Genomic DNA, 68,243 nt, shown 5'->3' with positions numbered 1-68,243 from the left:
GCATTCCCTGAATAAACACTGGCATCGTAAGGCTGTACACCATCCACTAAACGCCAAAAAAACGAGCCTAAAATTCAGCCAGTCGTACCGCATGTAAAAATGGATCGTGGTGGCGGGGATCTGTCCGGGAGGAGGCTGCCGGCGAGATCAATGCATCTACAGCTACAAACCGGGACCGTGCGGATCAGCGAGAGTCAGTGGAGGGCAGAGCGCAATTACGTTCTGAGCCGAGGCGGGAGCGCGCGGAGGCGTCGTTGAGGAGGGCGAGGCCGACGCGGAGGACGTGGGCGGGGCGGGGCGCGCGGAGGCGGCGGGCGAGGCAGAGATACTCCCAGACGCCACCGCCGCCGTGCTCCGCCTGCTCCTCCAGGCGCAGCAGCCGCGCCTCCTCCTCCGCCGCCATCGCAGCCGCCATGGGGATTGACTCGACCGGGGAGCTGCAGGCGACGTGGAGGAGCACCCGGGTCGGGCGGCGGCGACTGGAGCGGGATGCCGGGAGGCGGAGGGTGGAGCGCGGTCGCCGGGATCCGGTGCCGGAGAGAGAGGTTTTGCTGGGGAGGTGGGGATGAGAGGAGGAAAGGCAGTCGTCGGTTCTGACCGGCGGACCCGCGTGGAGGTGAAAGGGACAGGAACACACATTCTAACAAGTAAAAAATGCTTCATAGGAGACGCGTTTCATTCAAACCGCGTCTCTTATGGCTAGCAAATTATCACAGACCTATTTGGTTCATTCGCGTCTCTGTTGTTTTCATATCTATAGTCATTTGTGACGAACACATCTGAGACTGTCCAATCAACACACGTCTCTAATATGATGTTTAAGATGCATTTTAATTCCGAGTCTTTGATGAAAGTGTTTTTTATACTTTTCATACATAGTGGCCGTTACTAAATTCTCAATCTTATTAGCTGTACGATGACACTCCCCACTAAAACTAGCCTAAAGCAATTGAGCTAGTGTGGACCATTCCACTAGCCAGTTTTGTGGTTAACCATTTTTTGACTAAACGATTAGTTTGACGTTTGAACTTCGGACAATAGACTATTGTAATATTGTTATGTGTGAATGTTTTAAAAAAATAAATAAAATAAAATATGAAATACAAGCTCTTGAGAAATATAGTGTTGCCACTAGTTCATCCTTTCATACGAGCAACGAGAATTAAATAGTACCGTAAAATACACCAGCGGTCTCTAAACTTGTTTTGATCTGTTGTCTTGGTCCTTAAACTTGTTATGGTGTATCATATTGGTCCCTAAACTCTTAAAATACATTTTTAGATCCCTGAACTTATTTCAAGGTATCATATAGGTTTCTAATCTCTCAAAATGCATTTTTAGGTACATAAACTTATCTCGCGGTGTCATGCAGATCCCCAAACTCTCAAAATGCTATATTTTTAATTTAATATAAATATTGTTTTGCTACTTTAGTGGATGAAAAATTCTTTTGCTACTTTAGATTTAATAAAATTGCTATTTTATTTTTAATTGAGAATGGGAACAAATTATTATAATAAATTTATACAAAACGTATGCAAAATATGAATAGTTAGTAAGAAATATTCAGAATTAGTATTGATATCTTTATGTTAAATAAGAAAGCTATAATATCCACATTTGATATCAAATGATCTAGATTAACTCATGATATAGATTAATAAGCAGCTAATTCAGAATTAAAATGGTGTTAGATAAGATTGAATCGGCTAAAAATAGTTTAATAGACAGTCCATTTTGATACAACTAATTAATGGCAATTTTCAGGGATATGAAAATTCACCTTGAGAATTTAGGACCGAATTGACATATTGTGACGAGTTTAGGGACCTAAAGATGTATCTTGACAGTTTCGAGACGCGAATGACACCTCTGGACAAGTTTAGTGATCTAAAAATATATTTTGAAAATTTAGGGATTGATGACACCTTAAAATAAGTTCGAGGACCGTCCATATATTTGACTTTATATATTGATAAATAGAAAACAACGGGTTCGAGTAGTAAACCACTAATGGATAGGGATGGCAACGGGTACGTACCCGACGGGTAGTGGCCACCCATACCCGTACTCGTCAGGACTAAATTTTATCCGTCGGGTTACCCGTACCCGCACACGGATAGGAAAATGGTTCCATACCCGCACCCGCGCGGGTAATTTGTAGCCGACGGGTAACCTACCCGAAAGCATACCCGAGAATTACATATAAATATCATACATTCACTTAAAAAATAAATCATTCCAAGCTTTATTGCAACAAGCTAATAGAAATATGGCAGATTCAAATATATACTAGGAGAGTTTAATTGGATTTGAGCCAAATTCGTGGGCCATATGGGCTAAAATGAGCTAGGCACTTAGGCTAGATTGTTTTTTTGCGGGGTTTTTTACCCGCGGGTAGGTGGGTATGGATAGTATACATGCACACCCGTACCCGCTGTACCCGATGGTACAGGATTTTGCCCAATAACGTACCTACGAATAGAAAACTCATTCCATACCCGCTTTCTTATCGGGTAAAACCCATCGAGTATTTGGGTTTTGGGTACCAATTGACATCCCTATTGTGGACCAGTAAATGAGCAGCACAGTTTGATCTCTGATCCTTTTTCTTTTCCAATACTAATAGAGATGTATGTACCACAGGCACGTATTTAATTTTCCTTCCATCAAGCACGATGTTATTTATTTTCCTTCCAAAAATAATACATGTTTTTCTTTTTCTTCCATAAACAATGATGTCAATTATTATCCTTTCAAAATAAATAATGATGCGAATTATAGGCGAATGCATGTGCAAAAGGAAAGTAAAGTGTGTGCCAAAGAAAAGTAATACGCGGGTACAAGAAGGTATAGGAAATTGCTAGTGTAAAAAGTATTAGAATTTTGGTGGAAAGCATTGATGGAACCAATCTCCCCCTCCCTTTAGTCAAACCTTTTAGTCTAATAAGTACGACCTCTGTGAGGAGTAAAGTGGGCCTAATCTTGATCAGAAAAGGGTTCAGTTATTTCAACATATTTTTAAATCCCACATTTAGCCGAGATATTCTCATATGTTTTACAGAAAATTCCGATTTTTTGTTGAGGCTAGAGCGACCCCAGCTTTTGTTTTTCTCGGATGCACCCCCTTAGTATTATATAGAGCACCTCACACATTCATCTTTTTTATCTAGACTAGTGGAGATGTACGTACCACATGTGTTGATATTTTTGCCACCAACCTACCAAGGGATATCCTAAGATAGAAGATTGTTTGGGGACAGATCGCCAAGATCTGAAACTTGAAGGTAAACGTGAGGATATAAGACACAAATTTAGACAGGTTCAGGCCGCCGGAATAGCGTAATACCCTACGTCATGTGTGGTGGTGTAACGACCCGGCCCGGGAGAACGGCTAAGATCTACTCTGCACGTTGAGTAAAACACGCCTGCTAAATAACCCTCTTGTGCTTTTGTTCTCGCTTCGCGCAAAAAGTTCGAACCGGAGTTATTTAACCTCCCTAGGCCTGGTTTTTAAGTTGGGCTGGATTCACTTCTATTCTCAGTATGAGACTAAAGGAATATTGTGCCGCCGTGCTATAGTAGCGTGTCGCTACATTAACCTGGCCCATCTGGCATCTGGCCCATGGGCCCATTCTGTTACAATCATCCCCCCTTAAGACTCGACGTCCCCGTCGAGTACCAGACCAACCTAAATACTAGGATCTCCTCTCTTGGCCACGTCCCATACGTCTAGTGCTAACGGTCCCATGTGCCACATCCGTGCGTCCAGTGCCAACGATCCCTGTGCGACGTTCGTGCCTCGCACGCGCCCGTCCACATGCCTTGGCATCTGCGCCCCCACGCGCCCGTGCTCATGCCCGCGCACTTCTGCCCGTATGTGGCTGAAACCGCGAGAATCGGCTCTGATACCACTGTAACAACCCGACCCGGGCAAACGGCTAAGATCTACTCTGCATGTTGAGTAAAACACACCTACTAAATAACTCTCTTGCACTTTCGTCCTCGCTTCGCGCAAAAAGTTCGAACCGGAGTTATTTAACCTCCCTAGGCCTGGTATTTAAGTTGGGCTGGATTCTACTCTTGGGACTAAAGGAACACTGTGCCGCCACGCTACAGTAGCATGTCGCTACAGTAACCCGGCCCATCTGTCATCTGGCCCGTGGGCCCGTTCTGTTACAGGTGGTTTGGTATATTGTGCCCTGCGCTGGATGTTGTGCTCAAGCTTATGCCGATGTAGGTACCTCGCTGTGACACCCCAGGTATTTAAAATGCTAAGTAAGAAAAATTAAACTTGACATCATGCATAAAATCTAAGAATTATTAAAAATAATTATATTGTATGTATGTAGGTGTGCATATGTATGTGTGTATATATACATGTATGTATATAAAATTTTCCCTAAATAAGATGGTAAATTTTTATTCATGCTCAACTTATCATGAATAATGTAGCATAAAAACACACTTATATTTTTGTGATGTACAGGTTTATTTAAAAGACCATTTTTCAAATTTGAAATTTAAACAAATTAAATAATTATTAGGAGTTCAAATCCTAGTGATAAGAAATTTAAATTATTTTTTCTAAACCGTTACTCAAACAAAAATTTGTCCAACATGAAATTGGTAGACTTTTAAATTTCCTACAACTTTAGTATTCAAAATGTTTCGAGTTTCAATAAAAAATTTTGAGAAAATTTTGTTTTACTATCAGACCCTAGACTTCTTTCAATTCTCGCTTAAAGACCCTCACCCTCACCTCTCTCACCCCTGCTCCTCTGTTCCCTTGCTCCCGACCACGGCATAGGCTGCCGGCCACCTGGTCGCGCCCCGACCAACCCCGCCCTGCGCCCCTGGTTTTCCTGACCAGGGCAGCCGCCGCCACCACTCGGCCAGCCGTGTGGCCAGCGCCCAGCCCATCCTCCCCTTGCTGCGCGCCTAAAAAGGCCGCCCCGTCTCCCTGCTCACACACCCAAGCCCCCCTCGTCACCATTGCCACCGCCTCCCAGACCTCCACGCCGAGCTCCCCCTTTGAGCCAAGTCTGGCCCCATCAACCCCTGGAACGGATTCTCCTCGGGCCCTTGAAGCTCCCAAACCCGCAGCCCCTTCACACCCCTCGCCAGAGTTCCTGCTATCGCGGCGCCGCCTTCTCCATCAACCCCAGCCCCAACCGAAACCAGCAGGAGGTGCGTCTCGACCTCCTCTACCTCTTCCCCCACCTTTCCCTCACCGCCGGCAAGCCCCCTCACTGGAATTTAGCCGGTCATCCTCTATTCCCTCCCCAATTTCTGCCCAGGGACCCAATTGCAAGGATTGAACTTTTTCTAAGGTTCCTGATGCAAGAAACCAAGGACTGATTCAACCAGTGAAATTGTAAAATGGATAGCAATTTGTAGAAAAATAGGAAAAATGCAAACTAAAATATTTTGGAATCCTTGAAATAAGATCTACAACTTTTCATACATGCACATACTCAGATTATGCTTACATTTTGATCTAGATTAAAGATTAGTAAAAATAGCACTTAATTAGATCTCATGTTCTAGGCAATGTATGTTAGTAATTTTTGGAACATAGGTTCATCTTGACATGGGGAACTTTGTGTAAAAATTTCAGGACCATATCACTTGCCTAGACTAAGATTTTTTATGGAACTTGTTCTAGGCTAGGTATAAATAGTTCATTTTGTTCTTGATGTAGCACTATAGATCTAAGGATGAAATTTTCTCAGTTGATTCTAGTCAGTAAAAGAATATTAGTGTAAAATTGTGGAACACCCTACCACTGTATAGCACATGCTTTGATTTTAGTCATGGATAGTGATACTAAATCAACATAAATACCTATTGTCCTTGGAAAAATGTGAAAATTTTTACAAATGCTAGTCTTGAGTAGTTGAGCATGCTAGACAAATTCAAGGTTCAGATTCCTTGGAAAACAGAAGTTATATACAGATTCTTGCTATGCTAGATCTATAATTTTTATTTTGTTCCTAATGTTTTACTATACTTCTTACAATGAATCTTGTACAGAACCATGATACAATTGTATAGAGGCTACATAAAAAGTTTGGAACTTGTTACTAAACTAGAACTTGCTAGATTAATTTTTTCCATGTGTAACAAACTTAAATCAAAACAAATATTTTCCGCAATAGATAAATATTATTATTTTTAAATTTGCATAATTTTGTGTATATGATATTACAAAAAAAGTTTGGGAGTCATAACTTTAACGGAACTCTATGTAGAAATAAATCTTAGTAATAGTAGAGTTAATTTGAAGAATTTATTGTCTTTGGAAATTGCATAGGAAAAATACGTAAAATCTGCAGTATGCTAGTTATGAGATTATAAACACTCAGTAAAATTTTGAGGTCCAGTACTTGCCTACTTTGTTTTGTAAAAATGAACCTTGATTCTAGCAGTAGTTGTTTAATATATTTTTCATGATTAATCTGAAAATTAAAAAGAGTTGAAATTTTGACAGCAAGTTTACCACTATATTATGAACAATGCATAAAAATTTCAATACCATAAACTATGTCTAGCTCCAGCTATAAGTGTCACATTGTTATTTTAGTGTTAGTTAAGAAAAATCCAATTTCTGCATAATGATAGAATGGAAAAACAGCAAAACCCTTACTTTGTGAACTGAGTAAAATAATTACTACTCTATAAATTATTTCCTAAGAAAATGTAATTAAAATGTTTCATGACAAAACTTATGTTTTGTTAGGTTACAACTTTACAGTGAAAGGTTTAAATTAAATAGACCCTCAACACAATTCATGTATACACATCTCATGCGGACACTATGACTCTCGTAGACGGAACGAACAAGTTGGTGCCGGAGTCCGGAAACGAACTACGTGAAGCTCAAGCTAATCTAACTGAAGTCGCCGAAAACCCGAACCAAAGTTCGGAAGAGTCCAAGGCTAACTTTTCTTAGGAAGGCAAATCCCGGTGCATCAATCCCACTATTTTAAATTCTATGCAAATTATGTTTCTATATATGTATGCATTTAAATTTACAGGAGTTAAATACTAGTTGTTAAGTTCGTTAGAGTGCCGGTAAAAGTCGAGTGATTTTCTATCACTCGCGAGATTATAGAAGTTGAATGTTCACTACATACTGCAACTATAAGATCGACGAGCGGGGCCATGGTACAATATAGATGTCCCGTATGTTTAGTGAAAAATGCTAAGTCCACAGTGTGTGGTAGTGGTAGTTAAGCGTTTGAACGTACTAGTCACATGTCGAGAATATGGTAATCGGTAAGCTCGGTACCTGATTGGACCGGCAAGTGGACTTCTCCCACCCTCTTAACTTTGGTCCTATCTAATGGTGAGTGCAAGAGCAGAAATGACCTGGCTTCGTCTGTGGTTCGTGGACTTCTTGTACTCTAGGGGGTGGCCCTGATCCACAACCCAGGAAGAAAGGGGGAAAGTTACTTGGGGTGACTCCTCGGTGCTCCAGGTGTGTGTTAGGTTTACCTTGCAAGGTTAAGAAATTCGATTCGAATCGTCCGTTTCTCGCGGCCATTGAGACTGCTTAATACTTCTGCCACACAGAGTAAGAAGTGGAACATTGATGATGGATTAATATTGTTGGATGCTCAAAACTAATTCTTCCACCATGTGTGATATTGGATAGTTGCTCACATAGAATGGTTAATTGGACTAGAACTTGATGCTAAAACTTGAAAGTAAGGATTCATTCTTAGTTACTTTTCGGCAAAACATACCCCTCAAGCCAAAATCCTTGCATGTCTAGATATTGGCTAAGTATACCAATAATCGGGTAAGCCTTGCTGAGTATTAGTATACTCAGTCTTGCTTGTGGCTTTATTTTTAGGTGATACTATTGAGGATATGGTTGATGTCATGTACAGGCTTCATCATGACATCTTGCATCGTCGCTGGACTATCGTTTATTTTCCGTTGCAATAAAGAACTCTAATGAACTTTCTTCTCAATGAACTTCAAAAGTATTGTGTTAAGCTTGAAACTCGGTTTGTAATAATAAAGTCATGCGGATCTCTGTGATGTAAATGATGAATTGTTATAATCTTTGGACTTGGCTTCGTACGGATTTTATGTAAGCTTTGGGTTCGATCGAAACTCAGGTGGTTTTATCGGGATGTTAGATTACTCCATTTGAAGTGCGGGTTGGACCAGATTGTTCTTGTAGCAAGGGTCATCGCACTTGAGCCGGATTAATTTAGGCGGTTCTGCCACACTCGCCCTTCTTTATATACTCCAGAAGGTGGGATACTAGTCAATTTACAAGGTAGAAGTCCTAATAGGATTAGGAAATAGAGTTCTAGTAGGATTAAAAAAAATCCTAGTAGGAGTTTGATATCTTCCTTCCTCACGGATATCCGGAGATTTATCTCACATGATACACAATCCCGTGGACTTGAGTCTGACAACATGCACATATTTAATTTTTCTTTCAGAAAATAATGCACGTCTTTCTTTTCCTTCCATAAATACTAATATCAATTATTATCTTTCCAAAATAAATAATGACGTAAATTATATGTGAATCAATGTTTAAAATTGCGGGCTATAGAATTTAGCGGGAGGCTCACCAAAATGCTATAGGCACTATAACGGACGCTATAGCGCCGCTATAGCGGCAGCCTTATGCAGTAGTGCCAGCTGCTTTGGCTGCAATAGGGTCACTATTTCAGCGTTATAGCGCGCTATTTTTTTTACATAATTAAGAATTAAGAAAACATCCGGATAAGATGACATAGTTCATACTTTATAATGATATATCCCATAAGTTTCATAATGTCATACACTCATACTCAATTACTACAGTCAAATAACCAAAAACTCATAAGTCCTGATAAACAGATAAACTAATAAAGTAATAAGAAAGATTAAAACTCTAAAGTTTAAAGACTTCAGTACGCACCAGGTAATAGCGCCGCTATATGCAGGGGCGGAGCTAGGAATTTGTTTTTTTCATTATTAGGGGGGCCAACCATATTAATTTATATAAAAATTTAATCAAATTTCATATTTATAATGCAAAATTGGGAACCATACTATAGCTGCGATAGCACCCATAGCGCAAAAATATGCAATATCGTTACGGCAGTTGCTTTTGGATGCTATAGCGGTGCTATTTCGGCGCTATAGCGCGCTATTTTTTACATTGATGTGAATGCATGTGCAAACAAAAGTAAAGTGTGTACCAAAAAAAAGTGATACGCGGGTACAAGAGGTCAGTATATGAAATTGCTGGTATAAAAGTGTTAGAATTTTGGTGGAAAATATTGACGAAATTAATTTCCTCCTCCTTTTCGTCAAACCTTTTAGCCTGACAAGTGGGACCTGCTGAGGGATAAGGTGGACCTAATTTTGATGAGAAAGGGTTTCAATTATTTTACCTTTTTTATTGATAGATAGATAGAATAGACAAGGTTGTATAAAACTTGTGCCGTAAGCATTGAGCAACCAGCAATGAAGCATGGAGCTGCTGCCAGCATTTTGGTGGGCCGCTATGGATAAAAACGGGACGGGAAAATCCCGTCCCCACCGGCACTGTATCCCGTATAAAACAGCCGTATACCATTTTGGCTGGAAAAAACAGGAATGGAAAAAAAAAGAAAAAATGGCGGTTACGGGAACGGAAACTGGAGAGGCATTCTCACGACCGTTTCATGGTTACCGTATTTTATACGGGAATTCCCATCGGTTTTTTCCCGTTTTCAGGCCTAGTCCAGAGTCGCCCTCCGTCTCTCTCCCTGCCCCTCGCGCTCCCTCTCGGCCCAAGCCCATTCGACTCAAAACTCACCACTCTCCACTCCGGTGTCTAAACCCTAGCTCCGTAGCTCCCAGACCCCAGCCGTCGCGGGCCTCGCGGCGCCGCCCAGGCAAGCTCTCTCCCACGCGCGGACGCGCCCCCGACCTGGCGACCTGCGAGTCCGCTGTCGCCATCGCCTCCAGGACTCCGCCGCCCCCACCAGGCTCCCACGCGCGGACGCGCCCCCGACCTGGCGACCCGCGAGTCCGCCGTTGCCGCCGCCTCCAGGACTCCACCGCCCCCTCCAGGACTCCGCCACCCCCACCAGGCCACCACTCCGCCGGTCGTCGGTCCTTGGATGCATGGGAGCTGTGCCTGTCAATTCGCTTCCGTGCCTGTGTTGCCATGTTGGTGTTGGGTAGTAGGCCTGGGCATTTTTTCACCGAAAAAACCGAACCGAACCGACCCGAACTGAACCGAATTATCGGTTTTTCGGTTTTTTCGGTTCGGCTTCGGTTTGGATTTTTAGAAAGTTCGGTCATCGGGTTCGGTTTTTAGCTTGCACCAAACCAAACAACCGAAATTATCAATTCCAGAGCGCCCAAAATCAGCCAGTGCAGCCCACCTCGGCCCATGGCCCATGAACCATGCGCAATATATACCTGCCTCCCAACCCTAAACCTTATTCTTTCCCTCCTCCCCGCCCCACGCACTGACCAGCCGGACCAGCCGGCGGCGGGCGGCCGCAGTGCCCCAATGCCCGCATCTGCATCTCGTGGAGCAGGGCTGTACCGGTAAATTCGAGGGCCCTGTGCGAAACAATGGATTGGGCCCTAGTGGCCTAGTGCAGGATCGCGAATACCAAGTGATAGCAGCCGGCAAGCGCGATAAGCGCGATGTGCTGTGTGAAAGCACAAATATTAGAAGTCACACGTGTGACTGACAGTTAAATCATCACAAAAGGTCTAATAACTATTTTTTGTTCCGGAATAATTTCTTTTATTGCTGGAACAATTGTTATTGTTTGAGCAACAAAAATTTTTTCCAAAAAAAGTTTGTTTTAGCAACAAAGCATTGAGGGGCCTGGTTTATTAGGCCGATTTTAGGTTCAAAATATGGAATCCTGGAGAAGTTGTGGTGCTGTGATAGGTCCACTCGAGATCACACACCTGACCCCAAGTAGCACCCATATAAAAGGAAGTGATAAGTGATACGCCTACAATGATTTATCTTTTAGGAGCAATTTAAGCCATATTTTGCTACAAATTGGATCAATAATTAACTAAATTAAAGTATTTACATGACTATATCTAATGTATATCTAATATTTTGAGGGCCCTTCAAATTCGGGGACCCTGTGCGGTCGCGCGGCCCGCACGTGCTTAGATACGGGCCTGTCGTGGAGCCCTCAACCCTCAGGCACTCCGCACTCCACCCGAGCACAAAGCGGGCGGCGCGAGGCAGTGCGGCGCGGGTGCGCGGGGCCGGGCAGCGCGTGCGCACGGGGCCGTCGCCGACCGACGCCGGCAGCGCTGGCGTGCGGGAGCGAGGCAGCGAGCGGCTGCGCGCAGCGGCCATCGGGTGCAGGCGTCGGGCCGGGCGAGCAGCAGGAGCCAGTCAAGCGGCGGCACACAGCAGAAGCAGCGGAAGACGGCGTGTGCGTGCTACTTGCTTGTTGCTACGGCTGCAGGACTGCTTGCATCCCTATCTTGCGCTACTTGCTTGTTGTACGTGTGCCTGCTACATGCAGTTTGCATCTATTGCTTCGTGCTTTCGTGCTGCTGTTTGCTTGATCGTTGCCGACTTCTTAGCTGAGCAGATCTGCACTGGTTGCTGAAAGTTCGGTGAACTTCGGTAAAAACCGAACGCCGAACCGAAAAACCGATGACAGAACACGTCGGTTTTTGATTTTGTATAGCACCGATCGGTTCCCATTTCTGGTACACCGAAGTTTTTTTTACAGCCGAACAACCGAACCGAACGTACCCGAAAAACCGAATGCCCAGCCCTATTGGGTAGTGCTGCTGCCTGTGCCTGTGTTGGGCGGTGCTGTAGCCTGCACTGCTGCTTGCGAAGTGTAAGGGGTGTTTAGTTGGTGAAAATTTTTGGTCCAAGTGTCACGTCAATAGTTTGACTAGATGTCGGGAGGGTTTTTCGGACACTAATTAAAAAATTAATTTCAGAACTCACTTGGAAACCGCGAGACGAATCTTTTGAGGCCTTTGACCGCATCATTAGCAAATATGGGGTTACTATATCACTTATGGTTAATCATGCACTAATTAGGCTTAAAAGATTCGTCTCGTCGTGTACATCCAAACTGTGTAATTAGTTTTGTTATTTAGTTACATCTAGTACTTCATATATGTGCTTAAAGGGGAGGTGAAAATTTTTGGGAACTAAACGGCCCCTAATTCTGTTGCTGTGTGCCGGACTGGCTGTCAGCCTGTGCATTGCTTGAATGCGTGGTTAATGGTTGTCTCTTGTTTGAATGTAACTTAGGCATAGCTATAATTATTTTCTCGAGCTTAATTTTTGAAGTGGTTATATGTATTTTCCCGAGTTTCCGATTCCCGATTATAATCGGCATATTCCCGATCGAACTATTCCATTTCCGATATTCGGGAATACCGATTTCGTTTTCCCGTCCGGCATTCCCATTCCCAATCCCATCCCATTCCCGGTGTAAAAATATGGTTGCAGGAATAGTGTAGAGATTTTTTCGACTGTTTCTGACTGTTTTCATCCCTATGGGCCGCAATGGGCCTTCACCAGGTGAACTGGCGGCTAGTTTGTTTTTTGGTTTGTGACAGGCTAACAAACGAGAGAGGGATGTTATTTATTTTTCTTCCAAAAATAATACATATCTTTTTTTTCTTCCACAAACAATGATGTCAATTATTATCCTTCCAAAATAAATAATGCTGCGAACTATAGGTGAATGTATGTGCAAAGAAAAGTAAAATGTGTGCCAAAGAAAACTAATATGCGGGTACAAGAGATGAGTATAAGAAATTGCTGGTGTAAAAAGTATTATGATTTTGGTAGAAATATTTTTCTTCTATGAAAAAATGGGTCACCACCTCTTTTCGTCAAACATTTTGGCCTGACAAGTGTGACCTCGGTGAGGCGTAAGGTGGGTGTAATCTTGGTAAGAATGGGTTTCAATTATTTTAATTTTTATAGATATACTAGTAGAGATGTACTTGCCACAAATATTTATTAATTTTGCATCCACTAAACAATGATGTCATTTATACTAGTGGAGATGTACTAGTAGAAAATATTGACGAAACCAATATCTTCCTCTCTTTCGTCAAAATTTTTGACCTAACAAGTGGAGCCTCTTTAAAGAATAAGGTAAATCTAATTTTAGTGAGAAAGGATTTCGATTATTTTAACTTTTATAGATAAGATAACAAGATAGATTTATTTTTTTTTTTTTGCGAAAAGATAACAAGATAGATGCCTGGACGAGGCAACGGGATACGAAGAAAATGGCCCCATCCGGCCCAATTTAGTGGGAAAAGGACATAAAAGGGCAGGCCGCCCCGCCCTATTCGGCCCATTTAGCACTCCGGCTTTCTTCGCATCTCTTCGCCGCTGGCCAAACAATATCCGCCGCCGCCCCCAGTGCTTCTTCCCCTCCCCAGCTCCCCCTTGGCCATTGCTAGGGATTCGAAGGGAAGATGGCCTCTTAATTGTTTGGGGAATCGATGAGATTTGAGATCTGGAGGGAGTCTGTTTCTTCACCGTGCCGTATGCTCCCGGTACTCTTCCTTCTCCACATGCTTATTTTTATGCTATCTGGACTCTGAATCTGAAGTCTACATGAACAGGAGGTCATGATTCATGAAGATATAGCTTTCTTTTTTGTAGAAAAAAAATCAGGGCGGGCATTGGGGAGGACATTCGACCAATCAGTTGTAACGGAGAAGAATAAGGGAGATCTCAGAATAAGGGGAGCCGTGGTTAATAATTCGATGGCAGTGATGAGTTTCCGGCGGTTGGTGCATCTGGTGGTGGACGACGTGGGCCTCCGCCGCACCTACAGCCTGCGCAGCATCGACATGTCCCGCCTTTTCCGCCGTCCCCCACGAGAGTCCACCGGTGGCTGCGGCCGTCCAGACCAGCCACCGCCGACGGAGGAGGATCATGAGATGAAGCCGTGCCCCCTCCCCGCCCCAACCATGACCTTCTACCCGCCCCGATGCTGGCACCACGACGGCCAGATGGCGTTCATGCTCCTCGGCGGCAGGCACAACAAGGTGGTCGCCGCCGACCAGACTGGCCGCGCCGTCCTCTACGACCCCGACCAGCACGCCGTCCGCACCTTGTGCGGCTTCGGTGCGTTCAAGTCCATGCCGGCCTCCCTCACCGTCGGCGAGGACCACCTCTACGTGCTCGGCACGGTCCCGTGCGAGGATGGCCGGTACTTCGAGTGCCTAGAGCTTGACAGCGACGGTCTCGTCGAGGACTGGCACCCCCGCGTTCTCCCGCCGCCGCCTTACATATACGACGAGCCCGGCATCGACTCGTACACAGCGGTCGAGGGTGGTGGTCCCACCCACATCTTGGTGTCCAAGGCGCGCATCGGCACCTACTCGTTCGACACAGCAGCGGAGGCGTGGAGCAAGGCTGGCGACTGGACGCTGCCGTTCAGCGGCCGCGCGGAGTATGTTCCCGAGCACGACCTCTGGTTCGGCCTCAGAGACAACAGCCCCTGCGAGTTCTGCGCCGTGGACCTCGCCGCCACCACGGCATGGAGGCCCCCGGCAGTGCGCAACCTTTGGAAGGACTTCACCCCGCCGGCGGAGTGGACAGTCTTTTCTCCAGTATCGTGCCTTGTGCACCTAGGATCCGCTCGGTTCTGCATCGCTAGGTTCTTCACCGCCGACCCGCTTGGCCCCTACCCAGTCGGCCACGCAGTGTTCACCGCCGTTGAGGTGGAGCGCTGTGCCGCCACTGACGGAGGGCTTCGAATGGTGAAGCACGGATCGCTGTACATGCTCCTCCATGAGATGCAGATGATCCCTTGGGTGCTTTGATTAGCTTCTATTAGTACCTAGTAGCGACAGCACAAGATCTCATATGAAATCCTCTTGAGGCCCCAGTAGATCTTTAGTAGTAGGAGTAGCAATCAACCTCACTTGGCACATGATGATTTTTTATCAGGATTGTCGATGTTTGTGTCATGCATGGTAGTGTTTAGGGAGGCCTCTGTAATAAAATTGGTGTGATCATTTAGAAGCTGTTGAGTAACTTGTTATTCATGTTATGTGTGCCTATATAATATCATAAATAAATGTGTTTCCCATCTAGTTGAGTTGTTGAGTTACTCTCTCTATTGTGTTGCAAGCAGTTGCCAAGTTTGATGCAGATTTCAAGTCAAGTACTATTTGAATCAGAGTGGTGACTGAATGACTAGTTGTGTTTGGTTTCATACTTTCATCAATAAAAAAGGAGCCATGCGACTTGCAACTTAGGTACTCTGATACTTAACAATTTATATGATTTTGTGTGGAATATTTTTTCCCACAATTTTTCTCCTTATTAGGCAAGATGCTGGATTAGAAAATCGAAGCTTTGTTCCAATTTCGTAATGATAGTAAGGTAGTGGTCAGCCATTATCTAGGAAATTTTATCTCTAAAAAAGGAGAATTTAGGTGACTTATTTGAGGACTGCCAGGAGAAGCTTGCCCTTGTGTTATTTTGAACTAACCTATTCTTCTTCATACATCCTGCAGCGCTACATCCAGGAGTTAGCAGTCTCAAAAGCATTTCCAAGCATCAACAGTTGTGTTCTTCAGTGTTTGTGAGAATGTTCTGTGGTGTTTCTTCCAAAAAAAGAACTTCGCTACAGGGGGAGAGATCCAGGGGGAAGAAAAGAATCCACATCCACTAGCTAGATATGTACATCCACCACTTGTAAAGCCCTAAAGCCTATATTGTTGTCAGCATGGCCATTCTGAGAGGGTAGGGCTTGAATATGCAGGAGGTAAGAAACGAAGGTTAGTATTTGGTTGACTGGAAAATAATATTGATCCCAAGACTAGAAGTTGTTTCAGTTTCACGCATACTAAATGTATATAGTAACACGGAACAAGTGAGCATGCAGGGAACAGGCAAGGTGAAGAAAATCAATCAACAGTAAACAGCCACACGTCCACTCTAGAAGCCACCCATTTATTAGAGGCCATTGTCTGATCACACTTGTTGAATGAACCGCAGGTATGCTTTGGTCCACTTGTCTTAACCTGAATCAAGATATGTATGAGAACAAGTCATAAAAAAATGTGCACTTACAACTAGATGATCCAAATAGTCGACATTTACCTTGCAACCAGCGTATTTCTTGCTTGTAGATGCAAAAAAAAGTCCACTTGCATCCTTGTTCAGCTCTCTTACACTTGGCTCTAAATCTGGCCGTGTCTTTTTTCGCAATATCGAAAGCATGATCATGCAAGAGAGCATGATGTGTGACTTTTGCACTGATCCGTATCTGGGAAGACCACATTCACATCAATACATGGATCGTACTCATCTTCCTCATCAACTATTTCAGCATTAGGATTAAACTCAGTGTTAGAGTTGCTATCATCCCTAGAGTCAGATGATGCAGCCAAATCTGTGTCATAGCTGCTATCACTTTGTACCTCTTCACCTCCCTCATTTGTGGCTGTTTCATTTGTGCCTCTCTCATTTGTGGCTGTTTTGTTTGTGGCTCTCTCATTTGTGGCTGTTTTGTTTGTGGCTCTCTCATTTGTGGCTCTCTCACTAGAAAAAACTCGGCCGGGTGGGGAAAGACCGCCCCACCGGTATTGACTTTCTAGAAGAAGCCTCGGCTTCCCCGACCGAGAAAATCCCCGAACCCTGGCCCCGCCCTGACACTGGGGGCCGTAGCCCATGGGAACCCTGCCTGGGCCACGTAAGGGTCCTCAGGCCGACCTGGTGGGCCGTCCACACCAGTGCATTGGCACCGGGGCCAGCGAGGGGATTTTTTTAACCTCAGCCTGAAATTCGCTCCCACGGGGAGTCGAACCCAGGACCTGAGGAGTGCCGCTGGGTTCCTCTAACCAACTCAGCTAGAGGCCCTTTGGCTGGCTCTCTCACTAGTGCCTTCCTTAGTCAGGAGCACATTAGATCTCACGTGAAACCTTCGCTTTGTTGGTGAAAACTGTAGTGGCCCATGAAAATCAACTACCTGAGCATTGATACATACTAATCCCTTCTCTACATTCAATAGAAACCACTCTAACAATTTTTCATCAGATTTTATCTCCATAGAGTAATTCTCCAAATCACGCCACAAAGTCATGTATTGTTTAGAACCCCACAAGCAGTGCTAAGCAATGAAATCAACTAGCTGCATCAGCCCAAAGCTAGTTATGTCAACAATCTTGGTCGGCAAGTTCTACCTTGCCACCATGATTTTGGACCACTGTCAGGCAAACTGAAAAAAGAGCGCACTCTAACGACAAGTTTCAATTCTCTGTGATTTACCCTACAAATCACAGGAGGGAGTAAAGAAGTTAGGGGGATGTTAACACATGTACTAATCGTTGGCCGGTTCTTCCATCTCATAAACACACATCTCAGAAATTGATGAAACTATACCTCTGTTCTTCCATGGTGATTCTCCAGAGCTGGTTTGTTGGAGGCAGAGGATGTTGTGGAGGGGGGCGAGCAAGGTGCTGCGGCACTTGTTTGAGGCGCCTCGGGAGGGGCGCGACGGTGCCGCGGGGTGAGCGCGCCGGCGCCTGGGCGGCCACCACACGAGACGGGCGCGATAGCCTCTTGACGGCGGCTGCGAGAGAGGGGCGCGCCAATGTGGAGGGAGGGGCGCCAGCGCGGGAGGGGCGCGATGGCTGCGCGCGGGGTGGCGCCGCCGCCAGCTCTCCAAACCCTAACTCCGGATGGTGACGGGTCTGGTTTCTTCCAACCAGGTGAAAGAAGATAAGGTGAGGGGTAGTACTGTCTTTTCCCATATGTGTTTTTCCTTTTCCATTTTTTCCTCTCATTTAATCTTTGCAAACCTAACGATGTTACAAACTAGGGATAAATGGCTTGTTCGTTTCAAAGTTACAGGGGTAAAATCACAAAGTTTAAAAAGAAGAGGTAAAATCACCATTGATGTTTGAACTAGGGGCAAGAATGCTTTTTTCCTTTAAGAAAAACATGCTGTACAGATGTAACTGGTGAGTTGGTGAATATCCCTGTCAGAAAATGAAGTTCTGGGGGGCAGCCTTTTCCAGTTTCCGGTCCCTTTACAGTCATATAAAATCTGTGGAAATAACTGTAAAGTGTACGTGTTATTGCCAATCCTGGACAATATTTTGGTGTTGGACTTCCATCAAGAGATTTCTATAGGAGATTTGTTCTTGCACTTAGAGATAAGATTATTAGTTTACAACAAGAGCAGTAAGCAGGCCATAGTAGAATGCACAAAGGATGAAAGGAGGAAAACAGTATGGGCATAGCTGATCCGTCTTTTACACACTGGGGTTCGGAAATTGCGCCAACCCTCTTCTCTCTACATTGGGTTTTACGATTACTGATCCCAAGACGAAATGAAGGTCTTCTATTGCAAGATTTCTATTCCAAGGAGATGTATAACCTTTCCCTCCAGTTTATTACTGAGTTTTACACCTTCCATGATCAGAAACTGAGCTCTGTTCGACTGTTCTATGTGGGTATTTGCAGCATTTGTATGAGCATTTGATTGCCAACATCAGCTACAGACTTTGTCTCCCATACACCTGAGTGCCGGACATTTCTCAGCACTGCTGCTCATGGAAGAGGTATTAGCTAAAATTGTTCGGTATTTTCTACTTTTATGATTATCTTGTGCCACCACCGCCTAATAGTTAAAATACATGTTCCAGGCTTTATTGGTTGATTCTTCTAAATGTAACTTAACTATTAAATACAGGAAAAATACCCCAAAGGGCACAGTAGAAAAAAGTAAGATATGCCTGATGGATTAGAACTTGGTTTGGGGTTTATCGATCATAGTTGACTGCTTGTGCTTGGTGACTCATGAAGTTCTGAAGGGTTTGCGATTGATTATTTCTTGAATTATGACCAAGTTCAAGGTCATGATATCTGCCAGTTTCCCAGGTTCGACTTCCAGAAGCCTGCAAGTTGCTGAAGCTGAGCTGGCGCCGGGCATATATGATGAACTCCAGTTGATGATTTACTGAGCTGGGTTTTGTTCCTAGGAGCTGGTATATTGTTTGTTATCTGCAGAATGTACATGCACCATTGCCCTCAAAAAAAAAAAGTACATGCACCATTGATGTAAATTTTTTTGCTAAAAGCTGGTACGGTTATGCTAGCTACTCTTCATTTGAAGTTTATCTCTGTCCACTTGGTCCTTTCTGGTGCATACAGAGCGATAAGAAAACATTAGATAACTAATACGAAGCGTACCTGTGGTGCTCTTTGTTTGGAATTTGTATTATGAAGAAATAGAGCATCCATAGTTATGTGAAAATTGGTGATACTGCTGAGTGTTCACAGAGCAAGCAACAGCTCATACTTGGCAAGATAATATCATAGCAATCACATTAATTACCCGACCTCATATGGGTTTGATTTATCTGGGCACATGGACTCGATTTGAGATGACTGAATTAATGCAACGTATCATTAGCAGATTTGCAAGCAGTTTTTCTCAATGGAATTTGGAAATTCCCTCCCTTCCTAATGTGCCATGGCGTGACGGGCACAACCCGCTGCTTTCGAAATTTCAAACCCCTTCGATTCGCTTCCTCAATTTCGCTTCCCACTTCACAACCGATGGCGCCGCCGCCCGCGCCCCTGGCGGCCGAGGACGCCACCCCGCCGCCGCCGTCGCTCAAGTCCGCGCTCCTCATCACCGGCGGCTTGCTCCTGTTTGCCATCGCCGCGATCGTGCTGCTCCGCTGCCTCCTCCGCCGCTGGGCGTCGTCGTCGTCGCGTCCGGGGGCGGGGCGCATGGCGGAGGTGGAGCAGGGAGAGGCGGCGAGGAGGACCGGCGCGGCGGGGAGGGAGCTGGCGGAGGCAGGGGAGGCCACGAGGAGGACCGCCGCTGCGGGGAGGGAGCAGGTGGAGGCGGAGGCAGGGGCGGCGACGAGGATCGCGGCGGAGGGGAGGCGGGGCGAGGCGCCTTCGGCGAGGGAACGGCAGGAGGTGGAGCTGCGGGGGGCAGGCGCGGGCGACGGCGGCATGGAGCGCCTGATCGCGTCGCTGCCCCTGTTCACCATGGCGTCGGCGCTGGCGGCGCTGCCGAAGAACTCCCCCGACTGTGCGGTCTGCCTCGCGGCGTTCGAGCCCGACGCCGGGCTGCGGCTGCTCCCGGCGTGCCGCCACGCGTTCCACGACGCCTGCATCGGCGCGTGGCTCCGCACCAACCCGGTCTGCCCGATCTGCCGCAGCGCCGTGGCGTTCCCGCTCCCGCCCCTCCCCGCCGCCGCCGCGGGCCAGGAGCCGCTCGGCTCGCGGGCGGGCAGCAGGAGCTTCCGCGTCGAGCTCGGTAGCGTCAGCAACCGCCGATCCTCCTGCGACGACCCCCGCCGCACCTACTCGCTCGGCGGCTCCTTCGACTACCGCGTCGACGAGGAGGTCGAGGCCATCGTGTCCCGCATCGTCCGCCCCGCGGCGGCGGCGGCGGCCAGGCCGAGCGCCGCGGCGCCGGCTGCCCCCGGCGAAGCTCTGGCGGAGGAGGTGGGGTCCCGCGGGTGGCTGGGCGAGTACCTCGACCGCGTCGCCGCCTCGGCGTCGTCCCTCTCCGGGCGGTGGAGCGGGCGGCTCAGCCACGGCCGCCGCAGCCACAGCCTCCGTCACGACGACTCGTGTAGCCGGGATCCGGCGGCCAAGTCGGCGACGCCAGCCGCGGTGGCAGCCCCCGGCGAAGAAGCCCCGGCGGAGGCTGCAGGTTCCCGCGGGAGGCCGGGAGAGCGCCGCGACCGCGACAACCTCGCCCCTTCGGCGCCGTCCCTCTCCGGGCGGTGGAGCCGGCGCTGGAGCCAGGGCCACAGGCGCGACGAGTCCCGGCGGTGGGACCCGGAGGCGGCGTGCCGCACGCCGCGGGAGGAGGAGGAGCGGGAGCCGGCGCTCGTGGCCCTGGGCCGGTGGATCTTCGGCTTCTAGCACGATCGTTAAAGGACGCGCTTCGAGTTAGGTTACGGAAACCCAACGGCTAAGCCTGTTTAAGCTCTGTTTACCTCGTCTCTGTAAAGGCTGTGCCATGCTTTGTGATTAAACTAATTACTCTCGTTACCACTAGAACAGTTTCTGCAAATTTGGCACCGGTTTCCTCTCAACTTTCTCTAGGAGGTGGGAGCATCAAGAAAATCAGCAGCGAAAGAAAAAAAATTGCTTTTAGACCTGTTTGGTTTGTTTGCCATAGAAAATATTATAAATTTTGACCAATAATTAGGAATATTAAATAAAATTAATTTATAAAACTAACTCCACAACCATGCTACTTCATGAGACGAATCTAATAAAGCTTTTGACCGTACAATTAGAAGTTAGTTACTGTAGTATTACTATAGACAATCATCGATTAATTACCGTCATTATATTTGTCACGAAAAGTTACACCTATTCGTGAAATTTTTTTGCAAATAAAATTCATTTAGTACATCATGCATGGAAGATTCTCTTTTGTGATAGGAGTGATCCAAACGGGGTCGTCGACTTGTACAATGAAATTGGATAAATACTAGCTGAATTATTTTTACAGTTAGATTAGACTTAGAACATGTCTGTTTTCAGTCAACCGAAGAAGAATAAAAACCCAACCCCTGTAAACATATTATCATCATACACACACACACACACACACAAAAACCCCTGTGAAGAGATAACGGCACGGTTCGCACTCTCGCATTTCGTCGAACAGCCGTGATGCCGCCGCCTCCCCTCGTCGCCCCTGCCACCGCGCTCCCGGCGGCCCGCCTCGCCAGAGTGGTGGCCGCTTCCTCCAGCAGCGGGGGCGCGGCCCCGCGGCGGGCGCGGCGCGGGAAGCCCGGGTTCTCGCGGCGGTCGGCCATCAAGAAGAGCTTCCACCAGGAGCAGGTGGTGTTCTCCACCCCCGTCCCCGCCGACCCCACCGTCGCCGTCATCGGCGGCGGCGCCTCCGGACTCGCCTGCGCGTCCGAGCTCGCCGCCCGCGGCGTCCGCTCCGTCGTCTTCGACACGGTTCGAATCGGGCCCCATTGTCCCATACCTTGCCTCCCCCTCCCCTGCACCCCGTCCGCTAGCATGCGAGGCTCACCGGCACAGGCACGCTGCTGACGCAGGGGATGCACGGCCTAGGGGGCAGGATGGCGACCAGATTCGTCGACAGCGGCGAGCAGCTGGTGTTCGACCACGCGGCGCAGTTCTTCACCGCGAGCGACGAGCGGTTCCAGAGGCTGGTGGACGAGTGGCTCGACAGAGGGCTGGTCCGTGAGTGGAGTGGCTTGATCGGCGAGCTCGAAGCAGGTGGCCGTTTCACGCCCATACCTTCGTCGACGCCGAGGTACATCGGTGTTAACGGGATGCGCTCACTTGCAGATGCAATGCTGCCTGAGGTATATCCATCTCCACCTGATGCAAGCTCCATGGAAGTGTAGTAGGAAGTGATTCTTTGTTTTTTGAAAGATCAGTACGAAGTGATTCATAGTTATAGACTTTAGTGATTCAGTTACCTGAAGCATGATTCATTGCGCTTGCATGATCATATCCTGCCCAAGAGACCTGTTCTGATTTTGTTTTCAGAGTTCAATCCAAATAGCATGCTAAGTATTAAAAAAAAATCCAAGTGGCATGAAGTACAACTCAATGGTTTGCTGAATCTTGAGTTCTTTCATTTCTTTACTTGGCTGATGAATGCCATTCAATTGCTGAATCACATGTCTCACTGTGCAGACTGATATGATTAAAGTTGTGCGGCCTTGTTGGATAAGCAAACTTGAGCCGTTCAATGGCCTGTGGCGCTTGTTTGAAAATGAAAAGCCTCGTGGTGAATATGATGCAATTGTTATAGCTCATAATGGTCAGTACAGATTCCTTTCTAATAGGAAAACATTGTTTCTGTAGGAAAAGCATGATTGCATAATGTTGCACATTTTGTGGAAGTTAGGTGGTAAACTTCTGAAGCTCAGCCTTTCCACTCTATCCTTCTTTATAGCTCTACATGTTTTGGACAACCCATATGGCTCACATTATTAAACAAAATAGCATGAAGTTAAAAATAAAACTAGTATTGCTTAAGTATCGCATTTGCATGATAACATATATTTTTTATGCCACACGTCCATAGACCATAGTTATGCACTCCCCTGATTTCATAGCAGGAACTGTGTAACTTTTTTTTGGCAAACCAAATTTCTAATCTTTTCAAATGACATCATATTCGTAGCTGATCCTTTTGGTACACACTGATCAGGGAAATGTGCCAACCGTCTGCTCTCTACATCAGGATTACCATTGCTTACAAAACAAATGAAGGTATTGACTGTTGCGCAAATTTTGGACCCACGAGACATCCTTATCTTCCAATTTCTTACTGAGTCTTATGCATTCAATGATCAGAGACTAGAGCTCAGTTCTGTCTGGGCACTCCTTGCAGCATTCGAAGATCCTCTTCCTATCCCGCATAATGATTCTCACGGAGTGTTTGAAGGAGCGTTTGTAAGAGATGTTGATTCTCTCTCTTGGATGGGCAACAATACCCGCAAACTTTTCCCAATGCAGACAGGCACACCTGAGTGTTGGACATTTTTCAGCACTGCTGCTTATGGAAAGAGAAACAAAGTCCCGCAGGTGGCTTTTTTGCTGAAAGCTGTTAGTCATATGACTTGGTTGCACCACCCAATATTTTAATTACTTGACAGACAAACAGATTGAACAATAGAGATTCCAAGTCTGTTTCAGCTTTATATTTTTGAGATCTCTAATGGATTAATTGTTGATTTCAGGAAAATATCCCCAAAGTCACAGCAGAAAAGGTTAAGGAAGACATGCTTGGAGGAGTAGAACATGCTTTGGGGTTAGCCAAAGGATCTTTTCAGCAACCAATTTACACAAGAGTGCAGTTGTGGTATAACAAATCCATTCCTTCCATCTCTTCTCCTTCTCCGTTAAGTTGAAACACAAGGACAAACTAATGTAGAGATCACAGGGGTGCAGCTCTGCCCATGAACACTCCAGGAGTACCATGCATATTTGATCCCCTTGGACGAGCAGGCATTTGTGGTGACTGGCTTACAGGTTCAAGCATAGAAGCAGCAATTTTAAGTGGAACGTCTCTTGCAAACCATGTAAGGATGTCGTGTACTATTTTTCAGAATATTCTACAGCACATATTTATTGTAAACGAGAAGCTAACTAATTCAGTTGCCGACTAAAAGAAAATAATATGAATTCAATTGCTAATGCAGATAGCTAATTACTTCGTGAGTCACTGTGAAAGGCCCGAAGAGTTTGCAATTGGTTTGCATGAGAACCTAAACCAAGTCGAAGGGCATGATATTGGTCAGTTTCCCGGGATAGACTCTCAGAAGCCACGAGTAGCACAAGCTCAGAAGTCACTGGTACCACAAGCTCAGTTGACGCCGAGTATATGATGAACGGCGATTCTGTACTGATTGATGTAGTTTGTAAATGATGAGCTGATTTTTATTTTTTTTTATTTCTTGTGACGAGGAATTTGTGTATTGTAACATGCAGAATGTACATGTATAATTGATGTAGAAGTTTTGTTACTTATGTGGTTATATTACTTATACTTCTCAAGTTTTATCTGGCTAATGCATAATTTCTCGTCATTATACAAGAAAGATACGAGCCAAAGAAATTAAGTAAAATCCACATGTACCATATAATTTGTAGTTTTGTGAAATGGCTAGTATAAGTCATAATTTTGTGATTATTGGGACACTAGTATATTGCCCGTGCTAACGCTACAGTAATATAAAAAACAGTGTGTTTTGATTAGGTTAAAAATAATAAAATAATCAATTGGAAAAACATATAATTGCCAGTTTAGTTTCACGAATGCATGTCCCCCCCCCCCCCCCCCCCCCCCCCCCCCCGACGTGCGGCCGCGCCCGTCGTCGAGCTGCCGCGGCCCAGGGGAGGCGGCGGCGTGGATTGACGCGTTGGTCGCGGAGACAGGGGAGGCATGCAGCTATCGCGTCATGGGAACGGCGCGGAGGCGAAGCGATCGTGACCCAGGCGACGAAGCACATTTTCATGTTGCTAGTTTGTTGTCTTGTGTACACAATTTGGTGTGAAAGGAGAGAACTCCATCTCACAAAGCAATAACTAACAATTTGGTGGATGTAGCAAAATTTGAAGTGGTGGGTTTATAGGGGTAGAGAGAGAAGAATGTGGTATTCTTGTGAAATTTACTTAAAGAAATTTGGAGATAAAAAAATTAACTGAGAAAGCAGCAACTCATTCTTGGCGACAAAGCATCATTAGTAGCGCTTACTCATCATACCAAAGGGATTGGAGAACATAGATGCTCTATTCCCTCGGTTTGGCAGGAGATATATATAGCTAGCTGAAATTAACATTATTAAGCCAATGCTAGAACGACAGCAGGATCAAGTAAAACCAAAGACGCCCATCTGCAAGCAAGAAGTTTGCACGGTAGACACTAAGTTCTACTAACTTGTCTCAGTAATACTGCAGCTATTCAGAATTTCAACACTGCCTGTACGATGCAGTTGTTCATATTGGAGCAGCACATGTAGTTCTGAAGTGTCCTGTCTGGTTGCAGCGGCTGCAGTGAACAACTCGCTTGACTCGCCCACGGTCCTCCGAGCGGATCCTCTTCTTCCGTGGCCTCCCTGGGGGCCTCAACGACTTCGGTGGGTTGATGATAATCTCAATCTTGTTCTCTTCAGCCTGGCCTTGGCCTGCTGTTTCATGCCAGAGGGTCTTGTCTGGGATCGGGTGTATCGTCTGCGAGTACGTCTTGCGGTACGTTGCCACAGTGAAGCAGCTCTCAGTGTAGCGATGAACATTCTGTCTGCAGGAGAGGAGCGCCGCCACGCCATGAGCACAGGGTGCTCCGTAGAGCTGCCACCCCCGGCACAAGCAGCACCTATTGCGGATGTCCACAATGTTTGTTCCCTCATGAGCTGAGATGACCTCGAATTCCGCCTCGTTGGCTCGGGCCACCTGGTAGCCCCGTGCACGCTCAATGGCCTCTTGCACACGGCGCTCAGCTGTGGGCACAAGGATCGTTGCCCACTGCATGCTTGCCTCACGCCGCTCGTTGAACCATGTCATTAGCTGGCGACGGATGCTTTCCATCATCTGAATTATAGGAAGGCCAGATGCATCCAGTATCCAGGAATTTAGTGATTCCGTGATGTTTGCTGTTAGGTGACCGTACCTTGTCCCCTCAAAGTAAGCTGTGGCCCAAAGACGAGGAGGTAGATGCCTTATCCAAACAACAGCTTCTGGTGAGGTGTCCTCTATCTCCAGCAGTTTAGTTTCAAACTCTATCACAGTTAGTGCATGAGCTGCTTCCCAGAGAAGGTTGACAAGCTGTGGATTGCTGAATTCCTTTTTGAAGGTTTCACTAACATGGCGCATACAGTAACCATGGAATGCAGTTGGAAAGTTGAATTCAACTCCATCAACAATACCCTTCCGTCTATCTGATAAGATGGTGAGCCTTGGCACGTTCTCTGTGTTTTTCTCCAGCAACTCATGCAATTCAGACAATAACCATATCCAGTTCTCATCAGTTTCCTCATCAACCACGCCAAATGCCAAAGGAAAGAGAGCACCATCGCCATCAAAGCCAGTTGCAAGAAACAAGGTACCAAGATACTTATTTTTCAGGAGGACCCTGTCAAGCCCAATGAGTGGACGGCATGCATTCACAAAACCATATATTGATGCATTGAATGATATGAAGAGTCGCCGGAAGCAATTGTCATCTGGATTTCCGTAGACTCGAGCAATACTTCCTGGGTTTGTTCTTTCCACCTGCCTACAGTACTCTGGCAGGAGACGATAGCCTTCCTCAAAAGACCCTCGAACCGCAGCCATGATGCGCTCCTTCCCTCTCCAAGCTTGCTTGTAGGATAGTGTGATGCCATGGGCCTTGTGGATTTCTTCCAAGATTTCCTTGGGTTTGCATTGTGGGTTCTCACGCAGCCTTTCTTCAACAGTGTTTGCAACCCACTGAACTGATGCCTGCTGATGGCCAAGATGATTGATCCCCACACAGCTGTGATTGTCATGTATGGTTCTGATGGAGAATGTAGGCACACCAGGGAGCTTTGCAGCATGTATGCGCCATGGGCAGCCCTCAGCAGCACACTTTGCAGTAAACCTTGTCTTGTCAGACTTCACTGTCTGTATCTCAAAGTGGCAGGCGATAGCAGTGTTGCGGATGGCCCTGCGGCAGCTCATAACATCCGGAAACTCTTGGCCCACAGCAAGCTGAAACTCTAGGCTCACAACCATGGTCCGTGACTGGACAACTGGAGCAACTGCGAGAGGACCCTGGGAGAGGTCATGTGGATGCAGCGCGAGCTCATGAGCCTGCTCGAGCGAGAGCTGGTCGTCCAGATTCTGATCGACACCGAGGTGGTGCGTCTCAGCAAGAGTCAACTCGTGGCTCTCAGACAACTCAAGCTCGTCGTGGTGGTGGCCCTGCACATCCAGTGCTCCCGGGTCCCCCTCATGGCCCTGCCTCAGAGCCAGCTCCCCGCCGTGATGGCCATGGTGGTGATGGTCATGCGCGAGGACAAGCTGGTGATCGTCGTCGTGGTGCCCCAGCCCCAGGTCATGGTCGTGCGACTGGCTGAGGACAAGTTCGTGGTCGTGCTCGTGTGACTGGCCGAGGACAAGGTCGTGGTCGTGGTGGTGGCCGCCGAGGTCGAGCCCGTGGCCGTGGCCGAGGCCCAGCCCGTGGCCCTGGCCGAAGTCGTGGTGGTTCTGCCCCAGCGCAAGCTCCGCGCTCTGCCCGTGCCCGAGGACCAGCTCGTGGTTCGCCATCGCCGATCACCGCGCCAGCAAACCCACAGCTTTGAGCAATTCCTGACAAAGCATCAACCAAGTCGAATCGAGCCGAATCAGTGACGAAACACATGGATAGACAGTGAATCCCACGGATAGGAACCCGAACAAGCTAAAATCGCATAGACAAAGGCAAGAACAGCGCAAGGATTCACCGGAAATCGCACGACGGCGACAATCCAGTCCCGGCAGCCACAGCAGCGTCGCGATCCAGCCTCCTGCAACCCCGCCAAGATCCAATCCCCTCTGCCGGAAAACCCAATCCAACCTTCACGCCGCAGCCATCGCCCCCGGACTAGCCACAGCCATCGCCACCCAGCAAGCTGTCGGGATCGCCAGGAGACACCAGGACCAACCAACGAGCGAGGCAGACCCCCTGAGACCGCGAGATCCAAGAAGCCGCGACCCACCCGCCGAACGGCGCCTCCCCGCGCCGGTGCGGCGAGGCAGGGAGCTGCGCGCCAAGGGGGAAACAACAGGTGGATTTGAAGGCCGCGCAGGGGCAGGGTGGCAGCAGCGCGGAGGGCAAAGAGAGGAAGAAATTGGGGGGAAGGCGAGGCGAGGGGCAATGGTGGAAGACGGGGGCGGCGAGGGGGGCAGGGATGAGACGGGAGGGGAGGGGTATTTAGGTCAAAGCAAGGGGATCCGGGCTGCTGAGTGCGGGGTGATTTCCCGATTTGCCATCGGCGGAGCTGGGCCTTTTTGGGAACCCAATTTGTGTTGGGTAAACTCGTGCCAAAAGGATTAAAGAAACTTGTCAAATAACGAGGTCTCCACTCAAACAAACGTTCGGCCAATTGGTCTGTTCACGCATGGGCATGTTAAATTGCCAAGGTTCTGTGTTTTTTGGCCTTCTTTGAAACAAAAAAAAATTGTACTGATCACATGTGCTTTATTTAGATTCGTGGAAATATTGCACGGCGGAACCGTCACAATCGCTTTAGGAATTTTACATTGAAAAAACTAATTTGACAATGAGAACTCCAAACGTTTTCAGTTTAGTTGATTCAAAGTGCCTGCAAGCACAATCTGCTTATTGTGGAGGTGCACCTTAAGAAAAATAAAGAAAGAAAGAAAGAACTCTAAGGCGAGCTTTAAAATTAAGGTGTGACTTGAAGTAGCAAAAAAAAAAATATTTCTCTCGTCTCTCAACTCTCCCTCACTCCCACCGGCCTGACTCCCACGGCAACGTATGCTATTGCATAAATGTGATGACTTTTTAATTATAAATAGGATCCATATGCATATTACAATAAGCTTTTAGTATTGTGGCAGGGGCAGTATTATAGCCGTATGACACAATATTCGGAGGAGAAAAAAAATCTCGCCCACAATCCTTAGGCTCCAACCCTAAACCTATCTAACCTTGATTTACGGAGGAGAAAAAAATCTCGCCAATGATAGAGAAAATGGAGGTGGATCTCACCAAGACTTGAAAAAGAATGATGAAAATTAGTGGTATGGAAAAAAAATGTTGTATGGAGAGTCATGAAAAATACTCGAACACCATGCAGAAATTTCATAACATATAGCGCGCCACCCTAAACCCTCTTTTCTATTACATACACAAAAATAAAATGCAACCAGAAAGAAAAATATGATTTGAAATAGTTATATCTGTGTTAGCGCTCCACCACCTGCCTTTACTCAGCAAAGCCAATATAATCCGTTTCTTGAGTCACGTTAATGTATTTTTAAAAAAACTTGCTTGAAATTTATGCACATTTTTTCAGTTTTGTTTGCCTGCTTCAATTTGCCCGCCGCACCTCCTCTCTTCCCCGCCTCCGAACTCCCTTCTCCGGCACCGGCCGCCGCGGCCCCCGCCCCCTTCCCCCCTACCTCCACACCCCCCGAGGGCTCCCGCGCTCCCACCTATCACAGCGCTGCCGCGCCGTCCTCCCCGTCCCGCCGCCGCTCCGCACAACCGTCACCGGCCACCTTCAGTTCTGCCCCACCCTCAGGTGGATCCGTTTGGACACAACTGCCGACTAGCGACTCCTCGCCCTCAGACGACTCGAGGGCAGAGGCGAGGCGCGGCTGACGGCTGGGCGCCTCCGCGCCTGGGCGTGCGCCGCAGCGGGCGAGTCCGCGAGGCGGCGTTGCGGGGCAGCCGGGGCCACCGCCGGGGCTGCGCGCCTCCGAGCGACCGAGCCCCTCCGCGGCTCCGCCCTTGCGCCGGCAGGGCCGCCGGGCGCCACCACCGGCGGGCGGCGGCGGGGACTCGGCACCCGCCGCACCCTCGATTTGGGATTTTGGGTGAGGAACGACTGCCGATTTCAGCATTTCTGATTTTAGGGGAAGTTTGGTTCTGTTAGCTTTACCTTCCCTTTAGATATTAGAGCTTTACGAAACGAAGCAGAAACCGGTTGGTTTGAAGACTTCGTGGGATAGAGTAGCAAAGACACAGAAGGTAGAGTTAGGCTCCACATCAGTTCCGCAGCCTGTTACTGTTACTGTCGAGAGTAAAAATCTAGTTACTCCTCCTGTTGTTGAGTGTAAATGCGTAGAGATGAACCATCTTCTTTCCGCACTTAGACTATTTCTTACTAACGCATAGAGATGAAAAGTTTAGAGAAGTGGGAAGTTTTGCTGATGCTTGTTACAATAAAGATTTTCCTCATATGTAGTGTTGTTTACCAGTTTCTCAAACTGGTGCTAGTATTTCCAGTAGCAACCGCTAGTGTTGAGAAAGGCTTTCATCAATGAATTATTTGAAGAATAAATTGAGAAATCGCATGGGGATCACTACTTGAATGATTGCTTGGTCACATTTGTTGCGCGTGAGTTCTTTTTGCAAGTCAAGGATACTGATATCACCAACCACATCCAAGCCATGAAGGAACGAAGTTAATGTTAGATTGTAATTTTCTTTGAAGTTTTGTAGTTTCCATTTGTTTCATGGATGTCTGAGATATGAACAGCTTTAGCTTTTAATTGTCACTTTGTCAGTAGTGTTTGTGAACTTTTTTCTTACTTTTGGTTAGGATCTTCTTTTGTTGGGAGTGGGAATACCCATCTTTGAAATCATCGCTTCCCTACCGGTGGAACCAAGCATGGTTCTCCCCAAACGGGCCACAGAATTGGTGGATGGCGATGATGCCCAAAGCTTCGTACAGAAGCTTCAGCTTAGTGTCTCCAAGGGCCTTCCTCATGCGGTGCCGGTGCCAGCACTGAGAACAGAAGAGCATGAGCTGGTATGAATTCTATTGCTTCGCAATATGACTGTGCGGTTTTGTACTATACTTCGTCAAGTTGATTAACATGTGCTCATGCTGTCCTTGTGCCTGCTGCAGGTTAAGGCTGTTTTCCAGGTGATCCAAGGTTTTGAGACATCCTTGCTCTATTGGGACAGTAATGTGCCTGGGTACCGTGAGAAAGCAGGGATATATGTGATGCACCTGTCACTGACGGGTCTCAGGTCCGTGCTGAGTCCACTTCTGTTTGCGTCGACATGCTTGAAGGAAGTGGAGCTCTTTGTTCGGAAGGTTAGGATGCGCCCTCACAGGATCCCGACATTGGATGCATTTGCTAGCTCAATTGATTCTTGGCTTACGGTGAGTTTGCATTGCAGGATGTTCATAGATTTGTTGAGATGAACTTTGTGTCATCTATGTAGATGGTATTTGTCCAATTCAAAATTCCAATGACTGTTGTCATGTTAACATCAGAGGCTCCGTGAAGCAGCTTTGAAGGAGGAAGAGCAGCTATTTATTTCGGTCAACAGGACTATAACGCTACTGGGATTAACCGATTCTATGTCAAGGTCATACTTCACCATGATACTTTGCTAAGTTTCTTCCTCGAATTTCATTTGTATGTTTTCAGAGCTTTGTATGTAAGTTTGTAGTGTTCTAGTACACTGATGAGTAGGTTAACTTTAAGTGATGAAATTGTTGAGAGATCAGCAATTATGTGTAATGTGTGCTGGTGACAATTTGCATGTTGAACTTAGTACATGAGTTTCTTATGCGCTACACAGCACTTGACAGATTTAATTTGTAGCCATCAGTCACTCATTATATAAAATCTTTTGCAGTTTATGTTCTGGAGCAGAACATTTGTCTCAAGTCGTGCATGGAGTTGTGCCAGATGGCTTTTGGGATTCTGGCGCACTCATGGCATCTAGTGAAGTTTCAGTTCATATTCTCAACCATCTCTTCAAGAAGTTAAATGAAGTCTGTCTTGTGGAAGATGGCAAGGTTACAACAAGAACCAGTTGTCTCAGTATCTATTATAATGCTCACTAATTTGAATTTTTAATCCCTATAAATTCCAGGGAGAGCCACATCATATGCTGCTTGTGATATTCGCTGGAAGCTTGCTACCTTATCTTCAGTGTCTTGACTCCTGGCTTTATGATGGTATCCTTGATGACCCTTATGAAGAGGTACTGAAGAAACAGTCCTTTATTGCTTGTTTTTAATATATTTCATAGGCATTCATGTAACTGTGTTAGACACTACAAAAGTAGCTTGTCTGGTTTGATTGACCTGCTACCTAAATCCAAACATAAATTGTGAGAATTTCATGATTATGTCGTGTGCCTTGAAGAATTCAACAAAAGCATATATGGTTATTTATTTTTGTTCCTTGGGTGGGCTGGAAGAGGTCCTGATCTTGTTCCGTGTGTATCTTGAAATTCACCCCTTTCCAAAGCTTTGTCTGAATAAGGTGCTATTTGCATACCCAGTTCTTTGCAGTATAAGGTCATTGCTCTTTGATGTCTGACCCTTATCATATCTTTACCCTATTATTAGTCATTTTAACTGTCTATTTATATCGTGCAATTCTACATTACCTTGATTATTACCATTTTAACATAATCCTGTAGTTTCCTTCTTAATATAATGATACACAGATCTTCTTCATGTTCCGGAAAAAAAAAATCCTGTAGAGATTTGGCGATGAATGCTGTTTAGTTTTTCTGATGTGTACCTTGATTTTTTAAGGCAGCTTTTGTAATTCAGCCATTTTTGTCTTCTAGATGTTCTTTTTTGCAAATAGTGAAGTTACCATAGATCAGCCAGCATTCTGGGAAATGAGCTATATGCTCAGAATAAGAGATTCAAGAGCTGACGGTTCAACAAATTCAACTGATAATGAATCTATCAGGAAAAAAGAATCAAGCAGCAAGGAATCAACTACTGTAGGCGCTTACTTGAAAATGAACGACCAAGGTTGTGTGGATATATTATGCCCCATATTCTTGAAAGATATTGCAAGGGCTATTGTATCTGCTGGAAAATCCTTTCAAGTTATTCAACATGTTCAAGATGCGCATCGAATTCTAACCCGTAAAGATACATATGCTTCCAATCTTTATCAGAGTATTAATTGCAGTAGTCAACAAAAAATCTGGCCAGATACCTCAAGTTTAAGAATCCAAGATGGTCATCCAAGAAGTGAAGATGCTCTTGAAGAATCCACATGTCAGTTCGGAAATGATTCTCGTGAAATGGGGCTCTTAACCTTGTCTGAGATTTTCTTGATATGCCTATCTGGTCTCTTAGAAAACGGTGACCATGTTTATGAATACTTAAGAAGACTGCATGCTGATAGTGTTCCAAATAACAAAGCTTTTGTGGAAAGGGAGAGCAACGTCCAAGAAACAAAGGATATATGTGCAGAGAGCAGCACTGAGAAGACTTGGGTAAAGCTCCTTAAAAATGCTACGTCAGGAAGAAAATATCATGGTATTGAGAAGACCATATCCAGAAACACTGCTATGGATAAGCCAATATTTGTCCCTGGTGACCCACAAGATGCATCCTCCAATGCAGTAGAAGCAGGGCACTTCACTTTATCTTGTTATGAAAATCCAGCCATCACTGCTTGCAGAGAAGTGCTACTGAGGAATCCAAATTCTTGGAGTGAACTGAATATATCTGAAAGTTTTCATCTCCCTCCTCTGAATGATGGGAATATGCGAAGAGCTATCTTTGCTGATGGACATTCTGTAGGAACTAGCACCATTGGTGATACACAGCCTACAACCTCTTTCCCCAGACTAGATGGCACTGATTATAAGTTCGGTTTCCAATTCAGTGATTTGGACTATGTCCGACAAGAAGATGACAGAAGGACCTTGGAGGTGCTTTATGCATTTCCAACTCTTCTTCCTTGTGCAAATGTAAGACTTGCTTCTAAAGTATAGTTTGTTATTTGTATTTCCTAGTTATATCTCTAATCACATTCCCTTCAGGAAAATGTCCCACTGTCGGAGATCTTACCAATGCAGAAAGATAGTACACTAGCGTCAAGAGTTCTGAAGTTTATTCAGAATATGAGTTTGAAAGATCCTCTTCAGCCAGTGTGTATCATCCAAGAATGCCTTTCCCAATGCATAAAGAGACAGGTCTGCTTAAAAGTTATATTATGTTCATTTTCTTGTTTATCCATATTATAAAGGGTTTCTGCTTTTCTTCCCCTTTCAGGTGGATCACATTGGCAAGCAAATCCTGTCCAAGCTAATGGGTGAATGGAGATTAATGGATGAACTGTTTGTGTTACGTGCTATTTATTTGCTAGGATCAGGTGTGTCATCATTCAGCTTAGGAAACCCCCAAAAAAACTGCTTGTGTTTCCCTCAAACTGCAGAAAGTGAGTAAATAAATGAAATGTGATTCTACTAATCTACTTGAGCCTTCAGGTGACATGCTGCAGCAGTTTCTGATAACAATTTTCGATAAGCTAGATAGAGGGAGTTCCTGGGATGATGATTTTGAGTTGAATAATTTGTTGCAGGTGATTTATGTTGCAAATTTACTGTCTCATTGATATTTAGGCTTCATCAGTGATGAAGTTTTCTTATGTTAATTCTTTCATGCAGGAATCCATAAGAAACTCAGCGGACAAAATGCTCCTGACAGCACCGGATTCTTTGATTGTTTCCTTGGCAACAAACAACAGTGACGAAGGTGCATCAGCTTCCAAAAAAGGCCGTGCACTTGGTTTTGGCATCGACGCTCTTGACATGCTTAATTTTACATATAAGGTATGCACGAACGAGAACAAGCTTTGTCTGTATTCTTGCTGTGTTTTTATGTATTTTTGTAATGGCAGGTGTCTTGGCCTCTGGATTTAATTGTTAATACAGACGCACTGAAGAAGTATAATCAGGTAATGTCTTACTTTCTACTGCAAGTACCAGGTAGGGTCACATACGTACTAATGCCTTTGGTCCTTTTGCTGTTATCTAGGTTATGGGATTCTTACTGAAGGTCAAGCGGGCAAAGTTTGTTTTGGATGAAACGCGAAAGTGGATGTGGAAGGTATTGATCCATATGATTATTTTATTTTTTTGGTTATTATCTCATAGTATCCTTCATTGTGAATTCTCTTTTGATGAAGTTGAAGAAATTATGGATTGCTATGCTGTTGGGAGTTGACAATTAAATGTGCTCGAAAATGACAACTTAATTGCCAATAAAATCTATCCTTTTCTGCTGGCAGGCCAGAGGCAGGACTGCACATAATTTCAAGCAGCACTTAATTGTAGCACAGAAGCTCCTCCATTTTGTCGATGCGTTTCATCAGTACGTCATGGACCGAGTGAGTTGAAATATGTTTTGTTCTTCCGTTTGACCGCTGTATGTCTTTTACTCACGGCAATCATTGAGTAGGTATATCATAGTGCATGGACTGAACTTTGTGATGGCATGGCATCTGCTACGACATTGGATGAAGTCATGGAAGTTCATGAGGCATATCTCTCTTCTATTCAGCGGCAATGCTTTGTTGCCTCTGATAAGTTGGTAAGCATCCTTTCTACTATGAACCAATGCATCTTTCCAATATTTAAGTTTCGATAAGAATGCTTGCTGCCTGTGTTTTTCAGTGGGCCCTCATTGCCAGTCGAGTTAAGACTATTCTTGGATTGGCTCTCGACTTTCACAATGTAGAACAGACTCTCAGTACTGGTGGGACTGCTCCAGCTGTGAGGACACGATGTGAGATGGAAATGGATCGGATTGAGAAGCAATTTGATGAGTGTGTCGTATTTCTCCTGAGGGTAGGTTTCTAAATCTATTTGCTAAATTAGTAAAATTCCATCACCTCTAAATTCTAATATCTACTTTAGTATTCCCCTTTCCATCACCTCTAATATCTACTTTAGTATTCCCCCGTTAGATTCACTAACTATGATTTGTATATATGCTGTAGATCCTATCTTTCAAGCTAAATGTGGGTCATTTTCCCCATCTTGCGGATCTAGTTACAAGAATCAATTACAATCACTATTTCATGTCCGATAATGGGAGCTTCTCCGCCATTCCTGGGTCTCGGCAACGGTAGCAGTAGAGCAGCATGGACAGGGTGGGTGGTGCGCTCCAATTGTGAAGAATGTATATTCCAGAGGTTCGTGTGTGTTCCAGAGTTGTGTTGAGTTGTTTTTTAGAGAGATACCAGAGTAGTTTTGTTAACCTTCACCCACTTATGATGCATCGGCAGCACCAACTGTAACTAACTTGTTTTTACACAAGATTTGGATTTTTGTGTGCTAACGACTTTACGTTTTCCTTTGGAGTAGAAACAAGAATTTAACAGCCTTCTTGCACTCCCCGCTTTATTTACATAATTTTGGTTCAAAGTGGAAAAATTCTTGTCTGACGATTGCTTTCAGAAGGCGGACATTCGTCCTTTTTTTTACGGCATGAAAATTTTGTTGCTATAACATTTTACTTTACAGCTAGTCCATGGTACTACGTATCAAGAACAAAAAATCAGCATTCAAGATTTTCGGGTTTTTGCCCATGGCCTGGTTCCAGAATTTACAGAAAATTTGAACAAGAGATGATGAGAAATATTCCCTATCATTGCTACATCAGCTTAAGCAAGGCATTGCTTCAAAAAGCTGCTATACCATTGCTTGCATCATTCACATTTCACAATGTGATTGACTAGATTAACCATACCATTTTAACTGACTTAGATTTATAACCATCGGGCAAAACTGATCTATAAGGGGGGGGGGGGGGGGGGGGGGGAGGTATAACTATTGAACAAGGAAACTGAGGAACCATTCTTTATATCACTGCTATGGGGAACTATTACAATTACACAGCTCAGAAGCGAACAGCATGGACTCGACCACACATTATTACCAATGCAATCATTAAAATTCTCAGTGCCCATTGGCAGGGCGATAGGATGGGTATCTGCTTGCTCCATTTGCCGAACTCGGGAAATCCTGCAACTGATAGGGGTAGCCACTTGTGTCTGACAAAAAGCTAGGCATGGAAAATTCAGTGTGGTTGTATGGCCATTGGTTCATCATCAGATCATCAAACTGGCCGCTGCTGGAGTATGTAGAGAGATCGAATTGTGAATAACTCCGGTCCCTCAGCCCCCGAGGAGCACTGCTCAATGTGCTATAAAACCTAGGAGGCTCCTCCCCAAGGTATGGCTCGGACTGATCAATCAGGTATGGCTCACTGAAGAAGCCATAATCAGGGCTGCTGGCATCATTGGGCATAGAGAAATGTTGAGCGAATCCAGGTCGAAGAACCCTTCTCCTGTCGCTCTGCTCCTCGTCCAGCAAGTCATTGATGATGTCTAGGTGTGGGAACTCATCAGCGGCCAGGCCTTGCGGTTGAAAAGGAGTAAATCTGGTAGAAATTTCTGACAACAGCTGCCTGCTTCGTGATCTTCCGTTCAAATTGAGCTTCGAAATCTCACTTCTGATGTTCGAACTCGATGGAGCACAATCACTGCTGCTGCTGCTGCTGCTTGCTTGCTGTGAGCTCTGTTCTCTGCACTGATACTGGTTCAGTGACTCTGGCTTGACAGTTCCAAATGTAAACCCAGGTTTCAATGACGTTTCCTCTTTCCCAGATAAGGTTTCCGATGACAGAATGGAAGGCTGCGATGAAAACAATGATTGCGAATGTGCAATTCCTTGCTCCAGTGAACTTGGCTGATGTGTGAAACTGCTTCCACCAACAGAAATTTTCTCCATCATGGCACTGCGATAAGTTCGTGACCGGGGAATGAAGCTAGGGGCATTGGCTGAGGGCTCATTTCCCAACCGTCCAACTGCACTCATTGAACGAGAAAGAAGGGGTACGCTCTGAGATGTTGAAGTAACTGATGCACTTTGTTTTCCTGCAGGGACTTGTGGGGCACTCAAGGGCCTTGATACAGCAACAGCCTGGGTTGTTGCACTGCCATCCAGGGAAGCCTTTTTCTGAGCTTCAGATTTGGATTGTACAGGCACCTGCAGGGGTCTACTTGCAATAGGAACTGACTTCTCATTGTGGGTCGCAAGACTGGACAGAGGCCCTTTATTTGATAGCATCTGAGCTGCCGGGGTTGAAGTGACACCTGCTATTGTAGTGGCAGTCACAGCACCCGAAACTTGGCTTGCACGGTGATTCAAACTATTGGTGCTTTCTAGTGAAAATTTTGGTTGCTGGGATAAGTTAGGTTGCTTCTTAACAGGGCTCACAGAAGAAAAGGAAGACTCCGCCATTCTTGACTTGGAGGGGCTCATGACATCAACACGATGTTGCGCGTGTTGCTTCCTCTGCAAGACAGCTTTATCATCCTGCAACGAATTAATTTTTCTGATTATTCAATCAAGTGGAACACACAAAAGGATCGGTAAAAGATCAAGAGAAGGATGTTTCTTAACACAACTTGATCTTAAAATGGAATGCTTAATGGCGCATTTCCCAAAGAATACAATGCTCATCTTAAGTAAAAGGTTTGCAGGTCTATATTATCTGAGACATCCAAGAAAGTCATGTACCTCAGATTCATGTCTGTTGTCCTTGGAGTTGCTGGAAGCATTGCTGCCAGATCCTATAAAACCATTATACCCTGAATTTGGTCCACCTTGTGCAAATCCTGCTCGTGGATCAGCATCCTTATTCCTCCTGTTGTTTCCCCTGAATCATAATACAGCAAGATAAATACCAAGTAACAGCAAGATAGGGGAAAATACTCATAAAAGCATACCTATTGGATGAGGATCTGACATTTGTCCAGGCACCTCCTGTGGATGATCCATTCAAGATAACTGAGGGAACTGAGTCCGATGAACAAGTTGATGAGCTATCATCCACAAAAGAGATCCGCTTCCCTGCTTGGTCATTTTGCACCTCACCACTCCTAGGCACAGTAGCTTGAGTTTCTGAAGCATCTGTCTCCCAATTAACAGGGCTAGATTCACGGTCTTCAATATCAACATGAAGTGCATCTGAATTATCATCTCTGTTGTCAGATATATCAGAGACTTCTTCGGGGTTGTCAGCATTTGAGGACATTTCTTCTGCTTGTCCAGAGAAATCGTCCAGGATCCTATCATCAGATGGACTGCTGTCCATAAGTATTTCCTTGTTGATGTCAGACTTGTCATTTTTCCCTTTATTACTTTTTCGACTGTTTTTCTTCTGTTTTGCCTGGAGAACAGAGGTACATTAACATTATAGAAATCCTCAATAAGAACAAAGAGGAGACCACAAAATTATGCCAATTACCAATTAAAAATACAGCAGCAGCAGTGAGGACCAAGGACAACACAATTTCTCATCTCAACTATAATAAATATATGAAACATGCAAGAAAGGAAACAAGAATAGGAGTTTTCATTAGATATTAACCTGCTTTTTCTTGGCACGCTTTTCCTTTTCAGCAGCACTACGCTTTGCCTTAAGTTCAATTTCAGCTAGCCCAGCAGCTTCTTCTTCACGAATGAGCTCCTCTTGGCGTTTCAAAGCCACCGCCTCTTGGTATGCCACTTCTATTCGGCTGTTTCAAGACATTATATTAAGATGAGTCACGTAAGGGCATAATTGATTTGAATTTAAATATTTCATCTGAACATATATGTTTTTCCAAGTGAAAGAATTTTAACACCCATTCATCAAAACCTGAAAAAAAACATCTGGCATCCCACAAATGAGATGTTGGTGTATATGTGAGCCCATGTATAGAGGCCCATGTATAGGATCTATATATCCCACCCTTCTAGGGTTTGGAGGAATACATCCATTATTTCCCTCCATGGGAGATAACACTTCTACAGTGATGTGATAACATATTAAATATGCAACATCTGAAAAGGCATACATATCAAGCGAAGCATGAAAAGCTCTGGGAATCACAATTCACGTTGTTGACCCTTGCTATGCACTTGTCGAGCAAAATAGCATTGAACTTGAAAGTTGCTAACCTGAATATATGAGCTAAGGCAAAAAGCTCCAATGTCTTCCAGCCTAGCTCTATAAGCCGTCTATCATCGCGCTCAATAGAATCTTTGTTAAACTCCTCACCTGAGTTGCCATCCTGTAATAAGAACATTAGTTAAGGATCCATATGTATAAGAAGAATACAGTACAAGAAGACAAACTGTGTACTGCATGTAGCATCTCTTCATCTTTGGGGTTTGTAACTCACTAAAATGTTAGTCATAGGACTAAGAGCCCTGGCCTTACTCCAAAGCATTATTACAGAGGAATATTCATTTTGTGAAAGTAATTTTGAATTTAGTATTGAGTAAAATCTCAAAACAAATCTCATTTTTATGTTAAATATGAAATCTTCTAGGATAAATGCTAACATTTCAAACCAATCTCTAACTGGTCAAAGAGAAACATGCATACCTTTGTGCGGTTCTGTGAACTTTTATCATCTTTTGTAGGCAAAGGTTGATGCGGCAGTGTGTCCACTGCAGCTCTCTCAAGCAAAAGTATCACATCATCAGCCAAAACAAACATGTCCTGATCAATAAGTACCATTGGAGTGCTTCGAGCATCTGTCTCTGTTAGTTTAGGTATCCCCTTTTTATTCTTACTCTGGTATTCAAGAGCCTTCAGTCCGCTATATAGTGAGTCAATTACCAAGGTTGACGTAACTTCTTTCTCTATGAAGAAGTGCTTCACTAGAACTTTCAATATAGTGTCAGTCTTTTCCCTTGTCATGTGTCGCCGCACAGTTGGATCCATTGCTAGCCAGAATGCACTGAAACTGCAATTCACCAAAAACAAATATTAAAATTAGGTATCGGAAACGAGCCTGATCGTAGAACACTAATGTCCCATTTCTGGATGTCTCTGTCTATCTAACCTGGACCACCTCATTTTATCCTCAATCAACCTGCTGAGCTTGCTTCTTCTTTCATCAATAAAGCGTCGGCAAATTTGTTCCACATTTGATAGATAAACCCTAATCAGTTCCCTTCGGTACTGTCCATCGAGGCAACGAAATGGACGGTCTGCCTTCTCCCTCAAATATTAGAATGCAGAAGCAGAAGTGGTTATGCGAAGTAACAGATACTAGCCACTTGCAATTAACTGATGGTAGCATTAAAATTTATGACTCATAGAAAACAGATACCTGATAACTTGAACTTGAGCTTTGATAGTAAGAACATCCTCAACAACAAAGCCATCATTTAATTTTGAAAGCTCCATAAACTTTTTCCACCCCCAATCATGTTCCTTCTTCCAAAATCGATGTAGTGTATCTGAAATACTACTTTCTTTAAACTCCAATTGCAGAAGCCAAGCAAAAGCTTGATATTTTAACTCTAGGCACTAGCCAAGCCATATAGTAGTTCATCGAACTCACCAGAATACTTGGATTTCTTAGGGTCTCTATTAATTACAGCTATTGTAAATTGTGCGAAATGACTCCACCCTGAACAAAAGCAAATCATATTGAAGAACATGATAGTCACAAGTTAAGTGTGTAAAACACAATGCATCCATCTATGCATCTACCTGGGAGTAGTTTATCATGGTTCGCAACACAAAGGAAGAGAGAGAGGTGATTGCAAACATCACATCCTTGTGGATAAATTAAGATATACCTGAAAACCAATTAACAGATCTCAAGACATGATGCAGAAGAAAATGGCATGAGCATATAAGTCTAAAGATAATTAAACATACCAGATTGAAAGGGACACAAGAAACAAAAAATTAAATAAAAACTGCTCAAGTCCCTATTCATTCTTGAATAAATTATTGGAGAAAGACCGACACTTTCATTCTCACTTTCACAGTATGTAAAAAGATATGAAGTAGAAGTTTGTAAACGGAAATTAAAAGGATATTGAATATAGTATGGTACAGACTCCAGAAAATAAGTAACCTTGGCATCAGTGAACCAATAAGTATTTACATAGGGAACATGTTAAGAGAATTGGATACTGACAGTGAAAAATATTTACTTGCAAATGTTAATACTACAATAGTCTTTCTTCTACATGGCAATAAAAGCAGGTATTACTATTTGCTGGCCAAAGTACACATCACCATGGTCAAGCAGAACAAAAATACACTAAATTGATCTGCTACCAGTAAGTTCAACTGTTGAAGGATGCAAGGTCACTTGATACCTAATAACACAAGGTCATCCATGGTTAATATTATAGTCGTTTTTTCACCCTCAAATCACCTTTTGAATGTCCACCATTTGGAATTTGCAGTTCAAACAAAACATGCAAATAGTGCACCTTGTGCTGTTTCAATAGATTCATTTGTGTCGACACCTTTTCTACATAATAGAAATCATTCCAAAATCACTGGAAACTAACAGCCAAATCATACCTAGCGGGCAAGTATGAAGCAAAGATACAGCACAAAAGAAATATGTATGCAGTAGAATAAAGTATGAAAAGGAAATAGTGAGTCCAATTCATGCCCATACAAAGACCATACCACTTAAATCCGCCAACATCAAAGGAATTACTCCTTAGCTCTCTCTTGTTGATTTGAGAGAAATTATCAATTCTCCATGTAAACTTCCCATAAAGTTCAGAAGGCCTTGGCCCTATACAAGACAGTAGAATCAACAGGTCAAGCACCAATTCATACCAGAACCTTTTTATATAAGAGAAATGATTGAATTGTTCATCATGTAAATCAAGCTTATAAGAATCATGTAACCCACTAGAATTCAAAGGCTAAGGTATTAATCATCTCATCTTAATTACAAGGCGATCCAAGAAAAAAATGAAATAACATGTCCAACTCAGTGATGTCAACACATAAAAAGGCCACATAGTTATAATGTAAGTACATCTTTTTTAAAATAAGCACCACCTAGGTGACAGCCTTTTAGAACAGTAAATTACAATCCTAAATGATTTGAATGCAACAGAACTAGCAGGGAGTATGACCTCCCAAGCAGCCATGATTTGTGGTAGGAGCAGTAACCATTTGTGTGGGGAAGTAACGGATGAAGCATAATGTGAGTAGATTACGCCAGGTATAGTGGTGTGTGCCATAACTTTTCTCACGTAAGAAATATGCAGTTCCCAATAGCAGTTTGTCATAAGTAAAACAGATTAACCTCAGCTTGTCGCTTTGTTTTGTTTCAAATAGTCCCGAGCTAAGCTTACCTAGAAATTTTTACCTTTTGTATAGGGAAACTGTGCCTAATGTTGTTACCTCCCTTAAGTTGAAATCGCAGGGGACAAGGACAACTCCATGTTTATGTCTCAAGGGAGGGTAGCACCCAAGATTCTAACTTATGTCTTCAGCATGGTGCTAACCATTTTTTCTTTTTTTAAATGCTAACAATTTTTCCTTTTTTAAGAAAAAAAATTGTGAAGGGGCGTTGAAGTGCTTGTTCAACATGTAACATACATAGGGCCTGTTTGGCAGGGCTCCAGCTCTTTCGAAAACAGCTCCGGCTCCGGCTCCTCTAGTGGAGTGGCTTCTCTGGTGGAGCTGAAGCCGTTTTTAGAAAACGTTTGGCAAAACGGCTCCACTAGTTATTACTCCCTCCATCCAACTATCCAAGGCCCATTAGGAAATCTGAAAAATTCATGTATGCAAGGCCTATTCCAGTTTTTCTCGAAGTCATGGCGCGCGACGCTTCGTGGACTATCGCAAAGTAACTCCGTCCCCGCCCATGCATAGCGGATCCCAGTGGCCAAATGCCATAATTAAGAGGCTAAATTGTACATTAAACGAGGACAGAGTTAACTCTTCCTTGTCTTTGAGTCAAAAATAAATATGCCTTGGATAGTTGGATGGAGGGAGTAATATACAGAGAAAAGATCAAATGACCATACTACCCTTATCTTTCTCTCCTTATTTATTTCCTTCTATTTTTCTCTACCCTTCCTAATCCTCTCTCCTTATCCATTCTTCTTCCTCCTCCCTCCCTGCATCTCGCTCCGACGTGCGGGCAGAGGCTCCCGCCGCCGCCAGGCCCCCCGCCGTGCCCTGCCGCCCCACCGCGGCATGTGCTCCCGGCGCCGCCCGGACCCCCGCCACGGCACAGGCTTTCGGCGCCGCCCGGCAGCACGCGCAGAGAGAGCCCGCAAGGAGGCGCGTAGCGCACGAGCGGAGGGCAATGACGGCACGGGAGATGGAGCCGCGCGGAGATGCGATTTTGTGGCTCCGCGCCCTCCCTCCCGCTCCAGTCACCGGATTTTCTAGGGCTTCATCGCTGGATCCGGAGTCGAAGCCGGGTTGGAAGCACCATTTGGTAGGGCTCCTTGAGAAGCCGGTTTTGGAGCCGCTCAAGAAGCCCTCCCACACAGGCCAATAGTCTTATAGCTTATTTCCAAGGTCCAGGTTCAGCAAGCAGTTAACTATCCTAAGCCTAACATAACTAACCCAAATAACTGCAGTGACAGACTAAACTCCCGAAAAAAATATAAGTATCTAAGTCTGCGATGAATCATGTGCATCGATTGCATAGTACTGGACCAAATTAGTTGGGACCCTTTTATGGAACAGTGTAATTAAAAATAAAGAGATCTAGCTGGTCCACATAGGACAGTAATATCAGAAGGAAAGATTATAAATACTTAACTTAAAGCATTTGCAAAGCAAAAAATACAAACAGATGTTTGAATAGTTAGGCAAAATACCACAGTCGTCATCATCAGTGTCTGAGTAAGCTGGTGAGGTAGATGGCGTCCCATTCTCAACTTGCTCACTTGACCTCCATTCAGCTAAAGAATCCCCGGAATGGCTCTGTTGATCACTTGGCATCTCTTCAGTTGATGAAGATCTACCATCCCCAGCATTGTCCTCAATCAAAGTGCCAGCCATTATTCTATCACCTGAAGAAGCGCAGCTATTTCACACTCACCCTTTTCGTCCTGCAGTTGTCAAGAAACTAAACCATAAGTCCCAGTTTCAGTAGACAGCCAGAAATACAAAAAAGAGATATCCAAAGGTGACGCTAAACAAGACGTTACAACTTAAAAAGACAGAATGTTTTTAGAAAGTACAGACAATTGCTAACTAGCGCGCCTCATGAATCTCGTGCCTAGCGGCTGCAAAAGCGTGCATGGTACCAAACAGGCATTGCAGAAAATAGAAACGGTGATTGACCACTGGAATCACATGGATTTTCCAGACACGACCGAAACAAAGATAAACATCCAGAATAGCAAAAATTCCCATCACATAGTATCAGAAATCATGTCCGGATACCAGGAACACCATTCTTAACCCGTGCAACCTCTGATTCCGAGCTAGAGTAACGACACTAATCCCGAAGCAATAATAATCCAGTGCCGCAAGGACTGTAGGCCTTCGCAAGATTAAATCACATACACATCGAAGCCGGATTATTTTCCTACGCAAGGAAAAAAAAAAACTGCAGCTCCCTCCCAAGACTATCACGAAGGGAACGCGAATTGACTGGAAGTCCGGAGCCGGACCCAGCCAACCCAACCCAATCCATTTCAATCCAATCAAGGCGCGCGCCGGGACCGTCCAGCGCGGGACTCCGGCCTACCGGACCGACGGAACCTTCATGCCCGCCGCCCAACTAGATCGGGGAGGAACCGCGCCGCAATGCTCACCTGCCCGGGAAATCCCCCGATTCAGCTCGGATCTGACTCCCCCACCGGGGAGGCCGCCCGTCGCGTCGCGCGTGCGTCCCCCGCGGCCCGCGCGGAGATCGAGAGCACCGTCCTCCCTCCCGCTCGTCGGCGGTGGCGGAGGCGGTGGAGGGGGGCGGCGGCGTGGGCGGGCGCCCTAGTCGAGTCGGAGAGGGGGGGGGGAGGTGGAGCTGTGGTGGAATGGAGTCGGGGAGGCTGGCTGTTGAATAATCGGATCGGGTTTAGGTTTAGCCCCCCTTCCCTCTCCGTAGGCTCAGCTCGCCTCGCTCGTCCTGTGGCTACTCCGTACACCGGAGTTATTTATAATGGCATATTTTGGCAGTCATTTATAACGGTAGATAATTATCTGCCTGCTGTTTTGGCAGTGATTTGTAACAATATTATATGTACATTTTTAAACTAGAGATTTATGGTAGTGTTAGATTACTATTATGTGACACGTTGATGACCGATGGCTCACACCGAAGAATAAAGGTGATGATGGGTACGGATAGCGTAGAAAGATTCAACGTTATCCGGCGGTTTTAAGTCGTATGTGGCTTATGCGGACAAAAAGTGGGCGTTAACAAAACTGAACTGTCCAACCGTGCAATCGAAAAGTAAAATCAAATCTCTAACACGATTATATTATGTAACGTACGATTGATTAATGACAAAATCACTCGGTAACACGTGAAAGAAAGAAACATTGATTGAAGATTCAACGGCATCCAGCGATTTTAAGTCGCACGTGGCTTAAGCAGATAAAAAGTATGCATTCATAAAGCGGTTACCATTTCCAATGACCTGTCCAACCGTGCAACTGGAAAGTAAAATCAATCCTTGACATGATTATATTCTGTAACGTATGATTGGTATAATTGATTAACGACAAAACCACTTAGTAACACGTGAAAGAAACAAACATTAATTGAAGACATAGCGCGTAATAGGTTGTTGCCAACGTTGTAAAGATATGTTAAAATTAGCGTTATTCCGCAACATGTGCGATCAATTCTTTCTACCAAAATTGGAAATTAGGCATATTGTTAGTATTCCAAGTGCGCGTGCACTATTTTTCTATCGTGGTGATGCTTATTAAGATCTATCTCTTTGTATTTGATTTTTGGTAGCATAGCTAAAAAGACTAAATGACACAGAAAAATAAAAAAATGAAAGGAGTGTATATGGTGACATGTAGAAAGTATAAAAACAATTATCTATCATCGAGTAACAATCTATCCATAAATTACCAAAAAAATAAAATTTACACCTTGTTTAGCAAGTATGGAGTGACGAGTGTAGTAAGAAATAAGAGGTAAAAACAACGTTACTCACCTAAATAAGATTATTTATTAATTATATAATTATTTCATGATATATAAAATAACCATATTGTTACCATATCATGAAACAGATACATTTTTAAATATGTATGATTTGCTATTTCTGTTGTGTCCATTAGCTAGATAGAGAATTAGCCATATTATATCAGTAGACCTGCATACATGCTAGTGTCCGAATATTAGTTAATTTAGATTACCGCAGTAGGCTGTATCTATAGTGAAGTTATTCGGCTGGTCTAATAAGCTGACTGATTTCAGCTGATTCAATAATATTCTGTGAGGGAGTATAACTTTCTCTGCTTTAAAGTCTTATTATGAGATTGACCTTTTTTCCACCATTGTACCTATGTGCAAATAAAGTGAAAAAGGGAGTTACGCCATGAAGTCGGGGCAACTATAGAAGCATCTTTATAGGACATAAAATGAATATTATTATATTCATCATAAAAAATATTTTATATAATGTAATATACTCTCTCATTTCACTAATTTTGGAAAAATGAACTAGTTTTGATTTCCTTTTTTTGTCCAAAACATATGTATTAATGACCCGAGGGAGTATATCTTCTACTTAAAATGATATTTTGTTATAGGCATGGCCAGTCAAGTTAAAGTTACACTGATGATCATTTAGTTGTATATTTTAATAGTCATATATAATTATAGATAATTATCTACTTTATATTTTGATAGTTATTTATAAAGATTGATATATTTTTTCTTAGTTATTTATGGATTACAACTATGTGACAGTTGGTGCGTGGCAAATGATTATATAAATAATAAAGTTGACTATTGTGTGTTGATACCATAGACATAACCAAATAAAATGGATGGCTTAGATCGTATCGGACATACACTGACAAAATAAGAGTGGGTAATATCATTTGGCATCACTCGTGGTGATATAAATTTTAGATATTACCTCATGTAATGAGCTATCTAGCTGTCACACCATTGCAAATATGTATTGGTTATTACGCAACGCATAATAGGAGATAATAAAATGGAAACCATGTTACAAAGGTATGACAGATTTTGCGTTATTTTCGCAGCGTAGACAGTGTTTGTATTGTCGAGAAAACACGGGGGTAGAATGAAAAGTATGTTACATAGATACGAGAAAATTGGCTTTATTGTGAAATAAAGTGTGCAATTGTTTGGTTTCTACTAAGCACGGGTGTTTTTTCTATTTCTGCCAAGCGAATATCCCCATTAGCCATACTGAACATGTACTATTCTTTGTTTATCAAAATTATGTATACAATTAAGAAGGCTATGGCTGTTATAAAAAAATAAAAAGAATAGCTGGCCTTTATATTTTGAGTTTTAACTTCAAAAAAATAAAAAGAATATATAGTTGGCCAGGGGATGGATGAGTGCACCACATTTTTAGGCGCCGTGTTAAGATTGGAGGATGTGTAGTCGAGGAGCCCACCGCCGCCTCTCTTGCATAGCCTAGTCTCATCAGAATTCTGAACCGGAAATTTCATTCTGCATCTTTGTAGAGGTAGGCCAGAAGAAGGAAAAAATATATACCATAGCATCACTGAACGGGATTACGGGACTAAATGATCATGTAGGCGTATGTATGGCATAGCAAGTGTACCTCCCTGAATGCAGCTTATGGCATCGGTCCAAGATGATCGCTAAGCAACCTAAGGATAAACCCAGACGGTGGCAAAATATTGTTTAATGCCGTCATAAGGCAGCTGCATGTTAAAATTCATACCATTCTTATATTCTATATAATCATACGTAAATGATAGTGCGTTCATAAAATAAATGAATTTATGACAAAAGAAGCATCAACATCTTCATTCAGCACTAGTTTAACAATTCAGCAAACAAATTCCATCTCCATTCTGAATGGACCATTCACCAACACAAGCAAGCTGCGGCATGAGGCGGAGAAGCAGCAGGAGTCCCGGGGTATTCACAAAGACCCCTGAGTTCCATCGTTATATTTTCAAAATACCCTCTCGATTGGATTGCAGTTAATAATCACGATTCAAATATTTACGTATAGACCCAGCCCCTTTATTTGGATCGAGACTAATAATCGCGATCCTAATATTTGCAATTACCACCCTGTATTTTCAATATAGCACCCCGGTAGGGGTTGGCTTGTTCTCCCACCCGTCGACCGCTGCCATCCTCCGAGCCCGTCCGCCGGCAGCGCCTAGCGTTATCCCATCCATCCAGTACCTAGCATCAGCGAGCTCTCTGTGATTCGAGCGGAACAGCTCGTCAGCAAGCGAGGAGCCCTGTGGCCAGGGCGGCGGCCGTCGCGTGGCGTCCCAGAGCTTCGTCCGCTGTCCGGGCCCAGATGTTCGCCGCGGCCGGCAGCCAGCCGGTGCTTCGCCTGCAGCCGGAGACGGTGCGCTGCTGTGTTTTCCATCAGCGATCCAGAGCCAGCTACTGCGGCTACCCACGAGAGACGAGAAGGCGTGGAGCCTGATGTTTCTCGCCCATCTCAGACGGCCGATAGGTGTTCGTGGAAATGCTTCTTAGGTGCAAATTTGATGGGGACGGCTGAGCGCGACACATTTTCAGGCGCCGTGCTCAAATCGGAGCATGTGTAATCGAGGGGGGCGCTGCCTCTCTTGCATAGCTCGGCCTCGTTGGAATTCTAAATCGACAAGGATTATGCAGTGCCGTGCCATGCCGTATGCCGAGGAGCTGAACAATCTCGTACAGGCTTGCATCGCCCGGCTACTCCTGGCCACAGTCACCAGGAAAATCATGTCCGTGATGGTCAGAGGAGATGGTGATTCATGGGTCAGATTTCTCTGGGCCCTTTTGGGTTTCTGACACAATGATGGGGCACCAGGTTCCAGTGCTCTGAGGTAAGTTGCAATGTGTAATCTCTGCTTTTATCAGTCTTTGCTTTTGCACTATATCTGTTTTCCAATGCTTTCATCGGATTGAGGTATTACTCCATGCTGTTCAATTTGATGAATAGTAGGTCCAATATCAATATTACCCTCTATAGATCTTTTTTTTTTTAAATTCATCCGATTGTTCATGTATTTCTAATATAACACTGTCTCTTTCTTTGAAAATGGAAGGAACTGTATCATCTGAAAATCATGAAAGCATTTCCATGTATTTACTTTTCCAATGTAGCCTACATGGCTACATACCATGTTTCTGTTGTGAAGTATTAGTGGATTGCCTACCTCTTCCCAACTGCGGATTGCCCACCTCTTCCTAACTGCTTAAGCTTTTGGGTTCATCTGGTTGGTGCATGAAACCTAACATGGTATGAAAGCCAGAGGTCTCGAGTTCGAGTCTTGGTAGATGCATCTTTTAAGTCCTCCACTCCCTTCTTTATTTCCACATTTGCGCCTTGTTCCGGTTGCATGTGAGTGGGAGTGTTGTGAAGTATTAGTGGATTGCCCACCTCTTCCCAACTGCGGATTGCCCACCTCCAGTGGTGAAGCCAGGAAAATATTTAGGAGGGGCTGAAAAGAAAACCGCTACAACGACATGGCACCACTACGACACCTCACAAAAAGCAAATATAATAGTTCGAAGTAGTCTTATATTAAAACATTGATGGACCATGAAAATCATAAAATACATCATGAAAAATAAAGAATGCGGTTTATCCATACCAAAAAGAAAAATTACGAAACTAATAGACACCACGCGTGACGGTGACACCCATTATTCATCCGAAGAAGCAATGTATAGAAATAGACATAATTGATTAGTCAAACATATATGGACCTCCAAATTATGAATTTAGAATAGAACAAAGCTTACAATTAATTTTTTAGGCAATAACATACGGTGTTTTTTCATCTCTTCAAACCTCTTTTTGATCTTGTCATTACCAATCTTTCTAAATATCTCCTTCTCGTTATAGCATATCATCAAGTCATTGAGCCATTCATCACCCATTTTACTACGCAAATCTGTCTTTATAATGGACATAGCTGTAAATATCCTCTCAACTGAAGCTGTTGCCACCGGTAGAATCAAGGTTAGCTCAATGAGATGATAAACCAATCGATAAGATGTGTTCATATTAGTCTTGACCACAATTTCAGCAACTTTTCCAAGTTCAGTACATCTAAATAAATCTGGAGTTCTTCTAGCACGGTTGACGAAGGATTTAAGTTCAGTTGGCAAAACAGTGAGGTCACCAATATCAAAATCCTCAGCATAAATTTCAGCAAGTCTCACAAGTTTATCCACATCAAAATTAGAGAAGGACTTCCTTGGGTTAAAACAAGATATGCATACTAATAACTCTGAACTAGTTTCACTAAACCGATGATTCAACTCAGTCAAGATGGCATCAATGGCTACAAGAAAAATCTCGACATGATAGTAATGCATGTTTGTTACCTTTTGCTTTCTACGTCTAGATGTCCCTCTAATATTTATTTCCTCATCCATATCTAGCACTTCAATCTCATTCCTCTCATAGAAAGTTTTCATTTTTTTGAGTAATGGCTCCCATCCATTTTCCCTCGTATCCTGCAAGCCATCTTTCACATCCATTATCAAATGCATTGCTTCAACTATGTCTTGATCTTTCCTTTGCAAAGCACGTGACAAAATATCTGTCATGCTCAACAATTCTATAATCAAATGCAAGATGAACACAAAATCAAAGCTCTCCATTTTTCCAATTAAACCTAAAGCTCCACCATTACATGCTGATTTAATAGAATCTTTCTTCACTATCTCAAGGACATCTATGATAGCCTCCCACATCACCAAAATGCGAAGCAAAGTTTTAAGATGTGAGCCCCATCTAGTATCTCCAGGTCTAGCTAGGCTACTTTCCTGGTTGAAACCTCTTCCGGTCATAATCTCACCGTTCCCAATCTTTTCTAGCAACACATCATGATGCTTTGCATCCTTTCTCATACAAGATGCACCCATATTGTTGACTATTAAAGGAACATAGTTAAAGAAATCTGCAATATCTGCACTAGATGTTGAAACAGTAACAACCACTAGTTGCAATTGATGGGCAAAACAATGCACATAGAAAGCATAAGGATTCTCATCACGAATGAACTTCTGCACCCCATTAAATTCACCTCTCATATTAGAAGCTCCATCATACCCTTGCCCACGAAGCATAGAGATTGACAATTATGACTTGAAAACATACGGGCCAAAGCTTCTTTCAATGCAATAGCTGTGCAACTCTCAACATGCTGAAGTCCAATAAATCTCTCCATCACTTTCCCTTCATCATTCACAAACCCGCATGCCAAATTTCATTATGTGTTAGTATAATTGTAGAAATAGAGATAAAAACTTAGGCAAGAAAATGCAACTACTGACCTTAGAATCACCGCCATTTGCTCCTTTATTGATACATCTTGAGACTCATCAATAAGCACCGAGAATTTTTTACCTCGAATCTCATCCATAATGACACTAGTGACTTCTTTTGCACAAGTTTTTGTAAGATCCTTCTATATATCAGGAGATAACATTTGACAATTTTTAGAACCTTTTTCATATGCCACTTTCACTATCTCAACCTTATCTTTGTACCAATCAATCATTTCTCTGTATGTACCCTTGTTAAGAGAAGTAGAAGACTCATCATGTCCACGGAAAGCATCCCCTTGCATTATGAGAAATCTTGCAACACCTAAAGAAGCTGTCAAACGAATCTCATAGCGTTTTTCTTCCTCCTTGCTTATTTGAACTAATTTTCTACCCACATTTATCCTTTGGTTCATAAAGTCTTCACACTTTAGCCTAGCTTCTACATGAGTCTTGCAAACATTGTGCTTATTATATGTATCCTTAGCTTTCTTCCAATTCACATAACCTTGATGTGCAAAGACCGAACTACCAAACTTTTCAGGCTTTCCAGAATTAAAGAAGAGATAGCAATACAAGCAATCAATGTTATACAGTCGTCCGACTAATCGCGATAAGTGGAGCAACTAGCTTTTGTCGATCAGATGTCTGATCGTCCGACTAATAGTCGCCTAATCGAGATTAGTCGTCCGACTTGCTACTTGGTCGATCAGGTTGCCGGCCAAAAGATGTCCAGCCCGCCGCCTGTACTGGGCTCAATTAGGCCCATTAGGGTTAACTATATAAAGCCACTTCTGTGAGCACAATCCTCCGCTCGAGTGCTCGAGTCAAGCCGCCACCGCCGCCTGCGTCACGCCGCCCGACTGCCTGTGTCACGCCGCCCGGGTCACGCGGCCGCCAGCTCGCATCACGCTGTCGCCTGACCGCCTGCGTCACGTCGCCTGGCCGCCGCCCGCCGGCGTCTGAAGATGAGTTCCTCCTCCGATGGTAAGTTTTCTTGCTCTGCTCTGCTCTTGGCTCGTTGCTCGTGCTATGCTCTTGGCTCACTGCTCTTGCTCTGCTTGGCTCATTGCTCTGCAGATTTCGATGCACAGCGGCAAAGGCAGGTGCAAGTGATAATGCCGCCGCCGCCGCCACAGAATGAAGCCGTGGCCAATGAAGCAGGTGCCACAGGTTCCTCCGCTGCTGAAACTGCCTCCTCAGCTGCTCCAGATGGTCAATCCATAGTAGAGAAGGCCCTAGCTGAACTGCCACCAAATCTTGCGGAGATGGCTAAAGATCCTAAGAGGAAAGCAAAATCTGGAGACCCTGGATGGAAATATGGGTTCTGGCCAGATCCTCTGAAGAAGGAGATGGTGCAATGCATATTCTGCAAGAAGGATGTTCTTGCATGAAGCGCCCCGACCCGAAGATCAAGGCTAAACCATGTATTAATTACCGAATAAGGTCTCCGGCATAATACATGTTACATCAAGTGGAGTCCAGAGTCATACAGAGCTTTATTCAACACGTACATGAGGAGTAAAATGACAACACAAAGCTACACAGAACAACCATATGATAACAACTAGCATAACGACATGGAGGACTAGCTCTTCATCCATCACGGCTCCACTCGATCAGCTTGGGTGCGAACACGATCTACTCGTAGTCTTCTGGCACAAAGTCAGGATCCTCTGGAGAAAAATCAACAGGGGTGAGTACAAAAGTACTCAGCAAGCTCCACCTCACCCTACGGGAGGGGAATGACATGCACGACGCACATTAAGCACAATGCATTAGCAATGCAACTAATGGCACGCAACTCTTCCCGACACAACCCACAATAGGTAGCTCACTAGTTGTCAGGACCACACCGTAGCCTGTCCATACCGTGGACACGGACCATTCGAATGGATTATACACTCTGCAGAGGTCGTACACTGTACCCACACGCTCGGCTGCCCGAACGGACAACCGACATAGCTGACACCCAGCCGTGGTCACGCCCCAGCCCGGCCGCACAAACCCTCGGGCCCTGACCCCAATGGTCTATACCCGTAAACCATCCCTGCGACCATCAGGCTAACCAGTGGGATTAGGCTAAGTCCGGCCCATACCGGAACCTGTGGTCGTACTAAAGTAAGCTAGGTGAGATGTCAAAACAACTCGGTCCTTAAGGTTCACCAGGGCAACAACCATCCTTCAACATGTCAACTCGAGCCTACCACCACGGTAGCACTCACCTGCCAGTCTACCACCACGGTAGCGCCGGCTCCAACATACCCAGCTGCCCTGGTCTCAGCCAGATCCCTTCGTATCTTATTCTCAGCTCTGGATATGCATGACTACTCAGATGCATGCATGAGCACACTCAATCACTCAAGTACTGGTATATGTGATCGATCCTAGACCCAGGTTACAGCTAAACGTCCTCACATGGATGCAACCGCTCACGTAGGGGTCGATGAAACTTGCCTTCGCTTGCGTACGCGTCGGCGGCGGCGGCTTCCTGCTCGTGGTACGGTCTTCTGGCTCCTTGGCAGGCTCCTCCTCGGTCACTCCGTGATCTACGGGCGAGAACGGCACAACCGGCAAACAACACAAGCAAGCAATAAAATAAGCTCAAATGGAGATGAAAATAGGAGGAATAGATAATATATGATTTGAGGAGAGTTTAGGAAAAAGAGTTTCGTGAAAAGGAGTTGATATGAAGGAGATATTGAGTTTACAGTATTGATTGGTAGAATGATTTGGATTAAGTGCTCACGGCCTAGTGGGAGTTTTGGGCCTTTATTAGTGGAGTTAATGGTCGGGGGAGCTGCCTGCCATCTCACCTTGGCGCGGAACAGCTCGAGGAAGAGGATCAATTGTTGGAGCCTCGTTTTGTGAGTGAGCTGGGCTCGGAAGGAGTGGTTCAGCTGGTGGAGCGAAGCGGCTCGGTGTGCTTGGGCTGGTGACGGGGCTCGTCACGGCCTTGCTCCTTTTATAGGCGAGGAGAGCAGCAGCGGCGTTGCGCAAGGATGGGCGACGGCGTGGGCTGCGGCAGCTTGTCGTCAACGCGAACAGTGGCAGCACTGAAGGCGTGAGCGCCGAGGCGGCAAAGCCGGCGAGGACGCTGCAGCGGCGTGGGCGAGGTGGGGACGCGGGAGTGGGCAGCACGGCATGATGCCGGCGGCAGTGCGCGGTCCCGTCGTGGGGCCGGCGTGTCGCGCGTGCGCGAGCGCGAGCGAGCGGGTGAGGCGGTTCGGCGGAAAAAATCTCGGCCGGCACTGTGCGTGGCGACCCCGATCTTTAGGGAGGTGAGTGCTGCCATGACGGGTCTTTTCAAGGTCAATGGTGTGGGTATTCTGTGGCTTCCAGGGAATGATGAAGTTATGGCAAAGGAGGTAGGCGCTGTCATGATTGTCTGGGAATTATGGCATGGTACGGTGACTTAAGAGACTTTTATGGAAACGAGATGATTTTTGTCGTAGGTGTAAGCATGCGTATGCTGGTTACTGGAGGGAACGAATGTACTAATGCAAGGCAAGAGTATAAAATAGTTTACCTAATAGTTATGTAATACCTCGTATAACATTAGTATTATTTCACCTTACTAGTTTAATTGCATCCTAAGTTTTATTTTAGTGATTGCTGGAATTTGAGGTGGCCCTACTAAGTTAAGGATCTACACCAACTCACTTCAGAGTCGGTCAGCTTCTAGTTACTTAGTGTACCAGGTCCTTTTGACGGCAGAGCCACCTTTTACTTCCGGGAGGCAGAGCCTACCAACAGATGAAGCTGGCTTCCGGGTGGCAGAGCCAACCTTCGATGAAGCCCAGACCCTTTTGTGATCCCGGGTGGCAGAGCCAACCTTCGATGGATCACAACTTATACACTAAGTACTTAAATTTAACCGGGAGACTAACACTTATAAAGACGCTTACCTTATTGAAGCAACAAAGGAACACACCTAGCACACTCTACCTATGCTCACTTCTACCATGCCCTTGGATGTGTGTGGGATGGAGTGGAGTAGTATGGCATGGCAAGGGGTGGCACCCTCCTTATATAGGCACCCATACCCTCTTGGATGAGTGACACTTCTCACAATCTAGGAAGCTCCCTACAAATATCTAAGTTCCCTACAAATTTCTAATTCTAGAAAATTCTAAATTTTACCATGACAAGAAAATATCCAAACTTCTTGTCTTCTTATGATTCTTGTGGAACATTCTAGAACCTTGTCATGGTGAACAAAATTATGCCATTGTTTATCCTTATTTTTATAGAACCTTCTAGAAGCTTTCATTATAAATTTCAACACTCCCCCTTAATCGTGATGAAAACTGGGATGTTACACTGCAGGAATCAAAAGGTTCAAGCAGCACCTTGTTGGGGGCTATGGTGATACAATAAAATGTCCAAAAGCACCAGAGTTGATCTCCAAAGAGATGAGCATTTACCTGAAAAAGAATGCAAGAAGTGTGATTGTGCAAGTGGATGAAGGTGAAGGTGAAGGGGAAGGGGAACAAGAACAAGAGCAAGGTGCAGAGGAGGGTGAAGCTGTTGAACAAGTAGCAGTACCAAGTTTTGGGACAAGGCTTAAGCAAGCAAAGGCAGCAAAGCTGAAAGTTTCTCAAGCTGCAATCACTTCTTTTATGGTTTCTGGTCCAGTAAAACCACAAACACAAAAGTACTCCAAGTCAATAAGTTCAATACTTTGCGATACACCAGAGGAAGTAGTAGCAAAAAGGCATAAATATGGTACTTCACAACCTACTCTTGAGCACTGCACAAAGAAATCTAAGGAGGCCAAAGAAATTGTTGATGAGCATGTCGCTGATTTCTTTTATGAGAATGCCATAGCTTTCAATGTCATCAATTCAAGAAGCTTTGAGATTATGGTTGAGTCCATTGGGCAATATGGTCCTGGGTATCGTGCACCAACATTTTGTGAAATTAGGGAGGAGCTGCTTGAAAGGGTTGTGCAGCGAACAACGGAACTGAGGAAGAAGCATGAGGAGGCTTGGAAGGAATATGGTTGCACGATCATGTCCGATGGTTGGATTGACACAAGCTGGTGTCATCTCATCAACTTTCTTGCCAACAGCCCAGCAGGGACCTTCTTCCTAGGCTCAGTGGACGCTTCAAGTGAAGTAGCCGATGCACAAATGTTAGCAGATTTATTGGAAAAGCAAATTGATAAGGTTGGAAAGGAATATGTTGTGCAGATAGTCACAGACAATGGAGCCAATTTCAAGGCAGCGGGAAGGATTCTAATGGAGAGGATCCCTCATTTGTTTTGGACACCTTGTGCAGCACATTGCTTGAATTTGATGATGCATGACATTGGGCAGATAAAGGAATTCAACACAACTATCAATATGGCAAAGAAATTGTCCAGATTTCTGTACAAGCATGGAAGGCTTCTTGAGTTTATGAGAAAGAAAATAGATGGAGATCTTGTCAGACCTGTTGTGACTCGCTTTGCTACATCATATCTCACTTTGGCAAGTATGCTTCAAAAGAGACAAGGTTTGAAGGCTTTGTTTGTTAGTCCCCAATGGAGTAGCAGCGCCTGGTCCAAATCTGCTGAAGGACAGCAATGTGAGAGAATTGTCCTTTCAGCACCATTTTGGACAAAAGTGCAAAATTGCCTAAAAGCTTCACAGCCCCTTCTCATTGCTCTAAGGATAGCAGATGGAGATGAGACACCAGCAGCCCCTGAGATTATGGCAGCAATGGAAGTGGCAAATAGCACAATCAAGGAGGACCTGAGAGCCAATAACACTTTACTTAAACAAGTAATGGACTGCTATGACAGGAGGTGGGAAAAGCAAATGGAGCAAAAGTTGTATGGTGCAACCCTATTCTTGAATCCAGGCAAGTTCTTTGCCATAAGGGAGAAGGATAGGAGGCAAGCTACAAGGCTAAGGTCCATGTTCAATGATGTTTTGTGGAAGATGGTGTTGGATGATGATGAACAGTGCAAGATTAGTAAGCAAGTTGATGATTATGAGAGGTCTGAAGGTGATTGCTTCTCAAAGCCAATGGCAATAAGAGAGAGAGATAACAAGAATCCTAGTAAGTTCCTTCCCTTCAATCCCTGTCTCTTGATCTGCTTTGTAGCTCCTTACATTAAATTGTATTTGCCTTGCAGTTTTGTGGTGGGGATCATATGGTGGCCTAGCATATGAGCTCCAAAGTTTAGCAAAAAGAATTGTGAGCTTTTGTTGTTCTGCTTCTGGATGTGAACGTAATTGGAGCACATTTTCTCATGTAAGTACCACTGTACTAGTACAAACCAATTGGAGTTTGGTGGCTATATTCCTTGGACACTAATCTGATTTTGCATTGTCTATTTGTTCAGGTCCATACCAAAAAGAGGAACAGATTAGAGCACAAAAGGTTGAGCAAGCTGGTGTATGTTAGCTACAACCGGAAGATGTCAAATAGATTTCAAAAAATTAGAGAACTTGGCTCCAAAGCAAAGAAATCCAACCCTCTGATTCTTGAAGAATTTAATTGGGAGAGTGAATGGGTTGATGTAAATTCTGATCCAGTTCACACAGGAGCAGCAACAGATGGGGATGGCAACGTGCTGACTTGGGGCAGATGGATGAAGCTATTGGTGCAACTGAAGGTCTCCAGGGTCGTGGCCTGAAAAGGGCGGCTGCTGCTCGTTCTGCTACTGCTGTTAGCCACACTTATGCTAGGAAGAAGCGTCCAAGGAGGGCAAATGCTACTCAGGATATTGCTGAACTGAATGACAGTGATCAGGAGATGATGGAGGTAGATGCACCAGGTGACCAGCATGGTGTATCAGATTCAGAATATACAATGGAGGATGGTGAAGATTCCGGAGGACCACCTGATGGAGAACAAGAATTTCAATTGAATGGCATTGCTTGATTAGATGCATGGCTGGGCTGTCTTCTTTTGAAGTTTGCTGCTTTGTTGAATTGTTGTGTGCTGATGTGTTGTTCAGCTGAAGTGTTCAGCTTATTATCAACTTATCATTTGAACCTATTTATGTACTGAATGTCTGAACACTGAACCTATTTAGCTGTCTAATTGTCTATGTAATATGTATGCTTTGCTCGTTGCCTGCTGCCTTGGTTTAGTTGTGTTCTTTTTAAATTTTGAATTACTTGCTCACTTGCTGTAATGCTGTTACACATTTAATTTCAGCTACTGACTTCAGTTTTTACAGTTTCAGCAGTAGAATAGCAAGGATATGGAGTGTGGGACAAGAATATGGAGTTCTGGACAGTTCAAACATCAAATCTCACAAGTGTCACCAAACTGACTATCATTGTGGTGTTCCTGCTTGCTATATAGTATATAAGTATATATACATGTACATATATGCCGTGGGATATATAGAACGACTATAGCGACGACTAGGACCGACTAGGGTCGACTAATCGACCTGATCGACGACTAGTCGCCTTATCGGTGCCATAGCGACTAGGTTCGACTAGACGACTGTATAACATTGCAAGCAATAAGCTGCATCTTTGTACTCAATGTACTCTAGCCAATCAAACTCATCATACCAAGACTTCTGAAAAGATCCATTTACGAGGAAACACGATATCACGAGGTTGAGTTGGTCCATTCAAAGCATATGCCCTCTTTACTTGATCTCTAATTTCAAGTTGATAATCATCGATAGGTTTGCGCTTTCCAGGATCCCCAATTAAGTCCGAATGACTAAATTCTGTTCTAGATTTCGTTGGTTGAGATGCACTCTCATTAGTATGTGGAGTAGAAGTACTTGAACTTGAAAAGTATGTGTGTATAGTTCTTTTCGACATTCTGAAATATATCATACCAAGCAAATATTGAATCATTGAAATAAAAATTGAATCATAGATCAAGAAAAATAGAAATCGAAAATTGAAAATAGAAATTGAATCAGGCTCAGTTGGCCGCTGGGCGCTGGCCCCTGCAGGCGGACGCGCTGCACACCGCGGACGCCTACGCGGGCGAGCGCCGGCCCAGCCGCTCAGCAGCGCCGCGCGCAGGCCGCCTGCCGTTCGCCGCGCCTGCCGGCTCGCCGCCCAGTCCTGCCGCCGCCTGCTCGCCCCTGGCCCTGGGCCTGCTTGGCTGCGTGCGCGGTGCGCGTGCGCCTTGCCCGCCGGCTGCCGGCCTTGCCTGCGCCAGCCGCCAGGCGCCGAGCACCGGAGCCCGCGATCTGGTGTGCGCCTGCGCCGGCCGCCGCCCTGCGAGTCGCACGATGGAGATGGATGGTGATGCCGTGGACAGGAAACAAGATATGGTTTGCTAATTGCTATGTGCTGTTGGCCGGTTGGGCCTTGGGCTTCAATTTGTTGGGCCGCCATACTCTATTTCTGGGCCCAACTCGTGAGGAGCCTGACGCCAGGTCGTCTTCAACCTCCAGCCTCCCCTAGAGCTTGTATTTAGCACCAAAAATTCATGGGGGGGCTCCAGGGGGGCTTCATGACTGCGCTGGCGGTAGGGGAGGCTCGAGCCCCCCTACCCACCGCTAGATCCGCCCCTGCCCACCTCTTCTCAACTGCTTAACTTTTTGGGTTCATCTTGTTGGTGCATGAAACCTAACAGTTTCAAAGTTCAGTCAATCACAATTTATACTCAGATATTATTTGAAGCTTCTTAAAGACATGTAATGCAGGTCTGAACTCCAAAATTACAGGAAAAAAACGAATTGTTCCATTATATTACTAAAAACAATCAATACATATAACATATTTCAAAATTTCAATCAGCTATAGTAACAGTCGCACTCTCTGTTTGCAATATCTTGTAAGTTCTTCTGAAAAGTGTCCATCTAATCTTCGATGTGCTGTACATCTGGTCCGCATTCATCTGTTTCATCATCATTGTTGATTGTTCCCATGCCATTCTGTACAGCAGCTATAGGAGATTCTATGGTAACCGTTAGTAGATATAGTTTGCCATCCATACCAAATAGTCTTTGTCTAGGAATGTCCGTGCAGTCTCTGCAAGAAATCTTGACTCTAACCACCTCACCAAAGCTCTGGATCACTCCTTCCCAATCCACATCTAAAAGCAGCCCATAGCATGAAGCAAACTGATGTAATACTTCCCAGGTACACCATTGAGGAGGGATCCCTCTCAGTTGAACCCATGTCTCTTTTAGCTCACAGTAAGGTTCAAGATCTCCGTCCCACACTTCTACTCTCACTGAAACACCTTCTTTACGTAGATTGAAAGATACAAAGTCTGCCAAGTCTTCCACTTTCTTGTTTGGAGGAAATCTCACTAAGTAACACCATTCATCAAGTTGTCTTATTTGACATGGCCAATTGGCGGCATTGAAAGTGCTAGCAAGTTCCCACTTTAATTCTTCCATGGTTATCTCGCCAGTTTCTATAAAAAAGTTTCCCACAGTTTCTGAGATCAATCAGTTGTGGTTCATGCACTTCAGGAACTTCAATATTGTAGAAACCTACCCCATTGGCTGCAGATCCCACATATGTAGCATACCGGTGGCCAGATTTTCTGACAGGACATTCCTCCTGATGATCCTCTTTGCTGCAGATAAAACACAATCTGTATTTAGGTTGAGTTAGTTTCTCGGTAGCATTACTGGATTTTCCTCTCTCAAAAATTTCCCCCGCATTCATCACGGCAGTACTTATTTTTTCAGCTGAAGGAGCTCGCATCTGGTTGCCTTGAGTTTGTGCCTGAGCTTGAGGTTGTTGGCTCCTCGCCTGCTGGTGCATAGGCCGACGAGAAGCTGGAGAAGGCCCCCTCTGGTTGAATCTGGAACCCTGATTTTGGTATTGATCTCCCTGGTCGAAGCAGCTAGGTGATCTCCATCTGCCACCACCTTGGCCATCGCCACGACTCCGTCTGACACCGCGACCCCTTCCCCATGTGTTGCGATTTTCTTGTTTAGAGATTGGCTTCTTTCCCCTCCCCCATTGATCTCTGTCCTACTCCATTGAATTCCATCTTCTGCTATCGTCAATGTCATCTGCAGAAAATTTTGCAGAGGTCACCACATTTTGAATTTGTCCTCCCTCTCCATTGGTCGACCTATGTCTCACATTTTTCTGAATATTCTTATTCCCCTGATCAAGCTGTGGATTCATCGGTTCTCTGTGCTTATGACCATAACCTTCTCCAGCTCTCCTAACTTTCTCAATCTGGTTCACCAAACTAGCAGGCAATAAGGGAGATTCCAAGGGAGAGATTGCGTCCGCCTCCGATCCTGCTGTCTCCGGCGAACTAGCATTCGGCTCCACTTCATCATCTCTTGCTGGATTGTTGTGTTGGCGATGATGCAGAGCTCGAGATCTTCTCGCTGACAAGTTTTCAGGACCCTTCTGAGGCACCCTAGCACCCGTCTGATTTCTCCGGCCCTTTCCTGGGCCAGATGTGCCTGCTGGTTTCTTTGGGTCTGGCAACTCTTTCCTCCCATTTAGCATCGCAAGAACATCTGCCATGGTGGGTCGATCATTCCGATCAAGCTGAGTGCACAGCAATCCTACCTCCATGCACATCTTGGCCTCCATTAGCTGAGACTCGTCACAAAGTGATGGATCAGACAACGCCTCCATTCGTCCAGCTTCCTGCCGAACCGTCCAAGCCTGAAATTAACTCCAGTCATATATATGTTATTATGACTTGTAAATTGATATCACAAACATAGATGTTATATAACAAGCAATGCTTACCCATTGAACTAAATCTTCGGCAGGTGGTGGTTCACATCTACACATATCCACTGATGGTCCAAAGGAGAGTGACGCCAAAACCGTACACATCGCACTTCATCGATATAATATGTTCATGTACGTACTCTGGAGCTGTAAATCCCCTGAATGATCAAGTAAAATGAAAATGATGTAAGAGAAGATAAATAAATCAAAATTGAAAAGTGCTTTATGCACATCTTGGTCCTATGCTCCTCTGGGTTCCAAATGCAAGTCGTTCAGGACAACAATAGAGTCTCCATTCCTCCAATATGACATGGCTTGCAATTTTTGTAAAATTATTTTAAACAGATAGCTATATATTATGAAGGTATTTAACGTGGCGAATCTGGTAAAGACCTAGATTTGATTTCAGAGGGAGTATTTTAGAATCTTACGGTGTGCCAATTATTTCGCTGTGGCTAGTGATCTCATCATCATGGCCCAACCTTTTAGCTGTCCCAAAATCACTAATCTTAGGGTTCATGTCACAATCCAAGAGAATGTTCCTATGCTTGAGATCCAGATGGACAATGCGTTGCTCATGTAGGTAGTGTACGCCTTGTGCAATCCCTTTAATTATTTGGAAGCGGGTGGGCCACTTAACATTGCCTGCAAATTACGGAAGATGCATATATCCATGTACAGGCAACTATGAGACAAGAGACAAATAGATTTACAAAGGGTCAAGAGATGCATTGTTTTCAGGCGGCGAACTGTAATTTGTATTTTGACAGCAATGCGTATACTACCTTGAGTAATAAAGCGTACGTGCTCCGGATACCAGTACGGGTATCGGATACGACACGTATCGGATATGCGGATACGCACTTTCTCAAAAAACACCGATACGGGGATACGGCTAGAATAATTTAATATTAATAATTTTTATATAAAATATCACACTCATGAGTCATGAGAGTGTAGCATTTACAACAAACTAGTAGTATTACAGTAGCTGTCCTACTCAACCGGAGAGAATCAAGTGCATCTGGACTCTCTAGAGAACCACCTCCACCTGTCCCCATCATGTGAAGCAAGCTGCCACACTGAAGAAGTGAAATCAATAAAAAAAAGTAACCTTATCTTATCTCAGCCCTCTCTGCTCTTCGTGCTTTTCTACATGCTCTCTCTACTCCCCTACTCTATCTCTCTGTCCTTTTGCTACCCAGCTCCCGCAGCTGCCTCTGGCTTGTGCGCTACGCCATGCGTCCGCCGCCAGCAGCTCTCCATCAGCACCCCGCCGCCAATATGGAGGCCACCCAGCTGCCCGCCTCCGGCTCACGCGCCGTCGTCCTGCCTCTGGACCCACCCCGCGCCACGCCTTGCCTCTAATCCTCCACCGCACCCAGCTCCTCCGTCCGCATCCCGCCGCCGTCGAGGCCGCGCGCAGCCACGCTGCCTCCTCTCACTCTCTCGTCTCTCTCTCCCCATGGTTTCCCTCTCAAATACATGTCCCATACGTGTCGAATACACGTATCTGAGCCAATACGTATCCATCTTTTTGGGATACGGCTGAAAGCGTATCCAAGGCGTATCTGTATCCGATACGTGTCGGATACAGATACGCCACTCCCCATGCGTATCCACGTAACATAAACTGCTCCCATTTCGCATGTGTATTCTTCGACGAAACAATAAGTCGGTTGTTTATCTCCAATGTATTCATCATCCAAGCAAACCAAAGCCACTTTGATTTCATGACAGTATCCCAGACATCTGACTATATTTTTGTGGTTAATCTCTGAAACAATGTTAACTTCATTGTATATGTGTTTGTCATCACGTGATGGAAGGTTGAGTACTTGTTTCTTGATGGCAACCACACGCCTGTCATGTAGTCGACCCTAAAACATTAATGAACACAAAGTCAAATGATGGGTTCGTGACATCTTATTATAAAATATACAAGAACAACAGCTAGTCCAAGACACCACAAAAATCCTAGAATCAAGAATATCCGGGCCGGGAAGCGTAGAAATTCTCAAAATAAGTAAAACATCTGAGCCTCAATTTGTTTATCTCTAAGGATCAATAACAGTATTAGCCATAAGCCTCGCAGCTGGATGCTTCACCCGTAGTTGTTCTGAACCAAAGATCAATAAATATAGTGCGTACCTTGTAGACATTGCAGAAGCTACCTTTTCCTATGCATTTCCTCTCTGAAAAATCATTTGTCGCAGCCTTCAACTCAAATAAATTGAACTGTGTGAAGCCTGCCGAAGAGATACTGACATAGCTTAATACAATTTCTCTATTACGCAAAAATGCAATCTCCCTCTGAAGAAAGAAGCCAAGTGGTAACTAATGAAGTATATAATTAAACACTGAAAAATCAGTGATGTGGAGATCAAGTTACCTTTAACCACCCGTGGGGGCGGCGGAGGAGCACGATGGAGTTGGGAGCGGCCGTACACAAGGCTGCCCACTTCTGAATCGCACATGTATGTGTTCTAGAGCGTCCCAAAGTGTCTCATGAAGCGTTCATTTTTGCGACAACTTACCTGGGCAAGCATTTCATTCAGAAGCATGAAACGCTCGTGGGCCTCCTTGTTGATGTGCCCTTGATTCTCCATGTTCTCCATCTTGGTTATGGTCTCCGTCTTGGCGGCGAGGAGCTCCTCGATCTTATTGAGCACGGCACCAACGATCTCCATGCTGCCCAAGGCGTAGGCCTACTAATCCTTCGTTCAGTTGTGTTCTCACCCTCACACCCTGTACTGCTAGTAGGAACAAGCAATCGCCGGCCAGTAGCAAGGTTCCCCCAAGGCGAGATGAGTTTGAAGCAAGCAAGTAATGGCTCTCTTAGCTAGTAATTATGGCCTAATTCAGCGACCGTTTGATCGATGAACCTCGCCAAGGCAATGGAAAGGACAAATGTAAGGTCGTCTGCTCCATTTTAGAATGACAAGAGACGGCTGCTACTCGAGTTAGTCGTACTCTGAACTAGTCATCAGGTCTTCTGTTAAGTATTCTGTCAACCTTGCATGGGCAGGTGAATGCTTGGACTGGGGATCGACACAGCGGTTCAGAACAAATTTGACCAGCTGATGAAGAACGCGTGAAAAAATAATAATGGCGTGGAAAAACATCATGCTCTGTGCCCCTGTCCTTTCTTCGTTCCTTCCTTCCTCGTGCGTTTGTGCCTGTTCGTCAGTGTCACCACCAGGTTATCGGCATTCATGCTGACGAAGGACTAGTTCATATATAATACCCATTGCTGTGGCGACATCTCCATCAAGTCCACCGGGTCATCTGCACACGCTACCGTACACATGCACGCCCTGAGAACGCACTTAGTACAAATGAAGTTCTCAGCTTGGTCTGCATGCAATGGAAACTTCCCACAATCATCTATGACTATAAATCAGGTTTCAAAAAAAAATCCTTCTGGATTAGGTGACTGTATCTAAAAGGGGGGAGAGAGATGTTCTTGAGATGCTAGCTACATGGCAAGAAAGTTCTGCTAACCCAAAAGAAACCAGGATGCATCAGCCAATAAAATGCCGCGGACTGCGTTGCCATGAATGTGGATCTAGTATGCCCATTGGACCTTGACTTGCAATGCAGTTGATAGTCGTATCAAATGTTTGCTTGTATTTATCTTTGCTAGAATTACTCGGACAAGTTTATACAACACAAGGCCAAATGCATGTGCGGGTGATGCTGTTCTGCATAAACCTGAAGAAACAGAGATTGATATTGTTGGAGTAATGGGCTTGGCCCATTACTTCTAAAGCATTAAAAGAATTTAAAGCCCACTATTAATACTAGGGAATCAATGCTTAATTCCGTACCGGGAATTGAGGAGGATCTCAACCGACTTAAAAGGTGGACTTCGTGTACACCACTTGTGAAGCCGGTAAGAGGAGGACGGTGAACCACACGCGCGCGCGTGCTCGCTCGCCTCGCCGAGCCGGGCCGGGCCGGGCCGGGCCGGGCCGTGGCCGAGAGTGCTGAGATGAGAATGATGTTTTGCAGTAAAGAGTATTAAAACAGAGGGTTAATGTCGTCACTAATGACCGGACATTGAAGGCTCTTTACGACGTCCAGGTTCGTTGAATTAAAACAGAGGGTTAATGTCGTCACTAATGACCGGACATTGAAGGCTCTTTACGACGTCCAGGTTCGTTGAACCTGAGGCACATTAACTGCCGCTCATCAAAGCCATTCATGATGTCCAGGTTCGTTGAACCTGAGGCATATCGTGCCTCTCCTCTCATCCTCACTCATCTCAAGCACTCATCCAGGTACTCATCTTCAGGAGACCTCTCCCTTCTCCCTCAGCTGCTTTCTGCCTTCCCCACCGCTAGCACTGCGCGCACAGGTCTAGCGAGAGCAGGGCCTCCGGAACCTCTGCTCGCTGAAGGTCCTGCACGGGACGCGGGCAATTAGGTTTTTGGGGAGCGTCTTGACGCGACTGCTCGCTCCCTGAACGACTCCTTCGTCTACTTCCCGGCGTAACCGCTCGTGCGAACGACTACTTCGTCTACTTCCCGGCGTAACCGTTCGTGGGACTGCACTGCGAACATCTTCCTGCATCGACATAGTTCGGCTACTTCGAGCAAGACCAGTCGAATAGCATGTCTATTCCAGCTGGTAACGGCGCAACCGGTGCCTCCGGCACTGGTCCCGCCTTGGGGTACTTACTAAACCTACTCTGGTTTAATTCTTTGTTCATGCTTATTAGTGAGAATAACATGAACACATGCACATATCTTGTACACACATTATCACTCATCTATATCATGAAATTCATATTAATATTTGGAATTAAAATATACCGAAAATTGCCTAGATATCTAACAATCCAAAAACCTAACTGTGTTAATAGGCTTTCGGTATCTAGCTTTGCTGCATCAATCAAACCACCACCTTTTGATGGTTCAAATTACAAACGTTGGCAAGAGCGGCTTATACTGTGGTTAACACTATCGAGAGTGATCCATGTGAAAGAGGGTAAGCCTGAACAATTCTCTCCAGATGAAGGGAGTGCGTTCGATGAGGCTGATATTCTCTTTCGAGGCTTGATCATTAGTGTTCTCAGTGATAACCTGGTGGATTCTTATATCCGGCTGCCAACTGGCAAAGCATTGTGGGATGCTCTTGAGGCTCAATATGGAGTATCTGACGCCGGGAGTGAGTTGTATATCATGGAGCAGTTCCTTGAGTACAGGATGGTCGAAGACCGTTCTGTAGTGGAACAGGCTCATGAAATACATACTCTGGCAAAAGATCTCAAAAATTGCAGCAAAGAGTCCCCATGTGTGTTACCCAATAAGTTTGTGGCCGGAGGTATAATCTCTAATCTGCCACCTTCTTGGAGGGACTTTGCT

At 44.9% G+C, this 68,243-nt stretch overlaps 7 protein-coding genes and 2 long non-coding RNA genes across 37 annotated transcripts in view; 6 read left to right on the top strand and 3 right to left on the bottom strand.

Moving 5' to 3' along the window:
• Positions 1-597, bottom strand: part of LOC120700011 — a 3,275-nt gene extending 2,678 nt beyond the window's left edge. Inside the window, exon 1 of one of the 7 annotated variants that reach the window (XR_005685756.1) lies at positions 1-597. This exon is cut by the window's left edge and continues 931 nt beyond it. This is a non-coding gene — a long non-coding RNA (uncharacterized LOC120700011). The other 6 variants (XR_005685757.1, XR_005685759.1, XR_005685760.1 and 3 more) reach the window with 6 other exon arrangements.
• Positions 598-13,334: 12,737 nt separating this feature from the next.
• Positions 13,335-19,133, top strand: LOC120700008. Of its 19 annotated transcripts, none has more exons than XM_039984158.1 (6): positions 13,336-13,525; positions 13,646-15,252; positions 15,514-15,764; positions 15,885-15,997; positions 17,431-18,567; positions 18,887-19,133. In XM_039984158.1, exons 1-2 carry the CDS (start codon positions 13,483-13,485, stop codon positions 14,812-14,814), a joined length of 1,212 nt encoding a protein of 403 aa, XP_039840092.1. In that variant the 5' UTR covers positions 13,336-13,482; the 3' UTR covers positions 14,815-15,252; positions 15,514-15,764; positions 15,885-15,997; positions 17,431-18,567; positions 18,887-19,133. The 19 variants fall into 19 exon arrangements, with proteins under 19 accessions (XP_039840093.1, XP_039840094.1, XP_039840095.1 ...); XM_039984157.1 differs by having other exon boundaries at positions 17,427-18,567; XM_039984154.1 differs by having other exon boundaries at positions 17,411-18,567.
• Positions 19,134-19,567: 434 nt separating this feature from the next.
• LOC120701118 (E3 ubiquitin-protein ligase EL5-like) lies at positions 19,568-20,899 on the top strand. Its single transcript, XM_039985275.1, has one exon. It carries the CDS (start codon positions 19,568-19,570, stop codon positions 20,897-20,899), a length of 1,332 nt encoding a protein of 443 aa, XP_039841209.1.
• Positions 20,900-21,574: 675 nt separating this feature from the next.
• On the top strand, positions 21,575-24,535 carry LOC120700007 (renalase-like). Of its 2 annotated transcripts, XM_039984141.1 has the most exons (8): positions 21,575-21,955; positions 22,057-22,329; positions 22,667-22,793; positions 23,187-23,248; positions 23,333-23,563; positions 23,719-23,840; positions 23,922-24,060; positions 24,181-24,535. In XM_039984141.1, the coding sequence occupies exons 1-8, from the start codon at positions 21,662-21,664 to the stop codon at positions 24,364-24,366; spliced, it is 1,434 nt and encodes a 477-aa protein (XP_039840075.1). In that variant the 5' UTR covers positions 21,575-21,661; the 3' UTR covers positions 24,367-24,535. The 2 variants fall into 2 exon arrangements, with proteins under 2 accessions (XP_039840075.1, XP_039840074.1); XM_039984140.1 differs by having other exon boundaries at positions 21,606-21,955; positions 23,187-23,563.
• A 643-nt stretch (positions 24,536-25,178) lies between these two features.
• Positions 25,179-28,387, bottom strand: LOC120700006. The gene is made up of 2 exons (XM_039984139.1): positions 27,943-28,387; positions 25,179-27,808 (listed from the first exon to the last, which is right to left on the bottom strand). The coding sequence occupies exon 2, from the start codon at positions 27,764-27,766 to the stop codon at positions 25,478-25,480; it is 2,289 nt and encodes a 762-aa protein (XP_039840073.1). The 5' UTR covers positions 27,767-27,808; positions 27,943-28,387; the 3' UTR covers positions 25,179-25,477.
• A 1,221-nt stretch (positions 28,388-29,608) lies between these two features.
• LOC120700005 (gamma-tubulin complex component 5-like) lies at positions 29,609-36,344 on the top strand. Of its 3 annotated transcripts, none has more exons than XR_005685753.1 (17): positions 29,609-30,043; positions 30,772-30,981; positions 31,081-31,341; positions 31,456-31,550; positions 31,824-31,986; positions 32,064-32,174; positions 32,772-33,917; positions 33,990-34,142; positions 34,222-34,321; positions 34,437-34,531; positions 34,617-34,781; positions 34,850-34,906; positions 34,987-35,058; positions 35,240-35,338; positions 35,474-35,541; positions 35,625-35,798; positions 35,951-36,344. XR_005685753.1 is itself a non-coding variant. In XM_039984136.1 (17 exons), the coding sequence occupies exons 2-17, from the start codon at positions 30,841-30,843 to the stop codon at positions 36,080-36,082; spliced, it is 3,096 nt and encodes a 1,031-aa protein (XP_039840070.1). In that variant the 5' UTR covers positions 29,612-30,043; positions 30,772-30,840; the 3' UTR covers positions 36,083-36,344. The 3 variants fall into 3 exon arrangements, 2 of the variants coding, with proteins under 2 accessions (XP_039840070.1, XP_039840072.1); XM_039984136.1 differs by having other exon boundaries at positions 29,612-30,043; positions 35,410-35,541; XM_039984138.1 differs by lacking the exons at positions 29,609-30,043; positions 30,772-30,981 and having other exon boundaries at positions 31,124-31,272; positions 31,359-31,550; positions 35,410-35,541.
• A 154-nt stretch (positions 36,345-36,498) lies between these two features.
• On the bottom strand, positions 36,499-45,874 carry LOC120700004 (TNF receptor-associated factor homolog 1a-like). 2 transcript variants are annotated; one of them, XM_039984134.1, is made up of 13 exons: positions 45,567-45,874; positions 44,622-44,855; positions 42,454-42,565; positions 41,512-41,600; positions 41,360-41,428; positions 41,126-41,255; positions 40,856-41,014; positions 40,393-40,756; positions 39,963-40,075; positions 39,391-39,538; positions 38,747-39,189; positions 38,538-38,676; positions 36,499-38,333 (listed from the first exon to the last, which is right to left on the bottom strand). In XM_039984134.1, exons 2-13 carry the CDS (start codon positions 44,803-44,805, stop codon positions 36,912-36,914), a joined length of 3,372 nt encoding a protein of 1,123 aa, XP_039840068.1. In that variant the 5' UTR covers positions 44,806-44,855; positions 45,567-45,874; the 3' UTR covers positions 36,499-36,911. The 2 variants fall into 2 exon arrangements, with proteins under 2 accessions (XP_039840068.1, XP_039840069.1); XM_039984135.1 differs by lacking the exons at positions 41,512-41,600; positions 42,454-42,565; positions 44,622-44,855; positions 45,567-45,874 and having other exon boundaries at positions 41,126-41,263; positions 41,360-41,404.
• A 3,131-nt stretch (positions 45,875-49,005) lies between these two features.
• On the top strand, positions 49,006-63,115 carry LOC120700001. The gene is made up of 2 exons (XR_005685751.1): positions 49,006-49,779; positions 62,913-63,115. It is a non-coding gene; the product is annotated as an uncharacterized LOC120700001 (long non-coding RNA).
• LOC120699998 lies at positions 56,466-59,413 on the top strand. The gene is made up of 3 exons (XM_039984131.1): positions 56,466-58,282; positions 58,359-58,477; positions 58,569-59,413. Exons 1-3 carry the CDS (start codon positions 56,650-56,652, stop codon positions 58,860-58,862), a joined length of 2,046 nt encoding a protein of 681 aa, XP_039840065.1. The 5' UTR covers positions 56,466-56,649; the 3' UTR covers positions 58,863-59,413.
• Positions 63,116-68,243: the final 5,128 nt, after the last annotated feature.

This window comes from Panicum virgatum, chromosome 3K (assembly GCF_016808335.1).
Source record: "Panicum virgatum strain AP13 chromosome 3K, P.virgatum_v5, whole genome shotgun sequence".
NCBI lineage: Eukaryota > Viridiplantae > Streptophyta > Magnoliopsida > Poales > Poaceae > Panicum > Panicum virgatum.
The sequence above is the reverse complement of the archived record's forward strand: the minus strand, read 5'-3'. Positions and strand labels throughout refer to the sequence as shown.

Bases quoted from the DNA above. Each gene is read 5' to 3' on its own strand.
- LOC120700008 (XM_039984158.1), top strand. From the start codon at position 13,483: ATGAGATTTGAGATCTGGAGGGAGTCTGTTTCTTCACCGTGCC. The intron at 13,526-13,645 runs GTATGCTCCCGG...TCTTTTTTGTAG, and splicing joins GTCTGTTTCTTCACCGTGCC to AAAAAAAATCAGGGCGGGCA.
- LOC120701118 (XM_039985275.1), top strand. From the start codon at position 19,568: ATGGCGCCGCCGCCCGCGCCCCTGGCGGCCGAGGACGCCACCCCGCCG.
- LOC120700007 (XM_039984140.1), top strand. From the start codon at position 21,662: ATGCCGCCGCCTCCCCTCGTCGCCCCTGCCACCGCGCTCCCGGCGGCC. The intron at 22,330-22,666 runs GTATATCCATCT...CTCACTGTGCAG, and splicing joins CAGATGCAATGCTGCCTGAG to ACTGATATGATTAAAGTTGT. The intron at 23,564-23,718 runs GTGGCTTTTTTG...TGTTGATTTCAG, and splicing joins AGAGAAACAAAGTCCCGCAG to GAAAATATCCCCAAAGTCAC.
- LOC120700006 (XM_039984139.1), bottom strand. From the start codon at position 27,766: ATGGCGAACCACGAGCTGGTCCTCGGGCACGGGCAGAGCGCGGAGCTT.
- LOC120700005 (XM_039984136.1), top strand. From the start codon at position 30,841: ATGGTTCTCCCCAAACGGGCCACAGAATTGGTGGATGGCGATGATGCC. The intron at 35,542-35,624 runs GTAAGCATCCTT...TGTGTTTTTCAG, and splicing joins TTGTTGCCTCTGATAAGTTG to TGGGCCCTCATTGCCAGTCG. The intron at 35,799-35,950 runs GTAGGTTTCTAA...TATATGCTGTAG, and splicing joins GTGTCGTATTTCTCCTGAGG to ATCCTATCTTTCAAGCTAAA.
- LOC120700004 (XM_039984134.1), bottom strand. From the start codon at position 44,805: ATGGCTGGCACTTTGATTGAGGACAATGCTGGGGATGGTAGATCTTCA. The intron at 41,015-41,125 runs GTATCTGTTTTC...CTAATATTTGAG, and splicing joins GCTCAAGTTCAAGTTATCAG to GGAGAAGGCAGACCGTCCAT. The intron at 40,076-40,392 runs GTATGCATGTTT...TTCTTATTACAG, and splicing joins GTTCACAGAACCGCACAAAG to GATGGCAACTCAGGTGAGGA.
- LOC120699998 (XM_039984131.1), top strand. From the start codon at position 56,650: ATGAGCATTTACCTGAAAAAGAATGCAAGAAGTGTGATTGTGCAAGTG. The intron at 58,283-58,358 runs GTAAGTTCCTTC...TTTGCCTTGCAG, and splicing joins GAGAGATAACAAGAATCCTA to TTTTGTGGTGGGGATCATAT. The intron at 58,478-58,568 runs GTAAGTACCACT...CTATTTGTTCAG, and splicing joins ATTGGAGCACATTTTCTCAT to GTCCATACCAAAAAGAGGAA.